Source organism: Lolium perenne, chromosome 4, assembly GCF_019359855.2.
Source record: "Lolium perenne isolate Kyuss_39 chromosome 4, Kyuss_2.0, whole genome shotgun sequence".
Classification (NCBI taxonomy): Eukaryota; Viridiplantae; Streptophyta; class Magnoliopsida; order Poales; family Poaceae; genus Lolium; species Lolium perenne.
The window spans coordinates 76276849-76348937 of NC_067247.2; the positions used below are offsets into that span (position 1 = coordinate 76276849).

The 72089-nt window shown below is 45.2% G+C and overlaps 3 protein-coding genes and 1 long non-coding RNA gene across 4 annotated transcripts; 2 read left to right on the forward strand and 2 right to left on the reverse strand.

Moving 5' to 3' along the window:
- Positions 1-13371: 13371 nt before the first annotated feature.
- LOC139838998 (uncharacterized) lies at positions 13372-18071 on the reverse strand. The gene is made up of 5 exons (XM_071829026.1): positions 16688-18071; positions 15229-15503; positions 14435-14872; positions 14305-14355; positions 13372-14139 (listed from the first exon to the last, which is right to left on the reverse strand). Exons 1-5 carry the CDS (start codon positions 18069-18071, stop codon positions 13372-13374), a joined length of 2916 nt encoding a protein of 971 aa, XP_071685127.1.
- Positions 18072-21743: 3672 nt separating this feature from the next.
- On the forward strand, positions 21744-25276 carry LOC127293008 (4-hydroxy-3-methylbut-2-enyl diphosphate reductase, chloroplastic). The gene is made up of 10 exons (XM_051322563.1): positions 21744-22124; positions 22218-22414; positions 22860-23039; positions 23123-23254; positions 23338-23412; positions 23502-23607; positions 23712-23806; positions 24302-24487; positions 24666-24752; positions 24874-25276. Exons 1-10 carry the CDS (start codon positions 21860-21862, stop codon positions 24937-24939), a joined length of 1389 nt encoding a protein of 462 aa, XP_051178523.1. The 5' UTR covers positions 21744-21859; the 3' UTR covers positions 24940-25276.
- Positions 25277-25579: 303 nt separating this feature from the next.
- On the reverse strand, positions 25580-27153 carry LOC127293009 (uncharacterized protein At1g28695). Its single transcript, XM_051322564.2, has 3 exons — positions 26846-27153; positions 26338-26724; positions 25580-26237 (listed from the first exon to the last, which is right to left on the reverse strand). Exons 1-3 carry the CDS (start codon positions 27065-27067, stop codon positions 25752-25754), a joined length of 1095 nt encoding a protein of 364 aa, XP_051178524.1. The 5' UTR covers positions 27068-27153; the 3' UTR covers positions 25580-25751.
- A 37805-nt stretch (positions 27154-64958) lies between these two features.
- On the forward strand, positions 64959-67226 carry LOC139830860 (uncharacterized). Its single transcript, XR_011744360.1, has 2 exons — positions 64959-65167; positions 66988-67226. It is a non-coding gene; the product is annotated as an uncharacterized lncRNA (long non-coding RNA).
- The last annotated feature ends 4863 nt before the right edge of the window (positions 67227-72089 follow it).

Below are 72089 nucleotides of genomic sequence, written 5' to 3' on the forward strand. Positions count from 1 at the left end.
AGATGTTCAAAGTCTAATTTCTCGTGCAGGGCTGAGTGACTTTGTTGAAGGAGAGCCAAGACAATATGCAAAATTAACTATGTCTTTTGTGCAGGACTTTAAGTTCAATTGGTCGCGATCTAACCCTACGGTCCAAAGATAAAATTTACAATAAAGCTGTCAACTTGCCATTCAGTGATTTTTGTGCAGCAATTAGAGTACCGCAATGGGGGTCATGCGAGAAGATAAGGGGATCGCCGCAAGAACTCTTGGACCTCTTCAAGATGATTTGCTATGGAAGGAGTTTCTCAGAGGATAGTGGTAAAATCACTAGCATTCAGCTCCCGGCTATCCGCTACTTTGCCTATTTTATTACCAAATGCGTTCTTGCTAAAAAGATTGGTGGTAAACTTTCTATCCCGGATTTGGCTTTTCTAGGCTGCGGCCTTTGCAAAGTAGTAGGACTTATAATTTGGGGGCATTGATAGCTTATAGACTTGCTACTAACCGTGAGAAAGGTGGAATTTGTGGAGGTCTCATCGCCTCTCGTTTACTAGCTTTTCATAATGGAGAACCTCATCATTTTGATATTCCATTCCCCATAGAAAAACTTGACATAGCCTCTATGATTAAACATGAATTCGTTTTTGATTCCTCCAACTTGGGTAACCTGTTTTACAAGATGACATTTTATAAGAAAGTCTGGAGAATAACTAAGAAAACTGAGAAATTAGTAAGATTGCCTGCGCCTGTTCTGTCTAACCTTGATTCCAGGGGAGATTGGTCGGTCACAGAAGGTGCACTGGATGCACACATAGAGAAAGGAGGTCAACATGCAAGAGACGACACGGAGGTCGAGGAGCACCTCGACTCATCATCCGATGCAGCAAGTTCCTCGCATCAACATGTTGGACATGTGGAGCCTCCACGCTTTTCTTCTGCACAGGAACTTTACTATGACTACTCCATGAATTACCCACCGGCGAGGAACAACGATCCTCGTTGGGGTTGAACTCCACTTAGGCCAAAAGCCTAAGCTTGGGGGGAGGTATACCGGCATCACTCATTCTTTGCATATTATGGTTGCTGGATACTTGTACATATTTGTTTTGTTCGTTTGAGTGGTTTTCTAATGAGAGGAAGATGATATTTGGGGAAGTGCTGCCTGAAAACAGATTCTGGACTGTTACTAGAAAAATTCGTGCGCACAGCCAGAGCGTTATTTTGAGCTGCCAATTTTTGTGCAGGTTCCCCAGGTTGTTATCTAACTTTCATTAGTTGAACACTTTTCGAGCTGAGCAACGTAAGATTTTTGTAAAAATTGATTTCTGTACTGCTGTCAGGTTTTGGCAGATTTCTGCCATCTCGCTTTTCTGTGTTTCTTTTAGTTTGCTATTTCTTGTTTTTTGCTTTGTTTCCTTCCCAAAACACAAAAAGACCAAAAATATTTCTGTTGTTTCTCTTCACCATTTGTTTGCTTTGGTTTCTTGCATTTGTTTCGCTTTATTTGCTATTGCTAGTTTGCTACAAGAAAACCCAAAAAGATTTTGCTTTGTTTGCTTGTTTCCTTTTGTTCTTGTTTCTAATTCGAAAACACCAAAAATATTTACTGTTCTTCTTTGGTTTGTAAAGTTCTTTATGAGTTCAATGGTCTTCGGTGGCTGGAGCGTGGTTTTCATTTCATATTATCCAAGCTACACAAGTGAAAATGCAATAATGACGATCTACGACAATCTGATTATGGTGAGAGGCTGGTATGAACTCTATTTGTTTTCATTTTTGTACATATACTCATCCATGTGAGCATGCTTAGTTGGTTCATGTGAGGTATATGTTATTTGAGAAAGTCTAGTAGTTTATGATCTCTCATGTTTAGCTCCAATTTATTAATATGAGTAGCATGTCATGGATGTTTGCTTGCATTGTTTTATTCATAAGTAAGTATGGCATTGTGGTATCCTCCTCTGAATAATTCATTTATATCGACTTGGCACATGCTCACGCATGCATATGACTGAACCAAAGTTAATTAAGCCTCGATGATTTATATCGCTTCAGAGTTCTTGTATCACTTTTATGCCCCCGTTAATTTATTTTGCCGCAAGCATGATTATGACAGTTACTGCTCTCTTGATTTGTCGCTCCCTAGTCTATTGCTAGCCTTCACTTGTACTGAGCGGGAACGCTGCTCGTGCTTCCAAACACATGAAAACCAAGTTGTTCCGAAAGTGTCCACCATAAATACCTATGCATGGCATTTCAAACCATTCCAAGTAAATTCTCATGCGCTACCTTTAAAACCTTCAAAATGCTTCTCAATTTGTGTTTAAGTTTCATAGCTCATGAGGAAGTATGTGGTGTTTAGCTTTCAACCTTGTCATTTACTTTTGACGGACTCTCATATGGACTAGTGGCACATCCGCTTATCCAATAATTTTGCAAAAAGAGCTGGCAATGGGATTCCCAGTCCCGAATTAATTAACTTAAATAGACACTCCTCCATGGTTTGTGATTGTTGGACGGCACCCGAAGGATTCGGTTAGCCATAGCTTGTGTAAGCAAAGGTTGGGGGGAGTGTCATCATCATAATAAAAATAAAATAAAAAGGCACTCCTTCATGGTATGAGATTGTTGGCAGGCACCCGAGGATTCGGTTAGCCATGGTTTGTGTAAGAAAGGTTGGAAGGAGTGCCAAATAAATATGCAAATAATTCATGGGAGCCGCTCTTGGAAGTCCGGTTGGCGAGGTAGTTAGTGTACCCATTACCATTCGTTGACAACAACAAACACCTCTCAAAATAATTTTACTCCTGATTTCAAAAATGAAAAGCTCTAGCGCATGTTAATCCCTGCTTCCCTCTGCGAAGGGTCAATCTTTTACTTTTATGTTGTATCTCCATTATTTCTTTGAGCACTATCTTGAGAGCACAACTGTCATTCTTAGTATAATATGCTTGTCTCAAAATATGATTGATTGTGGTATAACTTTGATGCTTTTATCTTTGACAATCACTACTTCTAGTCTTTCTATGAACTCCAGAGGTGCCCGGGCATTTATGTTTTGCCAATCAAATACAGGCAAGCGAGATACCACTTTATCATGCTCTCTTATGAACATTGCAATCCTGCCTATATACATGATTCATGATGCTTATTATTAATTGTTGGTACCTCTTCATGATTGACATAGCTGTTAGATGATCTTATTTGCATGTATCTCATTATGAACTGCTTAAGTATTAGCCATAGCATGAGAATATATACATCATATGAGAAAATGTGTTCGTGAAAGTTCTTTTATCGCTCAGTTGTTAACTGAATTGCTTGAGGACAAGCAATAAGCTAAGCTTGGGGGGAGTTGATACGTCCAAAACGTATCTACTTTCCCGAACACTTTTGCTATTGTTTTGCCTCTAATTTGTGTATTTTGGATGCAACTAACACGGACTAACGCTGTTTTCAGCAGAACTGCTCTGGTGTCTCGTTTTTGTGCAGAAATCCAACTTTCGGGAAAATCCTCGGAATTTATGCAGAAGGCCCTATTTTCCCAGAGAACTGACGGAGCCAGAAGGACAAACCAGGTGGAGGCCCGAGGGCCCCACACCATAGGGCGGCGCGGCCCAGGGGGGCCCGCAAGGCCATGTGGTGTGGCCCCCTCGGCTGGCCTCCGACGCCCTCCTTCGGACTATTTATCGGCCTCGACCTAAAAACGCACGGAGGGAAGTCGAAGTCGCTAGAAACCCTCCAGAACGCCGCCACATCGCGAAACTCCATCGCGGGAGCCAGAAGTCTCCGTTCTGGCACTCCGCCGGGACGGGGAATTGGAGGAGATCATCGCCGCCATCACCGCCAACGCCTCTACATCAACCAGCCATGTTTCCCCCATCCATGTGTGAGTAATTCCCCCGCTGTAGGCCGAAGGGGATGGTAGGGATTGGATGAGATTGGTCATGTAATAGCATAAGATTGTTAGGGCATAGTGCCTAGTGTCCGTAATTGGTACTTTGATGATATTGTTGCAACTTGTTATGCTTAATGCTTGTCACTAGGGCCCGAGTGCCATGATCTCAGATCTGAACATGTTATTGTTTCATCAAGATAATCATTGTTTATGGTCTTACCTATAAGTTGTATACACATGTCGCTGTCCGGAACCGATGGCCCCGAAGTGACAGAAATCGGGACAACCGGAGGGAATGGTAGCGATGTGAGGATCACATGTGTTCACGGAGTGTTAATGCTTTGCTCCGGTACTCTATTAAAAGGAGTACCTTAATATCCAGTAGTTTCCCTTGAGGCCCGGCTGCCACCGGCTGGTAGGACAAAAGATGTTGTGCAGGTTTCTCATTGCGAGCACGCACGACTATATATGGAACACATGCCTATTGATTGCTTTGTACTTGGACACCGTTTTATTATTATCTGCAAATGCCCTGCTATGATTGTTACATGAGTTTCTCTCATCCATGCAACGCCCGTCATCCGTCCCCGTGCCTACAGTATTTTAATCCTGCTGTTTACTATAATCACTACTGCTGTCTTTGTTACTCTGCTGCTGTTATTTCACTATCTCTTGCTATAAAACTGTTACTACTGATAAACTCTTGCGAGCAAGTCTGTTTCCAGGTGCAGCTGAATTGACAACTCCGCTGTTAAGGCTTCCAAGTGTTCTTTGTCTCCCCTTGTGTCGAATCAATAAATTGGGTTTTACTTCCCTCGAAGACTGTTGCGATCCCCTATACTTGTGGGTCATCACTAGTTGGTACTCTCTATCCCATGTACTTCAATACAATGATCTCATGAGCTGCCTTACATGATTGAGATTCATCTGATGTAATCGGTGTTGTGTTTGTTGGGATCCGATGGATTGTTACATTATGATTAGTCTATCTATAAAGTTTGTGAAGTTATTGTTGCTGCAATCTTGTTGTGTTTAATTCTTGTCACTAGTGCACGAGTAGCATGATCTTAGATTTAAGCTCTATAATTATTGCTTAGATTGTATCTACAAGTTGTTTGCACATATTGCTGTCCGGAACCCGGGGCCCCAAAGTGACATAAATTGGGACAACCGGAGGGGAAGACTGTGATATGAGGATCACATGTTTTCACCAAGTGTTAATGCTTTGCTCCGGTGCTCTATTAAAAGGAGTACCTTAATCGCCAGTAGATTCCCTTGAGGCCCGGCTGCCACCGGCTGGTAGGATAAAAGATGTTGTGCAAGTTTCTCATTGCGAGCACGTACGACTATATATGGAAAACATGCCTACATGATTAATAATCTTGATGTTCTGTCTTAATGCTATTTCAATCCTATCAATTGCCCAACTGTAATTTGTTCACCCAACACTTGTCACTTGTTATTGGAGAGTTACCACTAGTGTAGATAGCTGGGAACCCCGGTCCATCTCTCATCATTATATACTCGTTCCTCTATATGACATTGGAAGTAGTATCAACTATTTTATGGTGCCATTGCCTCTGTGTCACTGCTACTGCTGCTTTGTTACTGTCACTATTGCTCTCATATTACTACTGCTTTCACATCACCCTGTCACTAGTGCTTTTCCAGGTGCAGCTGAATTGACAACTCAGTTGTTAAGGCTTATAAGTATTCTTTACCTCCCCTTGTGTCGAATCAATAAATTTGGGTTTTACTTCCCTCGAAGACTATTGCGATCCCCTATACTTGTGGGTTATCACGAGCCGACGTGAGCAGGCGGCGCGTGGACCGGCGGCATTGCCGACGGCAGCAGGGAGGTCCCGTGGACGCGCTTGAGGAAGGCAATGAGCGCGGCGTCGCGGGTGGCCGAGGCAGCCCGCTCCCGTGCGTGCTGCTCCCGTTTGCTGCTGATGCACGGCCATGACTGGTGCGATTCAGGCGCTGCGCATGGCCGCCACCTCCCGTCCGATTTAGGTCACCGGCCGTTCGATTCAGGCCGCCGCCATCGCGGCCGTCCGCCGCTGCCCCGGCCGTCCGATTCTGGCTGCCTGTTATCTCCGGGCCGCCTCCATCTCGACTGTTTGTCGCCGTCCCGGCCGTCCGTTTACGGCCGCCGCCCCAACCGTCCGATGCCGCTGGTCCTCTCCTGGCCGTGCGCCACCCGCGTCCCGGTTCCAAACCTGCATACACCGGCAAACCAGCCCGCACCAACCCGCTGTATGACCTCCTAACTAAACAGTGTAAACCAAACCAATCCAATTAAACCTGCCACTGACGGGCTGGTTTGAGGAACCAGTCTAAACCATTCTAAACCGGGAATGCTCAGGTTGATTGCTGTTGCTCTTTCTCCACTTGCTGCTGCTGTTGCGCGATGCAGGTTGAGCGTCTCGCCTCCAGTGATGCAGCGGCAATGGCGGCGCTTAGCAGGCGAGGCTAAGTTGCGGGCGAACAGTGCAGGGGCAAGAGTAGGATGGACGACGCGTAGCTAGGGAGGATAAAGGAAGACAACAATGGAGGAGGAGGGGGCGTGGTGGTGGGGCACTGTGGAGGAGGACCTAGTGCTAACGGATTAATTGACGGCGTTAGACACGTGTCGAGCAGCTAGGGGATGCTCACGTACCCCCCTGATCACCGAGCTTCATCCGTAAAATTATTACTCTCCACATAAGCATAGTCATTACTATTAATTGGAGTGGGAGCAAATTCAATGAAATAGCTATCATTATTATTCTCATCACCATAATCATCATATATAGGAGGTAAAGTATCATCAAAGTAAATTTTCTCCTCCATGCATGGGGGACTAAAAATATCATGCTCATCAAAACCAGCTTCCCCAAGCTTAGAATTTTCCATAGCATTAGCAACAATGGTGTTCAAAGCATTCATACTAATAACATTGCCATTAGCATTCATATAAAGTTCCATAGGTTTTTTAATTTTCTCTTCAAACACCTCATGTCCTAACTCAAGATAAATACTATAAAGATCTCTAATATTTTTTTGTTTTCCATTAAGCCTAACTAGTGAAATAAAAACAAGAAACAAAAGTAATAATTGCAGAATCTAAAGGAGATACCTTCGAGCACTCACACACCGGCAACAGTGCTAGGAAATAGCTTAGTAGTCGGAGGATGTGAATACCTTTTACCTTACCTCCCCGGCAACAGCGCCAGAAAATATTTGCTGGTGTGCAGTTGACATGGGAGTTAGAAATCGCTGTGGTGTAATTTCCTTCACGTCCCCGGCAACGGCGCCAGAAAATAGCTTGATGTCTACGCACGCTTCTATTCCTGTAGACAGTGTTGGGCCTCCAAGAGCAGAGGTTTGTAGAACAGCAGCAAGTTTCCCTTAAGTGAATCACCCAAGGTTTATCGAACTCAGGGAGGTAGAGGTCAAAGATATCCCTCTCAAGCAACCCTGCAATTAAGATACAAGAAGTCTCTTGTGTCCCCAACACACCTAATACACTTGTCACATCTATAGGTGCACTAGTTCGGCGAAGAGATAGTGTAATACGAGTAATATGGATGATTATAAGTAGTAATTGCAATCTGAAATAAAAATGGCAGCAAACGAACATGTAGCAGAACTTGTTGAAAACGGTGTTTCAATGCTTAGAAATAAGGCCTAGGGATCATACTTTCACTAGTGGACTCTCTCAACAATGATCACATAACTAAATAAATAAATACTACTCTCAAACACTCTCTTGTTGGATAACAAACACCATTCATTGTGTAGGGTTGCAAAAGCACACCTCAAGCCGGAGTAAACAAGCTCCACAACTTCATAAAGGAATCACAAACGATGCGCACACTGTCACCATCACACCGTGGAGAGTGACTCCGGAGTTCATATTAAAGTAACCTCTAGAGTGCATAATAGACAAGAGCAACATCTACATATTCAACTAGATTACAAAGCTCATGATCACATAAAGATCACACCATGGGAGAGAGAGATGAACCACATAGCTACCGGTAGAGCCCTCAGCCTCGAGGGAGAACTACTCCCTCCTCATCATGGGAGACAACAACGGCGATGAACATGGCGATGGAGTCGATGGAGATGTATTCCGGGGGGCACTTCCCCGTCCCGGCGGCGTGCCGGAACAGAGACTTCTGTCCCCCGAACTTGGCTTCGCGATGGCGGCGGCTACATAACTTTTCGTGGCGGAAGACCGATCGTGCTAGGGTTTTCGGAGACGAAGGATTATATAGGCGAAGGGGCAGCGTCGGGGGAGTCCCGAGGGGCCCACCCCATATGGCGGCGCGGCCAGGGGTGGGGCCGCGGCCCCCTATGGTGTGGGAGCCCCTTGGCCCCCCTCTGGCCCTTCTCTGGATCTCTGGGTCCGTCTCGGAAAAGTATTGACTTCTATCTTCGTGGGGTCCAATTCCAAGAATATTTCCTGTGTAGGATTTCTGAAACCAAAAACAGCAGAAAACATGAACTGGCGCTTCGGCATCTTGTTAATAGGTTAGTGCCGGAAAATGCATAAAAATGATATAAAGTATGAATAAAACATGTAGGTATTGTCATAAAACTAGCATGGAACATAAGAAATTATAGATACGTTTGAGACGTATCAGGCGTCGCCGGGCAGGAGGAGGTGGGGCGCCGCCGGGGGAAGGTGGTGGGGCACCGCCGGGGGAAGGTAGTGGGGCGCCGCCAGGGAGGAGGTGGAGGGCCCCCGCCGGGGGAAGGTGGTGGGGCGCCTCCGGGGGAAGGTAGTGGGGCGCCGCCGGGGAGGAGGTGGAGGGCCCCCGCCGGGGGAAGGTGGTGGGGCGCCACCGGGGGAAGGTGGTGGGGCGCCTCCGGGGGAAGGTAGTGGGGCGCCTCCGAGAGGAGGTGGAGGGCCCCCGCCGGGGGAAGGTGGTGGGGCGCCGCAAGGAAGGAGGTGGTGTGGCGCCGCTGGGGCGGAGGGGTGGTGGGGCGCCGCTGGGGAGGTAGGAGGTGGGGATTTTTGGGGTGAGTCGGTGCAGTTTTTTGGGTGGGGATTTTTGGGGTGGGTCGATGGGACGACGAAGTTCACAAACGTGCGGGATAGATGAGTTCACGGGCGGTTCGGTTCGGGACGTGGTTCGGTTCGGGACCATGATGCCCATGCACCATACATCATGACCGTACAATTACATCGTGGGTGCTAGATTGCATCATAGGTGTACAAAGGAGAGAAAAACACTTTCCAAATATTAACAGCAGAGAGAATGCACTTTCCAATTATCAGAAACAAAGATAAATCACTTCCCAGTTTGTTGTGCATGTTTCCTTTTATAATTCATGGTGCCCAGGCACCATGGTGCACCAGTTAGTTTACCTATATATATATTTATATATCGGTTGTGTACAGTCAAACAGAACCTGAACCATGGTGGACAATTTGTACCGAATCCACAGTTTCACAGTTGTTCCAACCAAACGACTTCTGACTTTCTCACAGTTGTCTGCTCACATTTTTTTCACAGCTCACAATTCACAACAGATTTTCCAGAATCTACAGCTGAACCAAACAAATGAGTTCACACATGCGCGTCAGAGCTTTGCACTTGTACCCGTCTGCATATGCATGAAGTTAAACATGGCTAGTTTAGCCAACTGGCTGGCCGATGATTGCACCTATTATATCTGCCAGGAAGTATTGAGAGAAAAATCGAAATCGTTACCGAGAAGAGCGGCGAGTCTTCCGATCGATAGGTTTTAAATTCATCCAGGTGGAGTCGGGAGCTCGTGATCAGCGGAGGCCGGGTTACCTAGCCTAGGTAGTAATGAAGCATGGGCTGTAAATCCGGCAGCTCAAGTAGCTGGATAGCCAACGGCCCACCATCTATGCTCCCAGCCCGCCTAAGAATTCCAGATTCGTGTGGTGATGGAAGGAGTATAAAAAGTCGATCTGCTTTGTTAGCGGTAAATCTGGCATAGATTGATCGACGACGCCCACAGGGAAGCCCAAGCGCCGTCTGTCCATCTCTCCCTCCGCCGCCGCCGGCAGCTCTGACCACACGCCCTTATGGGAATCTCTGCACGCGGATTTGGTCCGCCTCGTTGTCTCGCTAGAGACCTGCTAGAATATGTCTGCTTCCGCACCGTGTGCATGCATTGGCGGTCTAGCACCGTTTGCCCGTGTGGGCGTGGCATCATTGATCCGCGCTTCCACCCCAGGAGGTGGATGCTCTTGCCCGAGGGCCATGGTCTCCACCCTGACGGCGACAAGAAACGCTTCTTCAATCGCTCAACGGGAGCCACCGCCTGCCCTCTGCTACCTCTACTCGGTGGTTATGGCGTCCTTGACTATGTCGCCGACCTGTTCCTTATGTACCAACAACAAAAAGACCATGACAAAATTTGTCTCCTGCACCCCTTCACCGGTGACATTGCCGAGCTCCCTCCGCTCACTTCAATCGTGGTAAGCTAAGGAGAAGAGTTCAGTTTGCGTGTGACACATTTTCATGTGCTACCTGGCTACTTGACCCATTCCTTGAGCGTAAGCGAGGATGGAGTCGTCACGGTCATGATCGTGCCTTTATGGATGCCGCATGTCTTCTTTGCTACCACCAAAGACAAGGAATGGAGTGTGTCGTCGTGGACGTTCCTTCGCTACGACAGGTGCACATTATCATCTCAAGGAGAGATGTACATGTTGAAGTACCTCCCACCTAGCCGCCAACTACAGGTTTTCCAGATCGACCCTCCCCACCATAGGCATGGTTCATCTTTGTCGTTGCTGATGCCACCAAAGTTGATTGCCACATTTCCACCCAGCGATGGCAATGACTACATCATTTATGACCTAGCAGAATGCGACTCGGATGTCCTTGTGATATTTATCATAGGTATCACACACTTCGAAGTCTATAGGGTTGCTGATCTCATCCAAGGCAGGATTGTCGCGGTGAAAAGCATCGGCGGCGGTGCTATCTTCGTCTTTAATAAAATGTGTCTGGGTCTGAGTCATGGGGCGGTTCCTGCTATCGCGGGTGACACCGTTGTTCGCTATACAATGGATCGTCCTTTGCAGTACCACCTTGGTAGTGGCACTTGGTTGCCATTAGAGGATGGCTGGGGTCCTTGCAGCTTCATTCACCACATCTACAACTCCTGCCGTTGTGATAAAACCCTATCGTCACCATCTACCTAAGTTTGATAATGAGCTAGCTTAGGATATGATCTTGTCAAAGGATTGGAGCTGCTGCAACTTTGAGGGGAGGTTCATTCAAGAATGGAGGGCAAGAATTGATAACGAGCTAGGTTGGGTTAGGTTGGGTATATATGTACCTAGTTTCCTTATGGATCCTCTTATGCATTATATTGAAATCAAACAAAAGGAAAATTTTGCGCAAAATTAACACTTTTTGGAAAAAAAAAATGGCAATGGTACATTATCAATTTGTGGAAATAGACATTTGGTAATGGGATGAGGGCGTAACTAATTGCGAATATTCGCTCTCGTGGAAATATTCATTTTTAAAAAACATAAGGCATCAAGCCCGGATTTATATATAAGGCCCCACACAACAAATGGTTCAGTGCAACTCCACACCCATAAAGTTCGAAATAAACATTGTACACATCCAACCCATGGATACAGAAAAGGTACACACAAAGTCGACAACGAGAACTAAATGATGTGTAGAAGGCGCTCAGAGCTCCGTTGGTAAAGTCCTGGATCTCTCATGTAGCCACCTAACCTTGTCCAATGGCTCTTCCAGCAGCGGCCGATCCCTCCGTCTAGCCAGAATCCTCCAAGACTGCATAAGTAATGACATTTGGAAAAAAAACGTATCAGCAGGTTGCCTGAGATTTTTCCTTCAATAGTTAGTTTGCTACGTATAAGACACAATGTCTAGCATTGCCCTGCAAAATTAAACCAAACTATTCTAAGGCAAGAAAATCGCCTCCCCCCATAGGATTCCAATCATAGTGGAGGAGTTCCCTAATTCCGGCCCACGTAAACTTGTCCATCAGGCAAGTGAAGAAGAGATAATTACAATACTTGATATCACCACATAGCGAGAATAACCCATTGGAGGGCCCTTGTAGTTCCGCCACTTGCTCGCTCGATGGCAACCATCCCCTGATCACTTGCTAAAGGAATACTTTAATCTTCGGCTGGACCTGCGTACACACCTCAGCGAAACTGCTGATTGCGGCACCATGAGATAAAGAACGGTAAACAAAGTTGGTCCAGAAGGCTGTCGATGCCTCAATCGACCAGGTAATGATGTCATCCTCTCCGGAGATATGTAAGGCCTGGATTTTCTCTATACAAATTATCCCATTCCACTGCCCATCCCGCCCGAACTTTCTTCTAAACCCGATCCTCCATTCCCCTTGGAGAATCTCCCCTTCATGAACCCCCTTCTCGTTTTGGACTCAACCAAGAAGGATCCATCGACACCAATTAGCACACTCCCGCTTCCCTATTTGCATTTCAGTGGGTTGGTCTCCAAGAAGATGTTTCTCTTCTGAGCATTACCATGCAAACTCCTCATATCACCGGTTAGGTTTTTGTACGATTCGAGTGGTAGGATAAGTTCACCCGCCACATGATATGCCCACGCATTCGGGGGGGGGGGGGGGGGTGTTGTCCTGAACCTGGATCGTCCCCCAAGAATTCCGTCGGGCAAAGGCCCCGCGGAGCCTGTGGCGCTAGGACTTCAATCACCCATGCGCTAGGGGGCTACATGGGACTGATGCATTTGGCGATGGTGCAAACATGGTGGTGTGGTGGAGGATTGATCGGTGATGGCGCGACCTTCCCTGGACGTTGTGTCGGTAGTGCTCATGTGCGGAAGAGTTTGGTTACAGCCGCGGTGGTTGCTTTGGTTCGGTGATGCAGTGGCGACACCTTCCATGGCGGAAGATGGCAAGACATGGCGGGGGTTGAGACAGTGGTGGCGGGGATAGAAAGAGGCTGCACCGACGAAGGAGGCAACCTTGACGCAACAGTGGGGCTAATCGGGTCTGATCTAGGCCTGATCGACCTTGTTGTTGTGTTTGTATAGTTTCCTCCTCGGGAGGTGGAGGGTAAATCCCCTCCCTTTGGTTACAACATGTCCCGCTAGTTGCAGGTTTTGGTGTTGCCCGATCCTCGTCTGAGCTGTTATCCCCACGATGAGTTGTCGGTTGCTTATGGGCTCGAGCTCGTGGATGTCAGGGTGGCGGGTGGCCTTGGAATGTGGACCACGGGGTGTCTCTTCACGGGGAAACGTGGCAGTGGTGATGGTCTTGTTCTTTGGTCATGTGGGTGGCGAGGAGCAGACGACAAGGAATCCTAGTTGTACAACAATATGATTTGGGGAACCGGCACTACTCCAAAGGGAGAGGGCTATCTCATATATATATGGGTATACAAGATACATATACAAGTGTCTATACCACATACGGTATGACATATACATATACGGACTACTATACATGTCTAACACCCTCCCTCAATCTTAGCCACTTCATAGAGAATCAAGAAGGGTAAGATTGCGCCTGCAAGCCTCAAACTGTGGTAGAGGTAATGGCTTTGTGAAGATGTCAGCAAGTTGATCCTTAGAGGAGATGAACTTGATTTGTAGTAGCCGTTTTGCAACACGTTCCCTCACAAAATGAAAGTCAACTTCGATGTGCTTTGTACGGGCATGGAATACCGGATTCGCAGAGAGGTATGTAGCACCGATGTTATCACACCAAAGAATAGGAGGTCTAGGTTGGGGAATGCCCAACTCCTTAATCAGCGACTGTACCCAAATGAGCTCAGCAGTAGCATTACCAACAGCCTTGTATTCTGCTTCAGTACTACTCCGAGAAACTGTCGCCTGTTTGCGAGCACTCCAGGCAATCAAGGTAGAGCCAAAGAATACTGCATAACCCCCCGTGGATCGCCTGTCATCAGGATTGTCTGCCCAATCAGCATCAGAATAAGCCGAGAGCACAACAGAGGAACTCGGCCGGATATGTAGACCATGGGACACTGTAAGACGCACGTAGCGCAAAATGCGCTTAACAACGGACCAATGAGTGTCACGAGGCTCATGAAGATATTGACAAACTCGATTGACAGCAAAAGAAATATCTGGGCGAGTAAGCGTCAGGTACTGAAGACCACCAACAATGCTTCTGTATTCAGTGGCATCAGCAGAAGAAAGGAGCTCACCATCTACAACAGTTATCTTGTCAGTGGAAGACATGGGAGTCGCAACTGTCTTACACTTCAACATCCCAGCACGCTGCAAAAGGTCCAAAGAATACTTCTTCTGTGTCAGAACCAGACCACGGTCACGAGGAGTGACTTACAAACCAAGGAAGAAATGAAGCGGACCAAGATCTTTGACAGCAAAGTCAGCACCCAAGGATGTAATAAGAGCAGCTGCAGCGGAAGAAGATGAACTGACAAGAATAATGTCATCCACATAAACCAAGAAGTACATAGTAACCTCAGGCTTCTGAAGAATAAATAAGGACGTATCAGCTGTAGAAGGCACAAAACCATGAGCACGGAGCGCAGTAGCAAGACGCGCATACCTTCAGACCATAGAGAGCTTTGGTGAGTCGACAGAGATAATCTGGACGAGCGGAATCAACAAAGCCTGGGGGCTGACGCATATAAACCTCCTCCTCCAAGACACCATGAAGGAATGCATTCTGCACATCTAACTGACGCATCGACCAACCTCGAGTAACTGCAACAAAGAGAAGTAACCTGATGGTAGTAGGCTTGATCACAGGACTGAAGGTATCTTCATAATCAAGGCCATAGCGCTGCCGAAAACCACGGGCAGCAAGACGCGCTTTGTAGCGCTCAATAGATCCATCAGCATGTTTCTTCACTTTGAAAACCCATTTGGAGTCAATGACATTTACCCGAGGCGGTGGAGGAACAAGAGTCCAAGTCTCATTACGAAGCAATGCTTGATATTCCAGTTCCATAGCTGCTCGCCAATGAGGGACAGCCATGGCAGCCTGATAATTGCGAGGTTCAACAGACGGATCAGAAAGGGCAACAGCCAAGCAAGCAACATACCAGGCGACTGTACCATCCGTGCGGTGAAGCGGTCGAACAATGCCACTGCGACTGCGTGTGTGTGGTCGTAGAGCCACAGCAGCAACCGCCACAGGAGGAACAACCGGTGAGTCTCGCGGAGCAGGCGACGGGCTGTCCGCTGGAGAGGGATCAGCCACGGGCGAGGCGGTCGGAGAAGAAGCCACGGGCGAGGCGGGCGGAGTGAGCACCGGGGCCGGGGACCCGCGCACGGGCGACGCACGCGCAGGTGACGCGAGCGGATCGACGTCAGGGACGCCAGACCGTGCATGAGTACGGGCGTCGAGGCCATGCAGGGGGCGATCGACGAGAGGAGGCGCTGCTGCATGGGCACGCTCTTCAAGGCCATGCACGGGCTGTGGCGACGACGTTGTTGGCGATGAAGATGGCTGATGAACATGCGCAGCCGTATCTGAATGGACACGGCCATCAAGACCATGCGGAGGAGCACCACGATCAGCTGTATCCATAGCTGAGGAAGAGGAAGACAGGAATGGGGGCGCGACGTCCTCGAGCAATTCCAGCCGTGCACCACGAGTCCACGACCGATCCCTGCACCATGATTAGGCAACAACATAGGGGAGTATGCAACATCATCAAATTGATCAGCAGGAACATGAGTGGCAGGAGGTGGAGATGACTCGACGGTGGAGGACGGTAGGTTGGCAAAAGGAAATAGGTTTTCATCAAACACGACATCCCTATAGATATAAACACGATTTGTAGGAACATGAAGACATTTGTAGCCCTTATGAAGAGAGTTATACCCAAGAAAAACACACTTTTTAGAGCGAAATTCCAATTTACGTTTATTATAGGGGCGCAAGTGAGGCCAACATGCACACCCAAACACCTTGAGAAAGGTATAGTCAGGAACTTCATGCAAGAGTAATTCAATGGGTGTCTTCATGTCAAGAACTCTAGTGGGAGTACGATTTATGAGAAAACAAGCGGTGGAGAAGGCATCACTCTAGAACCGAAAAGGAACAGATGCATGAGCTAGCAAAGTGAGGCTAGTTTCAACAATATGATGATGCTTACGTTCAACAGTGCCATTCTGCTGATGTGTATGAGGACATGCTAAACGGTGAGAGATCCCAAGCTTTTGAAAGAAGGTGTTGAGATTGCGATACTCGCCACCCCAATCCGATTGAACATGAATAATTTTGTGCTTGAGAAGCCGTTCAACATGGGTTTGAAACTGACATAATATTTATGACCGCTGACAGAAGTATCAGCTGGACCCCACACATCTGAAAACACAATTTCTAGAGGATTCTTAACTTCTCGACTAGATGAGAAAAAAGAAAGTTGATGACTCTTGCCCTGCTGACATGCATCACACACTGCAGGATCTTTATTACTAGACAAACTAGGAAGCTCATGGCGATGGAGAATATGGCGAACAATAGGTGTGGCTGGATGACCAAAGCGTGCATGCCACTGTGACGACAAAGTGCGAACTCCACTGAAGACCTGAGATACACGTGGCGACTCCAACCGATAGAGACCTTGACATAGGCGCCCACTAAGAAGAATGTCCCTCGTGGCTCGGTCCTTGACAAAAAGATCAAAAGGGTGAAATTCACAAAACACATTATTATCATAGGTGAGTTTCGGAACAGAAAGGAGACTACGTGTCACAGAGGGAACTCTAAGAACATTACGAAGGTGGAGATTCCTATTGGCACGTCTAGTAAGAAGAGATGCTTGACCAATATGAGAGAAGTGCATACCTGCCCCATTGGCGGTGTGAACCTTGTCGGAACCATGGTAGACATCACGGGAATTGAGCTTGCCCAACTCGCTCGTCAGATGATCCGTAGCACCGGTGTCCATGTACCAGTGAGGATCAACATAGGTCTGAGTGTGCCCCTGCTGACCCTGAGGAGCGGGGCGATCGGCCATGGCAGCTTGACGGGCATTGTTGCGGGTGTCCTTGCCATCATTGCCGATGCCGAGGAAGCTGCGCTGAAACCGGCGATGACACTTGGAGGCGAGATGACCGTCACGCCCACAGAGCTGGCACACACGTGTGGGACGGCCTCCGCCTGAGTGATCCGGTGCAGAAGGCGCAGGTGGCTTGGGGGCGCCGGATTTCCCGGAGCCATTGGTCGGCGTGGGACGAAAACCCCCCTTGTTGGCGGCGAGGGCCGAGGAGTCGCCGTGACCCCGATGTCCTGGATGAGCCTCCACACGCTGCTCAGTATTGAGCAAGTGCTGGTACAGCTCATGAGCGGGCATAGGCGAAGTAGCTGCGCACTCATTGACCACCTCCACTAGACCGTCATACTCCTCATCGAGGCCGTTGACGACGTAAGAGGTGAATTCGGAGTCACGAAGAGGCTGGCCAATGGAGGCCAGCGTGTCGGCGAGTTCCCGGACCTTGTTGTAGTAGTCCGTGACGCTCAGGTCAAGCTTCTCACACTCGCCAAGTTGACGGCGGAGAGCGTTGGCGCGCGCCTGAGATTGTGCCGAGAAAGTCCGCTCGAGGATGCTCCATGCCTCGTGCGAGGTCTTGGCGAAGACGACGAGACCAACAACCCCCGATGTGAGGGAGCCCTGGATCGAGGAGAGATTGGCTTGATCTTGCCCCGTCCAAACGCGATGAGCTGGGTTGATCACCGGTCCGTGCACGCCATCCACCAGCGCAGGAGGACACGGGAGAGAACCATCGACGTATCCCATCAGATAATGACTCCGAAGGAGGTGGAGGACCTGCGCACGCCAGAAAATATAATTATCCGGCGAGAGCTTGATGGTGATGTGGTTGCCAAAGTGGTATGGCGGCGGGATGAGGCCAGATGCATCCGTTGTGGGTGCAGATGAGGGCGCCGCCAATGGCGTAACCGTCACAGGGGCAACCATGGCAGGCGCCGAGCCAGCACTCTGCGGCTCCATCATGGCGGAGGACGAGGGAGACAGGAGAGTCGCGATCTGCAGCGCTGTCGTGGCTGCGGACGAAAGATCCGTCGAGGCGGTCGACGGCGGATGAGAGAACAGGGAGCCGACGCTCACAGTCCCGATCGCAGGCGCCGCCATGGCAGCGTGATCAAGGGGCTTGTTGAGGAGCGCAGCAAGGGAAGCCGGAAGGAGGCCGGCGGAGGTGAGGCCGGTCATCGAGGACGTGCTCGACATGGCGGCGGCGGAAGCGGAGGATCGGGCGGCGGCGCACCTGGTTAGGGTTTAGGCACCGACTCGCTCTGATACCATGTACGACAATATGATTTGGGGAACCGGCACTACTCCAAAGGGAGAGGCCTATCTCATATATATATGGGTATACAAGATACATATACAAATGTCTATACCACATACGGTATGACATATACATATACAGACTACTATACATGTCTAACACTAGTGGTGGCAGCGCTTCGACAATGGCATCTCCCACATCACGATTTGAAGGCCAGGCTCGGGGTCAGCGAGCGGTCCGAGGGTAGGTGTGTGCGACGGTTTTTCCGAGCGAAAAATCCATGTTTTGACGCCAATGACGGCTATGCCTACGGGTGATATAACCCTCTTGGGGCACCGTTGCGGGTACCTTCTCCGCTTTATGGCTTCGAGTGAAAACTCTTGGCCTATGGTCCCATCGATGGCAGCACGGTGTGTCATTAACCTTTTGGAGGCGGCGTCGTGGACCCCTTTTCTCCTTGGTCTCGCTCAGATGCTGCTGGTGGCAAGTTTTGATTATTTATGTTCTTTATTGTTTTTATTTGATACATAGAGTGTAAGTAGGTTTACTCATCACATTGTATCGGTTCAATTGTATGTGGTTTTTATTTATAAAGGCATTTGAAACCCTGTTTCGGGGAGGAGGGTGTAGGAAGCAACTTGGCTGGTACTGTCCTACACACCCAAAACAAGTCTCGGGTGCCATTGTGCATCCGTTTTTCTATGCACATGTCTCTCAGTCCGTTTCACGTGTTTTTCCTTTTGTGAAGTACGTACGGTCAATTTCACGTGTTGCGCGACTTCAACGCCCGTAAGGTTGGCTTTGCAGTTTGCACCCAGATGCACACCACTTTGGCAGCCGGCGTGGATTCATGGCTGGAAGAGAGTCGTACACATGGTTTGACCATAATAAGAGCCGGTACATACGCATGCGCCAGTTACCGGAAGTCAGCATCCTAGCAAACCACATTATCGTATGGCCCGCGCTCCAGTGATGTTGCTCCAACCACGAAACACGTATCAGTATTGGAGTGGCATTGGCATGACAGTACACAGCAACCAGCCACGACCAGCAAAAGAAGAAAAGAAAAAGAAACACCAACATTTTGTTGTCAGTGGTAGCTTGACTGCCGAGCAATCTCTCTTTCACCGCCCACAAAAATTCGGACACGTTTCCGTGGTGTCAAAACGACAGCTCCAACTCTAAGATACAAAATTGAGCTGTGAAATTGTTCAGGGCCGAGCGCTCGATCTAGTCCTCAGAAATTTGGCGGTCAGGGAAGCGTGGAGCTCGTGTATTTTCGACGATCGTTCTGGAGAATTTTCACCTGCTGGTGGCTGCTGAGTGCTGAGTGCTGACCGTTGCTTACCGGCCGGGACAGTTCTGACGCAGACCGCGCAAGAGGACAGGACGAGAGCCTCCCGGAGTCACAACTCGTGTGTGACGGAATATGCCTTGCTTTCATGGCTACTTCGGTGTTTTCGTTTCTTGCAGCCAGGTCCTCCTATTTCTGAGTTTGATGTTTAACTTCAGGATGTCTGTACAATATTATCTCTGTTCAGAAATGCTAAAAAGTTTACGGCTCCGTTTGGTGGCAAAGTATTTTTGAAGTATTTAAGCAATACCACATTTTTTTTTAAATACCACGGTTTCAAATACTTTGATGTGTTCGTCTGTGACTAAAAACTGCAGTATTGATACTTTAGCATCCCTTAACCTTTAAATGTGGTATTTTCAAAGTATTCGAAAAACAACCCCTCTGATCAGGCCTTCTTTTGAGAATCGGAGAAGCGATAGAAAAGTTCCCAGCTTGTTTAGCTGCCGTCGCTGCGTCTGTATTCTCAAGATGGGATAGTGGTCAGCCACGAACAAACAACAAAGATGTTTATCTTTCATCTGTTATTTATTTCCTGTTAATTTGATTCAGCGCGTTCGAACGGCGAGGGAGTCTATGAGGACTAGCATGCTTTTTCTAGGTTGGCTTTCACTTCCTAAAGTCCGTATGTTAATTAGGGAGTGAGCACGATCATATTTTACCAATCAAAAAGTCGGTCAAAGGGGCTGTAAAACAACACTTCCTAAACGTTGTGTAGTTTTTGTCAAAATTGAGAAATACTAAAGTATCCAGAAACTGATGTATTGTCTACCATGCACATAAATACTTCATCAGTTTCATAATACTTCAGTTTTAAAAAAAAACTTTGTTGCCAAACTGGGCCTACATTTCCAGGTATAAAATCATTCAGAAAGTGAGTAATATAATGAACAACATCAAATGGGAGAAGAGCCACCACACTAACCAGATTACATTTTTTAAAACCCAACACTGTCAATGTCAGCAAACCATTTCCATTGGTTCACATAGCTTCATTCATATCTCACTTGATTCTTATGAATGAAAGAAGGTCCAAAAGAACGATTGTCACAAATAAACATGAAGGGCTCACTGCAGAGCGTTGAACGGTAAAAACTAGGTTGGATAATCCGGTTATCGCCGTATCATGTTTAGGGAGGGCTGATATTCAATGTGTTACATTTTTGCTGCAAATCACGCGCTTCAACTTGAGGACCACAATCCGTGAAATTCACAATTACTGTCATGCCTACTCCTTCCAATCCTTTGATTGAGTCTATTTCAACCGTTTTCCACACATCGGCGGATGATTGGCAAAGATCGCATCGCCTTATAGCGTTGTATGTATGACACGTGTGGGTTTAATAACTAAGAAACAATGTTAAATAATTCTTTAAGGCCTCGTTCGGCAGACTTGGATTGTCGTGTTTTATCTCAAGTGTTTTGGGCGATTGTGGCGTGGATTAACGTGTTTTCACCTGAATCGGTTTGGTCCAGGGAGCTTTCCCTGTCGTGGGCTGTTGGTTTCCAGCATGCAAGGCCTTCAACGATTGCTGTTGGGAAGAGTAACAAACACCCGAAGGCCCCGCCGTTCCTGATCGCCGGCAGCCAGGAGAGCCCGCTGTTTCCGATATACGACGGCAATTTCGCGAGAGAAAAACGCGAGGGGTACTTAGCGTTTCGATTCACACGTGTCTTGGCTGGTTTTTCGGTAATACTTGGGGCTAGACCCTTTCAAACCGCTGCAAACCACGCCTACCGAACAGTTCAGCGGTTGTTTGCGGTGATTTTGTGCTGGTCTGAAAAAATTATACACTCCAATCCCCTAAAAAACCTCCGTGCCGAACGAGGCCTAACATGAAAAGGACAAAAACATGTAGCAGAACCTCTGATCCGATTTAATTGTTCAAACTTGAGGCAAATACTTGCCTAAACTACGACAATTAAACTGGATCAAAGGGAGTATTTTAGTTGTTTCGCTTGATTTAAAATTTAGTTTGCCAAATCGTTTTATTGAAGTCATTTTTTTCCAAAGGATCTTGTTATCTATAACCTTTGGCCCAAATGTTTTTCTTTTTGACTATATGCACTCCTCAAAGTTTATGTGGTCAAAGCATTAAACTTTTGACCAAAATCGTCCAACATGTGTTTCTTCGTACTTGACTTGCAAAGCGTTTCTATTTGTGAATACTCACGAACCAGAGGGTTACTTTCTCCAAATTTCAACAGGACAAAACGCGAGGTCGAGGGATAAGGTGATCACAAGGGAAGTGGATCCCCCATTCCAAACCCAGCCCAGCTATCCCCATTGCGTTCCTAGTCGCGGGCACTTGGCGTCGTCCGCCTACTCTGCTCAGCTCCACACGCCCCGCGACGATGGCGACCATCACCACGCAGCTCCGGTCCGCGCTCCTCTCCGCGGCCGCCTCCTCCTCCTCCTCCCCGCGCCGCGGCGGCCGGCGCGCGCCCTCCTCCGTCCGCTGCGACGCCTCTCCGCCGGCGGCGTCCGCGTCGGCCTCGCTCGATCCCGACTTCGACAAGAAGGCCTTCCGCCACAACCTCACCCGCAGCGACAACTACAACCGCAAGGGCTTCGGCCACAAGAAGGAGACCCTGGAGCTCATGAGCCAGGAGTACACCAGTAAGCGCCAGCAAACCAGTACTAGCTTAACTTTCTTGCGATTTCATCGTCCTGAAACGTTCTCTAATCGACGGGGGAGGAATTTGCGCGCAGGCGATGTGATAAAGACGCTCAAGGACAACGGGAACGAGTACACCTGGGGCCCGGTCACGGTGAAGCTGGCCGAGGCCTACGGCTTCTGCTGGGGCGTCGAGCGCGCCGTGCAGATCGCATACGAGGCGCGCAAGCAGTTCCCCGAGGAGCGCATCTGGATCACAAACGAGATCATCCACAACCCAACAGTCAACAAGGTACTGTACTACTATATTCAACCCAACTAAGTTCGCGTCACTGTTTGGCATCAGCTCGTGGGGATAAGTGCCCTGTTCATGCATGACTTTTTGGAAAAATCTGATTTTTCTGCACGCCAAAGGATAAATTATGGAGCGGTTTCATGATGCCCGCACAATTTTAGTGTACATTTAATGTGTTTTAAGCAAAGTCAGTGATAGGAAGTAGAATTCTAGCAAGTGTTCGTACTGAACAATCGATAAAGGTTCCCTTTGTGCTTCAGCTACTCAAGTAGTCAGTACTCAAACAGTTATCTTGTGTTTGTGTATACATCTTGTGAGCAAAGCAAAAGGAAAGGAGAAAAAAAGCTTCATCATTCATGCCTAACTGTGTTCATTTCGGGTCATGTCTGTCCATTGGCTCTGGATTTTACATGTACTGAATTTCCTGTGGTTTTTCATGCAGAGATTGGAGGACATGGGCGTCAAAGATATTCCTGTTAACGCTGGCATTAAGGATTTTGATGTTATTGAACAAGGCGATGTCGTCGTCTTGCCTGCCTTTGGAGCTGCGGTGGATGAGATGTACACACTGAACGAGAAGAATGTGCAGATCGTTGATACAACATGCCCTTGGGTTTCAAAGGTACCTTTTCCCTGTCGAAACCACCTTGCTCTTTCAAGAGTCAAAGCATATGTCAGGCTAATGATACGTGCAACTTCTTATAGGTGTGGAACATGGTTGAAAAGCATAAGAAGGGTGACTATACTTCTATTATTCACGGAAAATATTCCCATGAAGAGACTGTTGCCACTGCTTCTTTTGCAGGGAAGTATGTCATCGTGAAGAATATGGGCGAGGTACATCTAACGGTTTTATATTTTGCTATCGTTTTGAATCCAATCTCTGGCTTAGGACAAAATAATAATATCAATTGAAACAGGCAATGTACGTATGTGATTATATACTTGGTGGCCAACTTGATGGGTCTAGCTCAACAAGAGAGGAATTTCTTGAGGTACACTTTTCTTTCTCAAATTATCTTTTCACTGCCATGTTGGGAATAAATGCTGATGTTTAATGGAACTGTTTGGCCAACATTTGCAGAAATTCAAGAACGCTATTTCTCCGGAATTCGATCCTGATCTTGACTTGGAAAAAGTTGGTATTGCAAATCAAACAACAATGCTTAAAGGAGAAACTGAAGAAATTGGTGTGTTTTACTAACAGATTTTAATACCTTTATGGTCATGTGATTTTGTACAGTACAAATTTGGTACTAATTCAATTTTGACTATAATGCTTTATGATTGACAGGAAAACTTGTTGAGAAGACTATGTTGCGTAAGTTCGGAGTTGAGAATGCCAATGACCACTTCGTTGCTTTCAACACTATTTGTGATGCCACACAGGTAATTTTCTTTTGACCATATCCATTATTTGACAGAGATTTTGCACAACATGACTGCATGCTGTCACTAATCACTTTACCACCACGTATGATAAGTCCGACGAGATTAAAGGAGCATTCTTGTCATATGACATTCTTTAATTTGTGTTGTCACCCTAAAAACATAGATCTTTAAGGATGGTGGGACAGTTGCACATTATTCACATTGTAGTCGCATAGTAAAGGGAAATATAGGGTTAATGATTGCTGTGACAGTCATTTATGTCCCCAATGCAATCCAGGTGGGTGGTTATGAAGCCCCATGAAATTAAATCACTACAACTTTCTTGAATGGAGCATAATCATTTTTATCGTGAAAACCTCTTACACTTGGATGCTGGGTGTATTTTACTGTGTTTTGGTGTCTACAAAAAATGTTTCCTTAGGAGTTGGGACAGATTCATTTACTCACTTGAACATATGCAATATTGATGACACTGTCAACTTCATATCTCAGGAAAGACAAGATGCAATGTATCAACTGGTGAAGGACAAAGTTGACCTAATTCTAGTTGTTGGGGGATGGAACTCCAGTAACACCTCTCATTTGCAAGAGATTGGGGAACTCAGTGGAATCCCATCCTACTGGATTGACAGTGAAGTAAGGATTGGACCAGGAAACAGGATCAGCTACAAGCTAAACGTACTTTCTGATACCTCTAGATATTTGTCTCATTCTGAATTAATTAGTCTATTATATTTAGAAAATGGTACTGAATCTTATTGATAGAAGAGGTTTAGCAACAATTCACAGAGATTTTTTTAATTTTTTATTTACAACGGATCGAGACAATTTAACTGAAATGTGAACTGTTTCACAGCATGGTGAGCTTATCGAGGCAGAGAACTGGCTACCACAAGGGCCTATCACAATTGGAGTTACTTCTGGTGCATCAACTCCGGACAAGGTAATGTAGTTCACCCACTTTTGGTCCTTCTTTTGCACGTAGACTGCACTGGCCCACATACACATCAGATAAGCTGAAAACTGCATAACCATAATGCTTACTTTGATTTCTTCTTGTTCAGGTTGTTGAGGATGCGCTACACAGGGTATTTGAGATCAAGCGCCAAGAACTTTTGCAGGTTGCATAAATTTTCAGCAAAAATGGTCAGGGGATAATAGATAATGCAGATTATGGCCCAGCAAAGGTTGGTGGAACCATCGCACATCCTATTCTTGTACAGTAGCGAAGAATGTAATGCTATAGGCACATACTGTCGGGAGCATATCTGTGCTGGGTTACATGTATGTTGTGATCACCTGTACCAGAAACAGTTGTATACTTGTATCAGCTGTTATAACTCTTCGCCCCGCAAAAAAGGCTTTTATAGGCTGCGTAGATATCACCATGGCAGTTAGTTTGTTGCTGGATAGAGTTGAAATGCAGGATTCCTGCATATAAAGTGCAATAAATGCAGTGTTTGTGTATCTTAAATGTCAGTTCAATCCTCCGTCATATGAAATTTGTTGTACTAATACAATTTCACTTTTCTTTCTCTTTATATCAATTTCGTATGATCGGTATGTTACATTCTTACGCTACTCCATCATCTGTTGTGACTTTGTTACTTTTGTAACTATGGGAGCACTATGATATAAGATATTTATTGTTGAAGTTCAACATCGGATAATATGGGCTCTTTCTATAGATTGAGAGCTTACATAGTACTGGAGAAACTGCCGACCTTCTATCATTACTTTTACCTTAATGGATCAACAAAACAGGTAGTTAAAAATATCAATTTCCTATTAAGAGAGTCATGCTTTTTTGTACAGTTGTCGTGAACATCTGTGTGGTCTGCTGATTACTACCTACTAGCAGTCAGGTAAACTAGTAAGTACAACACTACGGCAGAAACGAGAGAAGCGAGAGGGAAAACCTCCATGACGGCATCCTCGCGTCTCACCTCCACGACTTGGCGCACTCCGAGTGCGCCGGCCACCTGAGCTCCGTCGTCCTGTTGAGCCGCCTGGCGGCGTCTAGCACGGCCTTCAGGTCGGCGACCTTGGCCCGCATCGTCCGGCAGCAGTTGGCGTGCACGGTGGTCACCTGCCGGGCGTCCCGGCTGTCCTGGCAGAAGCCGCTGAAGCGCGCCGTGTCCAGGACGCGCGTCCTCACGCCGAGCCGGGCGAACGCGCCTCGCCGCTTCATCTGGTTCAGCACGTCCTGCTCCTTCATGCCCGCCGACTGGTTCCTCGCCGCGTGCCACTCGTCGAAGAGCGCCACCGTCCGGTTGCTCGTGGCCACGAAGAAGAAGCCGGTGTTGAGCTCGTTGCCCAGGTAGTCGTCCGGCCGGCCGTTGAACCGGTCGGAGCTGATCAGGAGGTCTTCATCCCGGGTGCGGTTCAGGCTCGGGAAGGGGTTCTTCAGCCATATCACATCCAAATCCTGGCAAATCATCACATTGTGTGAGATTCTACTCCAGCCATGTAGTATATATACAAAGCACAAAGTTCATCTGACCAATTTCTGAGTTCGACGAAAGTACCGTGAACGCGAAGCTGTAACCGTGCCTGAGCACGTCACCGAGGAGGCGAATGCGGCGCCACATCATGCGTATGAAGCCGCCCGACATGTACATCTGCTCCGACGAGAGGTCGTCGGTGCCGTTCGTGGCGGCGGCCGGGAGCCGGTAGCACCGGACGCCGCCGAGGCTCCTGCACCGGCGGAAGGCCGGCCTGTCCATGGCCACGAGGAGGACGTGGCGGAGGAGCCTCTGCGTGCCCTCCCCTTGCTTCAGGCCCTCCACGAAGAGGTCGAGCAGGCCGTCCTCCTCGGCGTACGCCTTGTTCAGCACGCTCAGGATCACCGTCCTGTTCGCGTCGGCCGCGCCGCGCAGCGCCGCCTCCAGATCATCATCGTCCGCACCAGCCTGCTTCGGCGGTTAAATCTCCCGAGAAGTTAGGATAAATTCAGACGTGCTTCGTCAACAATCAATTTTCTGCTATAAAATCATGGAATTATAATCACTTCAAAGATCACGAGATTCTACTTGCCGATGATCGACGCCGCCATATGTTGAAGAACCGCCGCTCCGTCTCGCCGTGGGCGTCGGCCGGAGACCATACCGTGCAGTACGTGCCGGCCACGAGGAGGAGGCAGACGGCGGCGACGGCCACGAAGCGGGCCAATGCGCAGTGCTCCCGCGCGAAGGGCGGCCAGTGTGGGCATGGTGGCCATTGGATCGAACTCCGTGCCTGTTTTGCTCCGATCACCATGGGATCGGGTGATGGTGGTGGTGCGTCGGGCTTGGACAAGAAGGCGCGCGCAGTATCTCATGGACACGGAGTTTGTTACTAGTTCAGTTGTGATTTTTAGTAAAGATAAAGAGAGATATACATGCACAGGTAAACGAGGTAAGTTAGTCATGAGAAATTTGCAGCAAACCTACCGACCTGCCGCACGGCTGAGTTCTTGCAAACACAAACAATTGATGGCGAATGGTGTACATCGAATTTCTTTTTGCGAATAATGTATATCGATTAATTTCTGGGTTTTCCCCCGGTTCAAAATAATTTCCCAAAAATAAATGCACCTACTAAAAATAGTAGAAAAAGCGCGCGCTGACAAGTGGAGCAATCTACTGCGTCTTGCCCCCGCCCCCACCCGACCCCACAACCCAAACTTTCCTTCTTCATATCCATAGGAGTAGGACTAATTTGATCTGAATTAACATGCACAATATAAATAGGTGGTATCCATTTTAAATAATGACTTACAATCAAAAGTATGACCTACTATTTTTTAACTCTAGAAGATTTATATGAACAGTAAATACCTAAATAGTTGCTACAGTACTAGACTTAGAGTCTTTGCTACAATGTGCTGACTTTGCTTCTTCATTGTACACTAGCTCAACAGTGTAGCTCCCCTTGCTTTGCTCTTTCACGCTAGAGGATCAACCAGCGCGAAGTATGTTGTTGTGTGGTCTTTTTCATAGATTTGAATAAAAAAAAGGGGCGTGCTGAGCGTGAGCGTCCCCCGGGGATCAAATCCCCGGATCCCCCGGGTCGCCAGCCGTCCGTTGCCATGCATCCAAACCGTACATCCTGATTTACTGCTCCCGCACCTTTAAAAAAAAAGAAAAAAACATCGCACGAAGCCACGACTGAAGAACTCCAACCGCGCCTCCTGGAACTGCGGCCGCTGCCGACGAAGTGTTGCACCCGCGCTTCCCGGAACTGCCGCCGCCGTCGACGAAGCACCGCGCCCGCCCGAAAGCACCTCCGCTCGCATCGGCAGCCTCACCGGCGACGTCGACTCCTTGGGTAGCACAACCTTCGTTCCTTGGTAGCAAATCCATCGTTCGTTGGTAGCACCTTCGCTCCGAACTCCGGCGAGACCTCCGCCTTGCAGCATCCCACCTCCGGCAAGCAGAAAACACCGCAACCTATGGTAGCAGCGATGCCTTTCTTCTGTAGCATCTCTGCTCGCCTATGGTAGCACCACCACCTCCCATGGTAGCACCGGTGACCTTCTTTGGTAGCAGCTCGGACCACCGGACGTAGCAGACACCGCCGCCACTTGGAGCAGAGCCGCCGACCTTTAGTAGCAACGCCCCTGCCCGAACGTAGCAGCCGTCGCTGTTTGCAACAGAGCCGCCGGCCAGACGTAGAAGGCTTCGCCGCCGCTTGCAGCAGCGTCGCCGGCCTTTGGTAGCAGCCCCGTCGGCCGGACATAGCAGGCGTTGCCCCCGCTTGCAGCAGCGCCGCCGGCCTTTGGTAGCAGCGCCACTGGGGGGATGTAGCAGACGCCTCCGCCTTCGGTAGCATCGCCGTCGAGGCTGGCCATAGCTAGTTATGGCGGCCAGAGGAGCTCGGCCCCGTGGTGGCTGTGCGGTAGCGGACAATGGTGGCAGTGAAAGGTAGCCCATGGCCAGGAGGCGGTTATGGTGGAGGATCAGGCGAAGAGGGAGAAGAGGCGATGCGATCATTACGATGGGTGTGGAAGAAGGCAACCTTTGGGCAGAGAAAGGATAAAGACTATGCACGTGGTGGGCCCTCAACCATCCCAATCTCTCCAGATTCTCTAGTCCTAGCGACAGCCGGTGCCAGCAAGGCGGACGATCGCTTCGCGCGATCCCCGGGGGAAGGAGAGCGTTTTCCTAAAAAAAATGTAGTATTTTACAAACCGAGTATCCAAATAAATATCTGTTTTCTGTGTTAGTCGTGCTAAGATCTTCAAAATTAGGTCTGATAGGTTTTGATGAAAGTTTTTATGCATTGCCTTCGTCCCAAGGTTGCACGACCTCATGTTCTGCAGTGCAAGGAATGGTGCGGTGCGCTGCATTGTCTTGCAATGCCTCTCTATCCTGCATTGCACTGCCTTTGGTAACACTACACGGGGTTGCACACTGCCATGGCACTGCCCAGGCTATGCACTGCTCATGCGCTGCCTTTTCCCCCATTGAACTATCTTCGATCGAAATGCACGGGACGGATGCAGTGCACACTGCTCGGGCTGTGCACCGCTTATGCACTTCCTTCCCTTTTTCATCGCATTGTCTTTAGTCGCAATGCAGGGATAAATGTAGTGCACTGCACCGTCGTGCACTACACCGTCATACACTGCACCGTCATGTACTGCACTGCTTTCTCACCGCTCGTGCAATTCCTTTTCATCCTTGTTGCACAGGACGGTTCAATGGACGCGCATTTCCAGATCACTGCCTTCTCTATTCGTGTTGCACTTCCTTCGGTCGTAGATCACTGCCTTCTCTTTATATTTTCTCTTTTTTGTGGCATACTGCCTTCGGTGTATTTGCTGGTCCCAATTTTTTCCTTTGTCTTAAGCACTAGGACACTACAACTACCTCAGCTAGTTATGTGGGAATGCACAAGACACGTTCCTGGGTGTGTACCTCAATGCCCTCCTGCATGCATGCCACGTGTCAACCCGTAGGGGACCGAGGCGCCGCTCACTCGATCCCTCGTGTGCTTTTACACATTCATTTTTTAAATAATTAATTGAACCGGAGGGAGTACTGATTGTCTTAGGACAAATGTCTCTCTCCTCTTTTGTCAAAACTATTTTTTTAGGATAATCAAAAGGAAAATGTTTGAGAAAATATGGAAGTATATGGGGCCTGCCCCCAAGCTTTTTCTCTTTGGCTTGAAGATGCCAATATTATACTACCTCCGTTCAAATAAATACGACTTAAATTATTTTCCAAAAGTCAAACCATTTAAATTTTGATTCATTTTTTAGAAAAAATATTAATATGTATACAATCCAAAATCGACACTCTTTCATGCATCATGAAATATATTATCAAATAATATCTATACAATATCATAATTCTTCATAACCTTATCTAATAAAACCAGTCAAACTTTACTTAGCTCGACTTTAAAAAAAAATTTGGTCTTACTCATTAGAAGAGGTATTTGAAAATAGAATGCAACAAAATCTTGGAAGAGCTCGATGCTCCCTAAAATTAAGGAGTTGTGTAGCAAGAGCCGACATTTTTCTTTTGACATGAGAAGTAACCTACATTTGATGCGGAACAAAACCTGCACGACACTGGTTTAATGATGAAAACAGTCGCCTCCACCCCCGTCCTGAATGTTTCATCTCTAGGTTGTCGAGTAGTGACGCTGCCGACCTCCTCCACCTTTCACTACTAGGAAAAGCCTTATTGCCGGCGCACCAAAAACGGCTATTGCCGGCGCACCAGAGCCCGCGGGTGGGAACATGCCGGTGGTAATGAGTTACCGCCGGCGCACCAGCAGGTGCGCCAATAGTAACATGAATTATCCCCGGCGAACCAGGCCAGGTGCACCGGCGGTATGATTTTCAATTTTTTTAAAAAGGCCGATCTAGATCTAGCTCGGGTTCGTCCTCTAAAACCATGAAAGTGGGCCTGTCGTTGTTGCGCCGAGGTAGGAGTAGGAGGAGGTGTAGGAGGCCGGAGGTGGAGGTGGAGGAGGAGGTGACCGGAGGTGGTGGAGGAGGAGGATGTCACCGGAGGGTGGATGTCACCGGAGTAGGAGGAGGAGGTGGAGGAGGAGGAGGTGGAGGAGGAGGCCCGAGGTGTAGTATGAGGAGGAGGAGGAGGAGGAGGAGGAGGAGGAGGAGGAGTATGTCACCGGAGGGAGGATGTTACCAGAGTAGGAGGAGGAGGATGTCACCGGAGGAGGAGGCCCGAGATTGAGGAGGAGGAGGCCCGAGGTTGAGGTAGCCGGAGGAGGCTGATGTCTACGGGTGCTTCTATTCTTGTAGACAGTGTTGGGCCTCCAAGAGCAGAGGTTTGTAGAACAACAGCAAGTTTCCCTTAAGTGGATCACCCAAGGTTTATCGATCTCAGGGAGGAAGAGGTCAAAGATATCCCTCTCATGCAACCCTGCAACCACAAAGCAAGAAGTCTCTTGTGTCCCCAACACACCTAATAGGTGCACTAGTTCGGCGAAGAGATAGTGAAATACAGGTGGTATGAATAAGTATGAGCAGTAGTAACGGCACCAGAAAAGTGCTTGCTGGCGTGTAGTTGATGGTGGTAATATTGCAGGCAGTAGAAACGCAGTAAAACAGTAAACAAGCAGCGATAGCAGTATTTAGGAACAAGGCCTAGGGATTATACTTTCACTAGTGGACACTCTCAACATTGATCACATAACAGAATAGATAAATGCTATACTCTACACTCTCTTGTTGGATGATGAACACCACTAATTGTGTAGGATTACACGAACCCTCAATGCCGGAGTTAACAAGCTCCACAATATTCGATGTTCATATTTAAATAACCTTAGAGTGCACGACAGATCAACACAACTAAACCAAGTACTAACATAGCATGCACACTGTGACCATCACACTATGAAAGGAGGAATAGATCACATCAATACCATCATAGTAATAATTAACTTCATAATCTACAAGAGATCACAATCATAGCATATACCAAGTACTTCATGATGCACACACTGTCAATATTACATCATGGAGGAGGAATAGACTACTTTAATAACATCACTAGAGTAGCACATAGATGAATTGTGATACAAAACTCATATGAATCTCAATCATGTAAGGCAGCTCATGAGATCATTGTATTGAAGTACATAGGAGAGAGATTAACCACATAGCTACCGGTACAGCCCTTAGCCTCGATGGAGAACTACTCCCTCCTCATGGGAGACATCAGCGTTGATGAAGATGGCGGTGGAGATGGCAGCGGTGTCGATGGAGAAGCCTTCCGGGGGCACTTCCCCGTCCCGGCGGCGTGCCGGAACAGAGACTTCTGTCCCCCAGATCTTGGCTTCGCGATGGCGGCGGCTCTGGAAGGTTTCTCGTACCATGGCTTTTTCGTATTGATGTTTTAGGTCAGGGACCTTTATATAGGCGAAGAGGCGGCGTCAGAAGGTCAACGAGGCGACGACACAACAGGGGGGCGCGGCCCCCCCTTGGCCGCGCCAGGGTGTCATCTGGTGGCCCTGTGGCCCCTCTCTGGCGACTCTCGGGTGTTCTGGAAGCTTCGTGCAATCCTAAGATGCTGGGCGTTGATTTCGTTCGATTCCGAGAATATTTCCTTACTAGGATTTCTGAAACCAAAAACAGCAGAAAACAGCAACTGGCCCTTCGGCATCTCGTCAATAGGTTAGTTCCAGAAAATGCATAAATATGACATAAAGTATGCATAAAACATGTAGATATCATCAATAATGTGGCATGGAACATAAGAAATTATCGATACGTCGGAGACGTATCAGCATCCCCAAGCTTAGTTTCTGCTCGTCCTGAGCAGGTAAACGATAACAAAGATAATTTCTGGAGTGACATGCCATCATAACCTTGATCATACTATTGTAAGCATATGTAATGAATGCAGCGATCAAAACAATGGTAATGCAATGAGTAAACAAATGAATCATAAAGCAAAGACTTTTCATGAATAGTACTTCAAGACAAGCATCAATAAGTCTTGCATAAGAGTTAACTCATAAAGCAATAATTCAAAGTAAAGATGTTGAAGCAACACAAAGGAAGATTAAGTTTCAGCGGTTGCTTTCAACTTGTAACATGTATATCTCATGGATAGTTGTCAACATAGAGTAATATAATAAGTGCAATATGCAAGTATGTAGGAATCAATGCACAGTTCACACAAGTGTTTGCTTCTTGAGATGGAGAGAAATAGGTGAACTGACTCAACATAAAAGTAAAAGAAAGGCCCTTCGCAGAGGGAAGCATCGATTGCTATATTTGTGCTAGAGCTTTGGTTTTGAAAACGAGAAACAATTTTGTCAACGGTAGTAATAAAGCATATGTGTTATGTAAATTATATCCTACAAGTTGCAAGCCTCATGCATAGTATACTAATAGTGCCCGCACCTTGTCCTAATTAGCTCGGATTACCTGGATTATCATCGCAATGCATATGTTTTAACCAAGTGTCACAAAGGGGTACCTCTATGCCGCCTGTACAAAGGTCTAAGGAGAAAGCTCGCATCGGATTTCTCGCTATTGATTATTCTCAACTTAGACATCCATACCGGGACAACATAGACAACAGATAATGGACTCCTCTTTTATGCATAAGCATTTAGCAACAATTAATTTTCTCATATGAGATTGAGGATATTTGTCCAAAACTGAAACTTCCACCATGGATCATGGCTTTAGTTAGCGGCCCAATGTTCTTCTCTAACATTATGCATGCTCTAACCATTCTATCGGTAAATCTCCCTTACTTCAGACAAGACGAACATGCATAGCAACTCACATGATATTCAACAAAGAGTAGTTGATGGCGTCCCCAGGAACATGGTTATCGCTCAACAAGCAACTTAATAAGAGATAAAGTGCATAAGTACATATTCAATACCACAATAGTTTTTAGGCTATTTGTCCCATGAGCTATATATTGCAAAGATAAAGGATAGAAATTTTAAAGGTAGCACTCAAGCAATTTACTTTGGAATAGCGGAGAAATACCATGTAGTAGGTAGGTATGGTGGACACAAGTGGCATAGTGGTTGGCTCAAGGATTTTGGATGCATGAGAAGTATTCCCTCTCGATACAAGGCTTAGGCTAGCAAGGATATTTGAAACAAACACAAGGATGAACCGGTGCAGCAAAACTCACATAAAAGACATATTGTAAACATTATAAGACTCTACACCGTCTTCCTTGTTGTTCAAACTCTTTACTAGAAATTATCTAGACCTTAGAGAGACCAATTATGCAAACCAAATTTAGCAAGCTCTATGTATCTCTTCATTAATAGGTGCAAAGTATATGACGCAAGAGCTTAAACATGAGCACAACAATTGCCAAGTATCACATTGTTCAAGACATCATACCAATTACTACATATAGCATTTCCCGTTTCCAGCCATATAACAATTAACGAAGCAGTTTCAACCTTCGCCATGAAAATTAAAAGCTAAGAACACATGTGTTCATACGAACCAGCGGAGCGTGTCTCTCTCCCACACAAGCATTTATTCAAACAAAAAAAAAATGAAAACAAAAGCACACAGACGCTCCAAGTAAAGTACATAAGATGTGACCGAATAAAAATATAGTTTCAAGAGAAGGAACCTGATAATTTGTCGATGAAGAAGGGGATGCCTTGGGCGTCCCCAAGCTTAGATGCTTGAGTCCTCTTGAAATATGCAGGGATGAACCACCGGGGCATCCCCAAGCTTAGAGCTTTCACTCTCCTTGATCATAGTATATCATCCTCCTCTCTTGACCCTTGAAAACTTCCTTCACACCAAGCTCGAAACAAACTCATTAGAGGGTTAGTGCATAATCAAAAATTCACATGTTCAGAGGTGACACAATAATTCTTAACACTTCTGGACATTGCTCAAAGCTACTGGAAGTTAATGGAACAAAGAAATCCATCCCACATAACAAAAGAGGCAATGCGAAATAAAAGGCAGAATCTGTCAAAACAGAACAGTTCGTAAAGACGAATTTTATTGAGGCACCAGACTTGCTCAAATGAAAATGCTCAAATTTAATGAAAGTTGCGTACATATCTGAGGATCACTCACGTAAATTGGCATAATTTTCTGATTTATCTACAGAGAATTAGGCCCAGATTCGTGACAGCAAAGAAATCTGTTTCTGCGCAGTAATTCAAATCTAGTATGAATCTTACTATCAACGACTTTACTTGGCACAACAATGCAACAAAACTAAGATAAGGAGAGGTTGCTACAGTAGTATCAACATCCAAGACACAAATATAAATTAAAATTACTGTAGCAAAATAAACACATGGGTTATCTCCCAAGAAGTTCTTTCTTTATAGCCATTAAGATGGGCTCAGCAGTTTTAATGATGCACTCGCAAGAAATAGTATTTGAAGCAAAAGGGAGCATCAAGAGGCAAATTCAAAACACATTTAAGTCTAACATGCTTCCTATAAAAAGGAATCTTGTAAATAAATAAATTTAAGAAGCATAATGCAACAAGGATAGAAAGATAAAACAAGTGCAGCTTCAAGATTTTCAGCAAAAAGAGAGGTGTTTTAGTAACATGAAAATTTTTACAACCATATTTTCCTCTCTCATAATAATATCCAGTAGCATCATGAGCAAACTCAACAATATAACTATCACATAAAGCATTCTTATCATGAGTCTCATGCATAAAATTATTACTCTCCACATAAACATAATCAATTTTATTAGTTGTAGTGGGAGCAAATTCAACAAAGTAGCTATCATTATTATTCTTATCATCAAATATAGGAGGCATATTGTATTCATAATCAAATTTATCCTCCATAACAGGCGGCACCAAAAGACTACTATCATTATAATCATCATAAATAGGAGGCAAAGTATCATCAAAGAAAATTTTCTCCTCAATGCTTGGGGGACTAAAAATATCATGCTCATCAAAGCCAGCTTCCCCAAGCTTAGAATTTTCCATATCTTTAGCAACAATAGTGTTCAAAGCATTCATATTAATAACATTCCCATTAGCATGCATATAAAGTTCCATGGTTTTTTTAATTTTCGGATCAAACCATCCATGTCTTAAATCAGGAAATAGAATAAGAAGCTCATTGTTGTCCATTATGCCTTACTAGTGTAAACAAGAAACAAAAATATGCAATTGCAGGATCTAAAGGAAATAGCTTCGAGCACACACACAATGGCGCCAGAAAAGTACTTAGTTACCTGGAACCGGAGTATGAGTGCCTTTTACCTTTCCTCCCCGGCAACGGCGCCAGAAAAGTGCTTGATGTCTACGGGTGCTTCTATTCTTGTAGACAGTGTTGGGCCTCCAAGAGCAGAGGTTTGTAGAACAGTAGCAAGTTTCCCTTAAGTGGATCACCCAAGGTTTATCGATCTCAGGGAGGAAGAGGTCAAAGATATCCCTCTCATGCAACCCTGCAACCACAAAGCAAGAAGTCTCTTGTGTCCCCAACACACCTAATAGGTGCACTAGTTCGGCAAAGAGATAGTGAAATACAGGTGATATGAATAAGTATGAGCAGTAGTAACGGCACTAGAAAAGTGCTTGCTGGCGTGTAGTTGATGGTGGTAATATTGCAGGCAGTAGAAACGCAGTAAAACAGTAAACAAGCAGAGATAGCAGTATTTAGGAACAAGGCCTAGGGATTATACTTTCACTAGTGGACACTCTCAACATTGATCACATAACAGAATAGATAAATGCTATACTCTACACTCTCTTGTTGGATGATGAACATCACTAATTGTGTAGGATTACACGAACCCTCAATGCCGGAGTTAACAAGCTCCACAATATTCGATGTTCATATTTAAATAACCTTAGAGTGCACGACAGATCAACACAACTAAACCAAGTACTAACATAGCATGCACACTGTGACCATCACACTATGAAAGGAGGAATAGATCACATCAATACCATCATAGTAATAATTAACTTCATAATCTACAAGAGATCACAATCATAGCATATACCAAGTACTTCATGATGCACACACTGTCAATATTACATCATGGAGGAGGAATAGACTACTTTAATAACATCACTAGAGTAGCACATAGATGAATTGTGATACAAAACTCATATGAATCTCAATCATGTAAGGCAGCTCATGAGATCATTGTATTGAAGTACATAGGAGAGAGATTAACCACATAGCTACCGGTACATCCCTTAGCCTCGATGGAGAACTACTCCCTCCTCATGGGAGACAGCAGCGTTGATGAAGATGGCGGTGGAGATGGCAGCGGTGTCGATGGAGAAGCCTTCCGGGGGCACTTCCCCGTCCCGGCGGCGTGCCGGAACAGAGACTCCTGTCCCCCAGATCTTGGCTTCGCGATGGCGGCGGCTCTGGAAGGTTTCTCGTACCGTGGCTTTTTCGTATTGATGTTTTAGGTCAGGGACCTTTATATAGGCGAAGAGGCGGCGTCAGAAAGTCAACGAGGCGACGACACAACAGGGGGGCGCGGCCCCCCCTTGGCCGCGCCAGGGTGTCATCTGGTGGCCCTGTGTCCCCTCTCTGGCGACTCTCGGGTGTTCTGGAAGCTTCGTGCAATCCTAAGATGCTGGGCGTTGATTTCGTCCGATTCCGAGAATATTTCCTTACTAGGATTTCTGAAACCAAAAACAGCAGAAAACAACAACTGGCCCTTCGGCATCTCGTCAATAGGTTAGTTCCGGAAAATGCATAAATATGACATAAAGTATGCATAAAACATGTAGATATCATCAATAATGTGGCATGGAACATAAGAAATTATCGATACGTCGGAGACGTATCAGAGGCCCGAGTTTGAGGTCGCCGGAGGAGGTTGTCGTTGTCGGAGGAGGAGGGGGAGCAGGAGGAGCCCGTCAGGTAGGAGAAAAGGAGGAAGGGGAAGAGGAGGAGGAGGAGAGGAGGAGGAGAAGTGGAAGAGGAGGAGGAGGAGACTAGTCTACGCCTATATAGTAGAGGTTACTGCCGGCGCACCTAGTATGGTGGTGCGCCGGGGGTACTTTTTAATTTTTTTCATCCAAATCTAAAACCTCAAAAAACTCCGTTTTCCTGTAATGTCCCAGGTTTAGAGACGATCGAGGGGTAGATTTTAGAAAGGGATGTGCATTGCATTGTAAATTACGGGGAAATTTCGCGCTTTTAAAACAAAACTGCATCGAAGGGGAACAGGTTTCTCTCTCGACATCCTACAGGGTTAGGGTTTCGAGAGTGCGATGAACTTGTTCCTACTTATCTAAATTAGGGTTTTGAGAAGAGAGAAGAGATATTGCATTGAAATCTTAAGTTGCATGATTGAATTCTAATTAAGTTGTATGATTGAATTCAAACCAAATTTGAATTTGAATTTCAAATTCAAACATCAAATGGATATCATATAATTCAAACTTGAGATAATTTAATAAACAATTATCATTAATCAAGATTATAAATAATACAACAATTATGTAAAGCTCATTAAGGAAAATGGGAGCTTTATTGATAATCACACATAATACATTGTCAATTACAATATCCAGAATTGAATTATGATACATTACAACACATTACACAAATTGGAAAATATAGAAAATGAAAATAAAAGAAAGATACAGGTTATGATTCTATCTTAAATACTACAAGATCATCTTCACTTGATCTTGGACTTGGTGATCTTCTGGATCATCTTGATCATTTGTTTGAAACCTGCACATAACAAAGCAAAGCAAATAGTTATGCCAAGTGGCATTGCCACTTGGCAGGTTAGCAAAGAAATGGAATAGGGAGGATATGCACAGAGATCAGCCGAGCTGATCCTCTCCAAGTCCAAATACACAGCACCAGGCTACACACACACACAGCCTGCTCACATGGCTGTGTGCATGCAGCACACACACACAGTGAGTCACCAAAGGGGAAAGGTGGAGCTGTCGACCAGAGAAACAAAGGCCAACCATATAAAACCTTTCCACAGTAAACCCTAGTTCAGTCATCGACCAACCAGCAGGGTAAGCCACCAGGAACCAAGAACAGTCAAGAACACCAAGAACAGGTGAACAGCTAGAGCTGTTTCATCTATTCACAATTACCAGAAATAAACCAAGATCACAAGTTCACCAGGAGGAGCAGGACAAGCACCAGATCATCACTGAAGCAATGCTCTACACCAACCCTATTTCTAGGAGCTGGAGTGAGGTATACACAAGAATCATGAGCAAGCATCTCTCTTGCTCATAAATAAGCATATGCATCAATCACACACAAGCAAAAGGGTGAGAGTACCCTATTTGTGTCATCATCTGGCTACCAAGCCATATGGTGCAAGCAAATGTAGTAAAGGCCATTAGGAAATCATCTTATGGGAACAGCAGCTATGAAAATTAATGCATAACTGAAGAAATCCAGCAAGAGATGAAGACACAGCTAGCCTAGCCACATACTTAGCACCCATAGCTACTGATGCCATCAGACTGATAGACACTCTGTGTCTATCTATATTTGTCAACACCAAAGTCCACTGGGAATCCATCAAGGGATTAGCCAGTGAGCATCTATTCACCACAGAAAGCCAATATAGGTGGGAGCTACCCTAACAGCCAAGAATTACTGTCAGGGCCACCTCAACCACTTTACCAAATCCCACAGATAAGCTAAGCACATATATCATTACCCAGAAGGGGTTCAAATGAAGCTAGGGTTCCCAATATCTTATTGGCATCCCTCTAGCTCTACTAAATCAACTCATATGATCATCACTGCAAGGCAGTTCACATCATTTATCTATTTAATGAATCAAAACTACACAGATAAATGAAACAGAGAGGTAAACTATGCACCAGGCCTTGTAGATGATCCAATGGATCATTGCAGATAGGCACAGGCAATGAGCAAGCATGCAAGTAACAAGCAAGTGGTGATCAATTGATCACCAGAGCCTGCTAGAGCATGCCAAGGCATGCTAGAATCAATCACTAGCATCACACAGGAATTGTATGAATTAAACAGCCACAGTTAATCAAGAGATGCTTCACCGATAATCAAATAATAACTCATGATTGTATCCAGAGCACATCAAAGGCATGATGAGCCACTGGATCAAGGTGCACAAGCAAGGCACACATCAAAGCATAATTGAATAACACTGTAAGCTCACAGTAATGCTCAATTGAGCACAATCCTAATTCTGAGCACTAGAATAAGCCACCATGGCTCTGGCACTTGCAAATTTGCAAGAATTGCACACTACAATTAAGCCAGAGAATCATACATGAACACACTTGAACTCTGGCAAGTATAGCAACTAGAACAGAGGCACAAAACAGGAATTCAGCAAGAATAACAAGCATTAAGCATGGCCAGGGCAACATATATGAATATACTGGAGTAACTAGCAAGAATAGCATCAAGAACAGGAGCACGACCCGGCCAAGCATGGCAGGGCAAAGACAGTGGAAGCAGATGCACAAGCACAGCATCAATGGAGTAAGTCCACAGGAGCATAGCCACAGTAGTACGTCTACACGGCAAGTTTCTACACAGGGAGAGCAAGCCAGCGGCGGAGCTAGACGAGAAGGAGAAGGAGGTGGCACAGATAGCAGAGAAGGGGAGTAGAGGAGCACTTACCGGTGACTCAGGCGAAGCAGAGACGCGCGACCATGGCGGCATGGCGGCACACGCCGGGCGAACGGCGGCGCCAGGCCATGGCCAAGCCAAGCCAGCTCGTCGCCAGGCGCATGGGCCCCAGCATCATCACGGCGTGGCACACGGCCACGCCACGCCACCAGAACAACGGCGGCGACGAGGTCACCGTGGATCACCCGACCAGGTCACAGAGATGTTGGGGAAGAACGATAGCGGCGAGGAAAAGTAGATCGAAGCGGATCAATCGGAGCGCCGTTGAGCGGCGGTTCGATTGATACCAATCTCGCCGGCGGGGATGGCCAGTGGCGGCCGGAACATTTCGGCGAAGGCGGCGGCGACCATGGCGTCGCGAGAGAGAAAGGGGGATTAGGGTTCTGCGCGAGGAAGAAAGGGGCGAGTGCGCCGACCGAGCCCATGTGTGGCTCGGGTTAGGGTTAACCCACTGGGCCACCCTGACAGGTGGGCCCAGGGGTAAATATGACATTTCACATTTTCAAATAAACCAGAAACTTTGAAAATTAATAGAAAATGATTCAAAGCTCTAAAAAAATAAATAAATATATGAAAATTGACCAGCATAAAATTCTCTATCTAAATAAAATATCAAAGAGAATTTTTGAAGACAATTAAGAATAAGTCTTAATTTGATGATTTAAATAATTATTTAAATCACACATATTATTTTCAATAATGAAAAATAAGTCCATTAATGCAATTGGACTTTAAAAACACCTTGACAATATTTCAAGGTTGTATTTACCCTAAATAGAGTATCTCCAAATCTATCTTAGTATTAACCTCTTACATGAAATAATAATGTCATCGGAAGGGGGAACTAACCCTAAAACTGGAATCATGCATAATTGCTTCTTTAACCATTGCCCTTATCGGACAATGATGCTATTTTTTAGAAACAGAGGACAAGGGTCAGTCCACACCATCCAACTGCAAAAATTTGCAGTGTTCAGGCAAGTTCATCACTTGCTCATGTCATTTGAGTATTTCTATCAAATTACTTGCAAAGTACTATGGTTATCACTATTACATAAAAACCAAAACCACTATTTTCATAACTATGAATATGACTATGTGGTTGGCAATGGAACCATGGATTGTGTTGATATGGTGGAGGTTCCATTGCAAGGGTTTATATCCATCTAGGATTAAACAACAAATGTCGCCAGTGATTCTTGTGCCGTAATACCCGTGTTAACCATAAGATCTGGAGTGGGACGGAATAGTCAACCGTATTTCCACCTCTTGTACATCAACGGATGCGCTTACCATAGACGGTTGTATCTTGCGGAGCAATTGGTGCGTGGGGAGCCCCTTCTAATTCCCCACGGTATAGCTGTTGCTTACCGTAGTGGTTGCTGCTTGCGGAACAATTGGTGGGTGGGGATCCCCTTCTAATTCCCCACGGTAATGTGGTCTATGATGGGTTGCAGCTGCCGGCGAAGGAGTTTGGTTCGATCCCAGACTGTCGTCGTGGTCGGGGTCCACCCTGAAATTACGGGAATAATGGGACCGGCGAGGACCCAGGGTCGGGGTTTGCAACAAAGGGTGGGTATGCGAGGTAGCGGAGGAATATAGTTGGCTATGACCTTATACCGGGCCTCACACCGAAGGAAGTGTGGACGGGAAAGCTGCCCGGTTGGCACCAAGGTTAAGATCTCTTATGGGTAAAGCAACACACCTCTGCAGAGTGTAAAGAACCGTGACCTGTCACTCCCTGTTCCGGGATATGGAACTGCGAACGCGGCCGGAAAGGAGCTCCATGAAGTTCTAGTAAACCGGTGAAGGCTGACGGACATAGCTCTTTGAAATAAAAGCAACCTCTTGAAGAAATGTTTATCAAAACCTGCATTGGTATTAGACTTTCTGGTCTAATATCGTAGCTAGTGCATTAAACACCTCTTATCTATAATGAACTTGTTGAGTACGCTCGTACTCATCCCACTCTTAAATCCCTTGCTTAGATTGTCTGAATCGTCTGGAGGAGGACTACGACAACCCTGAAGGAGTCGAGATCATCGGCTATGAAGAACCAGACCTCTCTGGAGGTATTGAAGGCGTAGACTACCTCATAGTCTACGGGACCGGGGAGGCTTCCGGAGGAGATCAAGCCTAGAAGCATCGAGTAGTAGTAGTAGCCGAGCAGCCCGAGCTCTTAATACTTAGCTGCTCGAGAGAATAAATGTATAACTTAATGAGACTTCTATATTGTAAGCTAAGTTGGGTTCGCCTCGAACCCAGGAGTATTCCTCTTAGGACCCAAGAGGAGCTCCGAGACGATATGTGTATTATGTTTGTAATAATAAATGAATGAGTTATGGACCTGCTATGTTCTGTTGTACTACTCTGAGGGATGTAATATTTGCGGAATGGTACTTCGTGAATGTTATATCAACGACTGGCATACTACAACATGAAGTGGTATGCAGGGTCACCACAGTTGGTATCAGAGCAAAAGCTTTGACCTTAGGTTGGAACCTAGTAAATGGGACCGAACGTTAGGAGTCAAATAGGACTAGTAAAGAATTCTCTAAAAATATGGTGTATATTCAATTGAGAATACAACAATCATATCTTTTAGTGCGATAATTCTTTATTATCTCTATTATGATGCATTATTACTAATCTTATATTCTTTCTATTTCTACAGCCAACAATGGCAAGCTCACGTCCGGGATGAAACGTGAAAGTGATGGATTCCACACTAAGTGAATATGAAGGAGGACTCGCAGATATTCTTCGTGCCATGTTACTTGAATTTGGGTAAGATCCCCAGATCCAAGTAAAGAAATACATGTACTACGATGGTACTGTATTGGCAAAGTGTAGGGTAGGACTGCGACTTCCCGAATCTTTGGGAATGAGCGTAGTAATGCCAGCAGGTGAAGCCAGAACTATCAACACAGCCTACCATATAGCCGTTATGAGAGCCATCACCGATATTCGGGAACATAAGACAAAAGAGCTTATGGGTTCCAAATTCACCCACATTCCTCATATGGAGGAGGAAGATGATCCCATGCTCAACCACTTCAAATATGCAAAACGCAAACCAGCAGAAGCTGCAAAATACATGGACAATAGTCGCAACTTACTATCATTGTTCTTTCAGTTGAACCGTCATTTGACGGGAGCAATTGATACAATGCTAGAGGAGTTTACTGAAACCAAGGAGGAGACTAGGGGGAAAGAACCCATGGTGAATGAGGTGCACACACCAGTCTACTCAGCTGGTGACTACATTAGTATTGACCACCCTGACCGAGAAACTACACCTGTTACACCTGGGAACTATTTTAATAGTTCCTATAGAGGATATGAGGGTGGAGAGGAATCCGGAAACAATCAGCGTTCCGAGACTCCTATAGAAAACTCCACGGGTTGGCGTTGGGGGTCTGATACTGGAACTCATAGTACTTCAGTGTATTATGACGGGGAGATGAATGAGGACGCCACGACCCAGCACCAGAGTTATCCGTGGAATGGGGAAGAAGATGGAGGGTATCCGACACAGGTTGAGTCAAATACGAATGTTGGAAACACCTATGGTGGAGCTACAGGGGAGTACACCCGATGGGTGGACTATGATGCACTGAATGACCAGTTTGTGAACACTGATTTCTCCCTAGGATCATCATCTGATTCCGACTACCAGCCGACGGGGAGACCTTATGTTCCAGGTTCTATCAGGAGGACGACACGTTCGACCGGATGGAAGCCTGGGATGTACCGGGAGTGAAGATCGACTAGAGTCCACCAAGGAAGGCGGGACTACAATACACAAGTACCACGTGTATTGTAGTGTGTAATAATTGTAGAAATTTGTACATATACTTTAATAAGTGAGTTTGCATACTCACATCGACTTGAGTATTGTAATAAGACCACTCAAGTATGTATATACATGGTATATGTTTTGTATGATTTGGATTTGCTTCTTGATTTCCATTGCGTGACTAGTTCTGTGCACAAAGTTGAGCTCAGAAAACTTGCGCATGGAGTAATTATGAGTATCATCTTGTGTTGCAGAACTAGGGGGTTATGTCGGGACCGGTAGGAGAGGAGACAGAAGCGCAGCGCATGGAGCGCGAGGCGAAGCAAAAGGAAGAGGCTGACGAAGCAGCTAGGAATCAGTTTCCACCACCACCACCACCCATGACGCAACAGAATTTCGTCCAGTATATGCAAATGATGGAAGAGAGACAACGGGTAACGTTGGAGCAGTAGAATAAATTCTTCCAGGAGCTGCTGCAACAGAACCGGGTGGAGAGACCCGAGAATCAGGGAGTCACCTTATCAGACTTCCAGAACACCAAGCCTATATCTTTCGCATACGCGCCTGAGCCAATGGACGTGGAAGACTGGCTTATGGACACTGAGCGAAAGCTCAATACTGTTGGTTGCAACGACCGGGAGAAGGTTCGTTATGCTACACACTTGTTGTGTGGACCTGCCGCATCATGGTGGGACAACATTGTAGCCGTTTATCCGGCTGGAAAAGTATTCACCTGGGAGGAGTTTGCAAGGAAGTTCAGGGAATCCAATGTCCCTGAAAGCATTGTGGAACTGAAGCGTCGAGAATTTGAAAGTCTCGAGCAGAAGGATAAGGCCATCCTGACTTATGTCAGGGAATTCTCAAAGCTGTCCCGGTACGCTGTTGAAGAAGTCAACACCGAGGACAAGAAAAAGAAGAGGTTCTTGAGGGGGTTAAGTCCCCAGTACAAGGTACAGCTCCGAATGATGAGAGCAACTGAGTTCCAAGAGTTGGTGGATGCAGCCATCACTCTTGACGATGATTTCAAGCAACTGCAAGAAGAGAAGAGGAAGAAGGCCAAGTTTGAGCCTAAGAGGTTTGTTAGTAACAAGCCCAATACCAGCTTGAGTTTCAAGCCAAGGTACAACAACAACAACAACAATAATAGGAGGAACCAAGGAAACCAAGCCGCAAACCAGATTGTTTGCCGCATTTGTGGGTTTAGAGGGCATCTTTCACAAGATTGCCGGAAACCCAAGATAATATGCTTTGGGTGCCGTCAGGAGGGGCACATGCTGAAGGACTGCCCCAAGAGAAATACTGGAGGAGGTCAGTCAGGAGGAGGAGGAAGCCGTGGAGGAAACACCGGAGGGAACTGGAAGAACAAGAAACCCTTCGGCAAACTGAACTGCACCAGCCTGGAGGAGGTGGTTAACTCCGATCAAGCGGTGATAGGTACGCTCCAGATACTCACTCATCCTGGCAAAGTACTTTTTGATACCGGTGCAACTACATCATTCATTTCTCAGCAATTCATCATCAAACATGGGATTAGTTGCACTAAGTTAGATACACCCATAACTATACTTTCCGCGGGGGGAACGATAGTAGTAACCCATACCAAACAAAAACAAGTCATCATGATCAATAAGTGCGCGTTTGACGCAGACCTGTTCATTTTACCAATGAAGGACATTGATGTCATTCTTGGTATGAACTGGTTAGAAGCTAACGGAGCATTGATCGACTGTGTAAACAAGACTGTGTCTTTGAAAAGCCCCGATGGTAGTAGAATGATCTACCAAGGAGACAAGCATACACAGATTGAAGTCGAGCTACAGCTGAACAGCATGAAGGAGGTAAAGTTGGAGGATATACCGGTAGTAAATGAATTCCAGGATGTATTTCCTAAGGAATTACCAGGAATGCCACCAGATAGGGAGATAGAATTCACTATCGACCTAATTCCAGGAACAGCTCCGATTGCTAAAGCACTATATAAGATGGGGCCTAAGGAGTTGAAAGAACTTAAGGAGCAATTGGATGACTTGGAACAGAAAGGATTCATACAAGAGAGTGTTTCACCAAGGGGATCACCTGTGATCTTCGTAGATAAAAGAGATGGAGGAAGAAGGATGTGCGGAGACTACAGGAATTTGAACAATGTGACAATCAAGAACAAGTATCCACTTCCAAGAATACAAGATCTATTCAATCAAGTTAGAGGCGCGGGAGTCTTTTCCAAAATTGATCTAAGATCCGGTTATCACCAGATAAAGATCAAGAAGGAAGACGTTCCGAAAACAGCCTTTGTCTCAAGGTATGGACATCATGAATACCTTGTAGTGCCTTTTGGATTAACCAATGCCCCAGCAATTTTTATGAATCTCATGAATAAGATTTTCATGCCATATCTAGACAAGTTTGTCATCGTATTCATTGATGATATCTTGATCTATTCCAAAGACAAAGCCGAACATGCTGAACATCTGAGGTTAGTGTTGCAAACACTGAGAGAACATCAACTCTATGCCAAATTCAGCAAGTGTGAATTTTGGCTAGATCAAGTGGAATTTCTTGGTCATGTCATTAGCAAAGATGGAATAGCTGTTAACCCGAGCAAGGTAGCAGCAGTTCTAGAATGGGAAGCACCCAAGACTGTCAAGGAAATCTGAGGATTCCTAGGAATGGCAGGATATTATCGGAGATTCATTGAAGGATTCTCCAAGATAGCAGGACCAATGACGAAGCTGTTAAGAAAGAACACACCATTCGTGTGGTCAGAGGAGTGTGATAAGAGTTTTCAAACTCTGAAAGAGAAACTCACCACGACACCGGTGTTAGCAGTTCTTGAAGTTGGCAAGGATTACACCGTGTACTGTGACGCATCCAAGCATGGATTGGGTTGCATACTCATGCAGGATCGGAAGGTAATATCTTATGGATCAAGGCAACTCAGACCTCATGAAGTGAACTATCCAACACATGACTTAGAATTAGCAGCAGTTGTATTTGCACTCAAAACTTGGAGACATTTTCTCTATGGAGCCAAGTGTGAGCTCTATACGGATCATAAGAGTCTCAAATACTTCTTCACTCAAAAGGAACTCAATATGAGGCAGAAAAGATGGCTTGAACTGATCAAGGATTATGATTTGACCATCAACTATACTCCAGGAAAGGCCAATGTTGTAGCAGATGCCTTGAGTAGGAAGAGCACCGGAGGAGTGGAACAAGAGATATCACCAGAATTGAGGAAGGAAATAAGCCAAGCCCAAATACAACTTTGGGAGAAGGAAGCTCATGAAGGACTATCGGCTTTGCAAGTAGCCGATGAGCTAAATGTTAACCTGAAGAATGAGATAATGATGGGTCAGTTGGATGATCCATTCATCGTGGAGGAGATGAGAAGGATAGATGAAGGTAGACCATCCGAATTTCATCGAGGAGAATCAGGATCACTATGGTTTCAGAAGAGGATTTGTGTTCCGGATATTGCTGAAATCAAAGAAGTAATACTCCGGGAAGCTCATCAAACACCATATTCCATACATCCGGGAAGTACAAAGATGTACATGGATCTAAAGGAGCTATTCTGGTGGAACAACATGAAGAGAGAGATAGCACAATATGTGGCGGAATGCCATACCTGCCAAAGAGTGAAGGCTGAACACCAGAGTCCGGCAGGAAAGTTACAACCTTTACCCATTCCAGAATGGAAATGGGAGGAGATAGGAATGGATTTCATCACCGGACTACCCATGACCAATAAAAAGAAGGACATGATATGGGTAATCGTGGACCGGTTGACGAAAAGTGCACACTTCTTAGCAGTAAACCAGCAAGATAAAGGAGAGAAACTCATCGATCTTTACATCAAAGAGATCGTGAGTAAACATGGAGTTCCCAAGAAGATCGTGTCGGATCGAGGATCCGTGTTCACGTCAGCATTTTGGAAGCAATTACACGAAGCTTTAGGATCCAAGTTGGACTATAGTACCACCTATCATCCCCAGACAGGTGGACAAACCGAGAGAACTAACCAGATCTTAGAGGATATGCTTAGGGCTTGTGCCCTAGACTTCGGAGGATCATGGGAGGAGCACCTGCCATTAGCAGAGTTTTCATACAATAATAGCTATCAAAGCAGCATCAAGATGGCACCGTTCGAAGCTCTGTATGGAAGGAAGTGTAGATCACCCATATGTTGGTATGAAGCTGGAGCAAGCAAAGAGTTCAATCCTGATTATGTCAAGGAAAAGCAACAAATCATCGACATCATAAGAGATAGGTTGAAGATAGCTCAAAGTCGGCAAAAGAGTTATGCCGATCAGAAGAGAAGAACATGGGAGCCACAAGTTGGAGACATGGTATATCTCAAGGTGAGCCCGATAAAAGGACTTCAGAGATTTGGAGTAAAGGGAAAGTTAAGCCCTAGATACATCAGACCCTTTAAGATTCTGAGTCAAAATCGAGGGTTAGCCTTTGAATTGGAACTACCAGGAAGGTTATCTCAGGTTCACAACGTATTCCATGTATCGCAACTCAGAAAGTGTTTGAAGACCCCAGATGAACCAATATCACATGAAGAGCTCGAGTTACAATCAGATTTGACCTACATCGAGAAGCCAGCGAAGATTCTCGAGGAGAACTGGAAACAACTCAGGAATCGAGCCATAAAATACTGCAAGATACAATGGAAGCATCATCCCGAGAGGGAAGCCACCTGGGAAAAGGAGGAAGATCTGAGGAAAACATACCCCGAACTCTTCAGGTATTACAACCACAACTTCGGGACGAAGTTTTCTTTAAGAGGGAAAGGCTGTAATGTCCCAGGTTTAGAGACGATCGAGGGGTAGATTTTAGAAAGGGATGTGCATTGCATTGTAAATTACGGGGAAATTTCGCGCTTTTAAAACAAAACTGCATCGAAGGGGAACAGGTTTCTCTCTCGACATCCTACAGGGTTAGGGTTTCGAGAGTGCGATGAACTTGTTCCTACTTATCTAAATTAGGGTTTTGAGAAGAGAGAAGAGATATTGCATTGAAATCTTAAGTTGCATGATTGAATTCTAATTAAGTTGTATGATTGAATTCAAATCAAATTTGAATTTGAATTTCAAATTCAAACATCAAATGGATATCATATAATTCAAACTTGAGATAATTTAATAAACAATTATCATTAATCAAGATTATAAATAATACAACAATTATGTAAAGCTCATTAAGGAAAATGGGAGCTTTATTGATAATCACACATAATACATTGTCAATTACAATATCCAGAATTGAATTATGATACATTACAACACATTACACAAATTGGAAAATATAGAAAATGAAAATAAAAGAAAGATACAGGTTATGATTCTATCTTAAATACTACAAGATCATCTTCACTTGATCTTGGACTTGGTGATCTTCTGGATCATCTTGATCATTTGTTTGAAACCTGCACATAACAAAGCAAAGCAAATAGTTATGCCAAGTGGCATTGCCACTTGGCAGGTTAGCAAAGAAATGGAATAGGGAGGATATGCACAGAGATCAGCCGAGCTGATCCTCTCCAAGTCCAAATACACAGCACCAGGCTACACACACACACAGCCTGCTCACATGGCTGTGTGCATGCAGCACACACACACAGTGAGTCACCAAAGGGGAAAGGTGGAGCTGTCGACTAGAGAAACAAAGGCCAACCATATAAAACCTTTCCACAGTAAACCCTAGTTTAGTCATCGACCAACCAGCAGGGTAAGCCACCAGGAACCAAGAACAGTCAAGAACACCAAGAATAGGTGAACAGCTAGAGCTGTTTCATCTATTCACAATTACCAGAAATAAACCAAGATCACAAGTTCACCAGGAGGAGCAGGACAAGCACCAGATCATCACTGAAGCAATGCTCTACACCAACCCTATTTCTAGGAGCTGGAGTGAGGTATACACAAGAATCATGAGCAAGCATCTGTCTTGCTCATAAATAAGCATATGCATCAATCACACACAAGCAAAAGGGTGAGAGTACCCTATTTGTGTCATCATCTGGCTACTAAGCCATATGGTGCAAGCAAAGGTAGTAAAGGCCATTAGGAAATCATCTTATGGGAACAGCAGCTATGAAAATTAATGCATAACTGAAGAAATCCAGCAAGAGATGAAGACACAGCTAGCCTAGCCACATACTTAGCACCCATAGCTACTGATGCCATCAGACTGATAGACACTCTGTGTCTATCCATATTTGTCAACACCAAAGTCCACTGGGAATCCATCAAGGGATTAGCCAGTGAGCATCTATTCACCACAGAAAGCCAATATAGGTGGGAGCTACCCTAACAGCCAAGAATTACTGTCAGGGCCACCTCAACCACTTTACCAAATCCCACAGATAAGCTAAGCACATATATCATTACCCAGAAGGGGTTCAAATGAAGCTAGGGTTCCCAATATCTTATTGGCATCCCTCTAGCTCTACTAAATCAACTCATATGATCATCACTGCAAGGCAGTTCACATCATTTATCTATTTAATGAATCAAAACTACACAGATAAATGAAACAGAGAGGTAAACTATGCACCAGGCCTTGCATATGATCCAATGGATCATTGCAGATAGGCACAGGCAATGAGCAAGCATGCAAGTAACAAGCAAGTGGTGATCAATTGATCACCAGAGCCTGCTAGAGCATGCCAAGGCATGCTAGAATCAATCACTAGCATCACACAGGAATTGTATGAATTAAACAGCCACAGTTAATCAAGAGATGCTTCACAGATAATCAAATAATAACTCATGATTGTATCCAGAGCACATCAAAGGCATGATGAGCCACTGGATCAAGGTGCACAAGCAAGGCACACATCAAAGCATAATTGAATAACACTGTAAGCTCACAGTAATGCTCAATTGAGCACAATCCTAATTCTGAGCACTAGAATAAGCCACCATGGCTCTGGCACTTGCAAATTTGCAAGAATTGCACACTGCAATTAAGCCAGCGAATCATACATGAACACACTTGAACTCTGGCAAGTATAGCAACTAGAACAGAGGCACAAAACAGGAATTCGGCAAGAATAACAAGCATTAAGCATGGCCAGGGCAACATATATGAATATACTGGAGTAACTAGCAAGAATAGCATCAAGAACAGGAGCACAGCCAGCAAGCATGGCAGTAGCAGCACAGGGAAGCAGATGCACAAGCACAGCAGCAATGGAGTAAGTCCACAGGAGCATAGCCACAGTAGTACGTCTACACGGCAAGTTTCTCCACAGGGAGAGCAAGCCAGCGGCGGAGCTAGACGAGAAGGAGAAGGAGGTGGCATAGATAGCAGAGAAGGGGAGTAGAGGAGCACTTACCGGTGACTCAGGCGAAGCAGAGACGCGCGGCCATGGCGGCATGGCGGCACACGCCGGGCGAACGGCGGTGCCAGGCCATGGCCAAGCCAAGCCAGCTCGTCGCCAGGCGCATGGTCCCCAGCATCATCACGGCGTGGCACACGGCCACGCCACGCCACCAGAACAACGGCGGCGACGAGGTCGCCGTGGATCACCCGACCAGGTCACAGAGATGTTGGGGAAGAACGATAGCGGCGAGGAAAAGTAGATCGACGCGGATCAATCGGAGCGCCGTTGAGCGGCAGTTCGATTGATACCAATCTCGCCGGCGGGGATGGCCGGTGGCGGCCGGAACATTTCGGCGAAGGCGGCGGCGACCACGGCGTCGCGAGAGAGAAAGGGGGATTAGGGTTCTGCGCGAGGAAGAAAGGGGCGAGTGGGCCGACCGAGCCCAAGTGTGGCTCGGGTTAGGGTTAACCCACTGGGCCACCCTAACAGGTGGGCCCAGGGGTAAATATGACATTTCTCATTTTCAAATAAACCAGAAATTTGAAAATTAATAGAAAATGATTCAAAGCTCTAAAAAAATAAATAAAAATATGAAAATTGATCAGCATAAAATTCTCTATCTAAATAAAATATCAAAGAGAATTTTTGAAGACAATTAAGAATAAGTCTTAATTTGATGATTTAAATAATAATTTAAATCACACATATTATTTTCAATAATGAAAATAAGTCCATTAATGCAATTGGACTTTAAAAACACCTTGACAATATTTCAAGGTTGTATTTAACCTAAATAGAGTATCTCCAAATCTATCTTAGTATTAACCTCTTACATGAAATAATAATGTCATCGGAAGGGGGGAACTAACCCTAAAACTGGAATCATGCATAATTGCTTCTTTAACCATTGCCCTTATCGGACAATGATGCTATTTTTCAGAAACAGAGGACAAGGGTCAATCCACACCATCCAACTGCAAAACTTTGCAGTTTTCAGGCAAGTTCATCACTTGCTCATGTCATTTGAGTATTTCTATCAAATTACTTGCAAAGTACTATGGTTATCACTATTGCATAAAAACCAAAACCACTATTTTCATAACTATGAATATGACTATGTGGTTGGCAATGGAACCATGGATTGTGTTGATATGGTGGAGGTTCCATTGCAAGGGTTTATATCCATCTAGGATTAAACAACAAATGTCGCCGGTGATTCTTGTGCCGTAATACCCGTGTTAACCATAAGATCTGGAGTGGGACGGAATAGTCAACCGTATTTCCACCTCTTGTACATCAACGGATGCGCTTACCGTAGACGGTTGTATCTTGCGGAGCAATTGGTGGGTGGGGAGCCCCTTCTAATTCCCCACGGTATAGCTGTTGCTTACCGTAGCGGTTGCTGCTTGCGGAACAATTGGTGGGTGGGGATCCCCTTCTAATTCCCCACGGTAATGTGGTCTATGATGGGTTGCAGCTGCCGGCGAAGGAGTTTGGTTCGATCCCAGACTGTCGTCGTGGTCGGGGTCCACCCTGAAATTACGGGAATAATGGGACCGGCGAGGACCCAGGGTCGGGGTTTGCAACAAAGGGTGGGTGTGCGAGGTAGCGGAGGAATATAGTTGGCTATGACCTTATATCGGGCCTCACACCGAAGGAAGTGTGGACGGGAAAGCTGCCCGGTTGGCACCAAGGTTAAGATCTCTTATGGGTAAAGCAACACACCTCTGCAGAGTGTAAAGAACCGTGACCTGTCACTCCCTGTTCCGGGATATGGAACTGCGAACGCGGCCGGAAAGGAGCTCCATAAAGTTCTAGTAAACCGGTGAAGGCTAACGGACATAGCTCTTTGAAATAAAAGCAACCTCTTGAAGAAATGTTTATCAAAACCTGCATTGGTATTAGACTTTCTGGTCTAATATCGCAGCTAGTGCATTAAACACCTCTTATCTATAATGAACTTGTTGAGTACGCTCGTACTCATCCCACTCTTAAATCCCTTGCTTAGATTGTCTGAATCGTCTGGAGGAGGACTACGACAACCCTGAAGGAGCCGAGATCATCGGCTATGAAGAACCAGACCTCTCTGGAGGTATTGAAGGCGTAGACTACCTCATAGTCTACGGGACCGGGGAGGCTTCCGGAGGAGATCAAGCCTAGAAGCATCGAGTAGTAGTAGTAGTAGCCGAGCAGCCCGAGCTCTTAATACTTAGCTGCTCGAGAGAATAAATGTATAACTTAATGAGACTTCTATATTGTAAGCTAAGTTGGGTTCGCCTCGAACCCAGGAGTATTCCTCTTAGGACCCAAGAGGAGCTCCGAGACGATATGTGTATTATGTTTGTAATAATAAATGAATGAGTTATGGACCTGCTATGTTCTGTTGTACTACTTTGAGGGATGTAATATTTGCGGAATGGTACTTCGTGAATGTTATATCAACGACTGTCATACTACAACATGCAGTGGTATGCAGGGTCACCACATTTCCTTTTCAAATTTTGGGAATCAAAAAAATCGCTAAACCGCCGTAGGCCGTTGAATTTGGATAGGAAATTTTGCGTAGATAGATTTTGATATAAAAAAGTTTTTCATCGGAGGTCGTATGCAACCAGAAATCCCGTTTTACCGAAAAATGACGCCATTTTGCATAATATATCGAAATTCGTTTTTTCAAATTTTCATTAAAGCTAGATTACATAATACATGGGCAGTTCAAAGGATTATATTTTTTGAATTTTCTATCATTTTCTTTATTTTTTTCAAAACAGAAAAGGCGGTTCGGGGGGGGGGGGGGTGGGGAGGGAAAATCATGGCAGCCCTTACCGCCGGCGCACCATCATGCTGCAGTGCCGGTGGTAAGAAACTTACCACCGGCGCACCAAGGGCTCAATTTTTTTTGATCTGGTCTGGTCCCCTTCGAACTTCATCGCTGGCGCATCTTTTTTGCGTGTGCGCCGGTGGTAAGACACCATCGCCGGCGCGGCGACATGTTGGTGCGCCGGCACTATTTTCCACCGGCGCATGGATTTGCTGGTGTGCCGGCGTAGTGCTATTTCCATCTATAGGCCTTTTCCTAGTAGTGTTTCCCGTCCTTCAGGTGAGTCGTCGTATACTTCTAAGTAAGTTCCCTGCATACTTCGGAAATAGGCGTATACGACTCCTTCAGACTGAGTCGTCATATACTTCTGAGTAAGTTCCATGTATTGCTTGGACACGTCAAATTATTACTCTGTTGGAAGTGTACACCGAGTTCCACACCGACTCTGATGGAAAAAAAGAAAATATAAGTCAAGCCCTCTCCCAGTCTCCTCTCCATTATGAGTTTCTCCCAACTTTATTTTTCTTTGAACGGGACACTAGTGAGGACCCTAAAAAAAGAAGAAATTCTAACATGACCATCACAATTTAGTAAAAGGACCTCAGAAAAACATGTGGAAAAGTAATCTACAACCCCCATCCCCCCGCAACAAGGCATCGAAGCTTGGAGTCAACCTCATCACCAAGGATGAGACCACTTGGGGCATGGTTGCCGGCGCTGCGAAGCTGAAGCCGGAGAAGATCCTCAGTGTGGCCACCAAGGCCTGGAGGAAGAGACTCAGGTGCTCCTTAGTCCTTAGTGTGGCTGCCAAGGCCTGTAGGAAGAGACTCGGAAATGGCTAGAGGGAGGTATGCAAGTCTCAAATGTCATACTCCACATGGATATTACAAAGGAGGATGCCCGACCGCCTCTCCACAACCATCTCCAAGAGGTAGAGTGCAAACAAGGAGGGTAGAATTGCCACATGGAGGTATGCTCTCTTTCCTTGTACCTTGGTGGAAACCTAGGTGGATTGGGATTGCTCTCTTTCCTTGTACCTTGGCCGGCCAAGGTGGTGGATTCCACCATGGACTCCACCTTCCCTCTTGGTTGGCCGGCTAGGGTTGGTGGAGTCCATCCGGGACTCCACCTTCCATAGTGATTTATTCTGGAAGCTTCTAGAACTTCTAGTCCCTTCCATAAATGCACTGGATCATTTTCAAACTTGTAAAGTGACTTCCTATATATGAATCTTATTCTCAGGACCATTCAGGAACTCCTCGTGATGTCCTAGATCCCATCCAAGACTCCGAACAATATTCGAACTCCATTCCATATTCCATATCTATTAAAACGACATCAAACCTTAAGTTTGTCACCCTACGGTTCGAGAACTATGCGGACATGATCGAGAGTCTTCTCCGATCAATAACTAATAGCGGGACCTGGATATACCTAATAGCTCCCACATATTCAACGATGACTTCGTGATTGAAAGAACCATTTACATAAAATACCAATTCCCTTTGTCTCGCGATATTTTACTTATCCAAAGTTTGATCGTCGGTATCTCCATACCTAGTTCAACCTCGTTACCGATAAGTACTCTTTACTCGTACTGTGATATGACATCCCTCGTGAGCCAGTCACATGCTTACAAGCTAATTGGATGACATTCCACCGAGAGGGCCCAGAGTATATCTATCCGTCATTTGGATGGACGAATCCCACTCTTGATCCACGTGCGTCAACCCTATACTTTCCGAGCACTTAATGCCACCTTTATAACAACCCATTTACGAAGTAGTGTTTGGTGTCATCAAATCATCCATCTGGTGTAGGTGATTAACATGATCTCATGGTCGAAGGATTAGGCTACTATGTATCTTAAAGCTTAAAGCACAACGAACTTAATGACTTGATCATATGCTACGCTTACTATGGGTGTATGTCCATCACATCATTCACCTAATGATATGATCTTATTATTAATAACATCCAATGTTCATGATCAGGAAACCATGATCATCTCTTAATCAACAAGCTAGTTTAACAAGAGGCTTACTAGAGAATCATTTATGTTTACAAAGCACACAAGTATTAATGTTTCCGTTTAATACAATTATAGCATGGGATGTAAACATTTATCATGAACACTAAGATATAACAATAAACACTTTTATTATTGCCTCATGGGCATATCTCCAACAGTCTCCCACTTGCACTAGAGTCAATAATCTAGTTTACATTTGTAATGATCTAACACCTTGGCCTTCTGGTACTTATCATGTTTGCTTATGGGAGAGATTTCAGTCAACGAATCTGACATGCTCAGAAACGTATGTATTTTGCAATTTATTTGCGTCTCTACACATCACTCAGTTTTTCAAATGAGTCGGCATTAATCGTATATGTTTGGTCTTCTGGTGGAACCTTCATTCCGCGGTCTGAAATACCAATATTGTCACATACAATATAGCTTCATAGTTCTGATACTACCGGAACTACGCCAACTTCTCAAAGAACTCCTCGACTCAAACACCCTCTGTCATTGTCAAAACCATGAGATACTCTACCTTCGTTTGTAGAATCCGTCACCATATTTAGAACTCATCTAAATCAAGCATATACTCTTTCTAGCCCATTGTGATACCTTTTAATGAACACATTAGCCTAATTGAAATTCATTTTTATATGTGACCAAACTAATATCGGTGTAACACCTTACAACGATTTTTTATCATTACCCATATAAAACTATATATATTTATATCCTCGGCTCTAACAAAGCACTCAAGGATATTTTTACTGTTGTCCAATGATCATCTTATGAATTATTCTGATATATGCTCGTAACACCTTAGAGCATAGAACATCTGATTGTGTACATATTATTCGTGATCTAAAATCACTTCACGTGTTTTTACTCATTGAGTGTCAAATACACTCAAGTCTTGTTTAAACCTCCACATGGAAAATAACACCTTCTTGACATTTTCGTATTGAACTACTTCAATATTTATTATATGTACTTTGACTTAAACTTATTATGCGCTTCAATCTATCTTCATAGATCTTGACGCTAAATATGTTTTTAGTCCATATCCTTTCATTGAAGTTAATTTTCAATGAAACATTTTAATCATATGAAGTTCATAATTAACGATATGTAATCTATATTAAGTATTAAAATATGTCTCAGCGCTCCCACTTAATTTCTTGTAAATGCAAGCATCTTCATCGTTTCTTATGAAATCAAAAAATCTTTGATTATTTCATCCGGTGACAAGGTATGGACTTGTCAATGCCTACAGATTGTAGACTAGGGTTTTCGTAAAGAGTAGAGGGCAAGTAGATCTCGAAGGTTCAGCCGGAAAAGTACTCAACTGCTAGAAAACTAGGGTTGTGTTGACAATGAAATCGATGCCTTCTTCGTCCCTCGACTTCCCCTTATATAGGAGGCAGAGCCGAGGGTTTCGTATTACACACGGTTATATATTCCGGGAGACTCTTTGAGTTCAACCCGTAGATTTACAAGTCATTATTCCTAATACAACTCTATATTTCCAAACTATCTCTTAGCTGGGCTTCCGGGCTTCATAAAACTTCGGGTTGTGGGCCTTCGGCAAACCCCGGGTACTATCTTCGGCAGGCCCATTGGGGATGCCTATGTCAGTAGACCCCGAGATTTTGCTTGAATCGAAGAATCAGGGAAAATCTCCACCTTTACAGTGAACACTTGATTTCTTCGGAATATCAGATATTTTTTATGAATTTGTCTTATATTGTACATGGATAATGATAATTGGGGCTGGTTCATCTGACGGATCAGGTACCAGTTAACTGCTCTCGTGGCAATCCCACAAATATCTACTTCAAGATCAAGTCCCTGGACCTGATCTCGGTATACTAGCGTAGTTTCAACATGTGCCGCTTAAGGTATTACCATATGCCAAACTCCAGTCGCGTTTTATCGAGTACCTAACGCGTCCGTTAGGATTTTTCTTCGCATATGTTGATACGGAAAAAAGTAGCAGAGCGCATTCTGGTGCGATGCCACGCCGCGCAGGACGGATCCTGGGGTCTTACCTTCGCAAAGTATTTGCGGCATTCAGAGATTAAATTGCGACTGCGGCGCTCTGAGAATATTTTGTCGAGTGTCTTTTTCGGCTGCTGGAATAGCACATTTGCTCGAGTCATCTGATGACTTATGTTTTTTTATTGTCTTCCCGATGGGAGTATATGAAGATTTATATCATAACTCGAAATATGCTCCTCATGAATTCATAAATTTCATCGGGTACGCGACCAGCGTTCCGGATGGGAGTAGCCCCCGAGGCTACAACCAAGTGCTTGTACTTGGTTGTAGGGTCACCTTTTTAGTAACCCTGTCGCTATATTGTCAATCTTTTTAGTAGCTTTATCGGGTGCGCGACCAGCGCTCCCGATGGGAGTAGCCCCCGAGCATTTGAGCAAAAACTTGTATTTGATCAAAGGCTCCCGAAATTTTCAATAACACTTGTCTGTCGCCAAAACTCCAAGCACTCGAGCCGAAATTTTTCTGCTATTGTGACATCAGCACTGACGATAGCCACGATCGCTGTATTGGGAAGGCATGGAGGATGTCGTGTCGCTGACCTGTGGACCTAGAACTCTGCGGTTTCTGACACGTTCCGCAAGTGGGGAACACACGTCCTCCACTTTTTCTGGTATGCGCACTGTAGCGCCTGTCCAGTTCCCTCACAGTAAAAAGACGTTTTTACCCCTAGAAACACGTGTAGGGCATGAAATCCATTCTCCCACCATCCAACGCCACGGCCTTTTGTTGGCTTGGTATAAATAGTCATATTCTTCCTCCTGTTATCCCCTTCGCTGCGCCGCGCTCATATCCTCTCTCTGTCCAAAAACTTGCCATTGCCACCAAACAAGCTCCCGCGCTCGTCCTCATCCTCAATATCTCCAGCACCAAGGTTGATGCCACCGCGGGCGAGGCTCACAAAGCACACCGCCCCAAAAGCAAGCATGGCGACACAAGATCTGGAGGTTTCCGAGTGGGAGAGATCCAAGATCTCAAACCAAGATGCGAACCTGATGAAGAAGCTTGGCTTGATGAAGGAGGGAGTGCTGGTCTTCCCCAGTGAAGAAAGCTTCCTGACGCCCCCCATCCAACATCGGGTAACCTTCGTTGACCACCTTATCCGCGGTCTCTCCGCTCCTATCCATGAATTCCTTCGTGGATTGCTCTTTGTGTATGGGCTGCAGCTTCACCAGCTCACTCCCAATTTTATCCTCCATATTTCTATTTTCATCACGCTCTGCGAGTGCTTTCTCGGGACCCAACCAAATTGGGCCCTGTGGAAACGCATTTTCTGCATTCGCCGCAACAGCTCCTACAACATCGCCTACAATATAGGTGGTGTTGTTATCTGCGTTCATCCTGACGTTGATTATTTCGACGTTAAATTCTCCGACTCCGTCCAAGGGTGGCGCAGGAGATGGCTATGCGTCCGCGAGGAATGCTCTAACTCGCAAGAATACAACACCGCACCCTTTGATGGTAGCGCAAAAATTCTTCGGCACCGATCCTGGGATGCAGAAGCCACCGAAGAAGAAAAAACGGCGATAGATGCGCTGATGAAGCGCATCCATGAGCTGCAGAATACCAGAGGCAAAGAATTGTCGGGTATTGAGATTACTGCGCATTTCCTTAGGATTAGGGTGCAGCCTCTACAATCTCGCAAAAACCCTCTATGGATGTATGCTGGCGAGAAAGACGTCGACTGCATATCCAAAGATCTCTCTGTGAAGGATTTGGAAAAGCTTGTCCGTCGTGTTTCGTCGCTAAGCAAGAAAGATTCAGTTCCATCTTCTTGCCGAGTAGAGCCTTACACCAGCGCCAATCCCCTTCCCAAGGTAAATGATTTGGCCTCTCGCGATTATGATTTTTTCGACTGCCATCTTGCACAAATTGTCTTCCGAGTTTTTATTGTTTCGACTACTATCTTGATAAACTTTCTGTTGGTGATTTTCTTTTTTAGAAACATCAAGTTTCATCTTCCCTGCCTCCCCTTCCTGAAGGTGGGGAGGTCGACGAACGTACCGTCGTTAATGACGATACGCAGGGTACTTCTCGTCCTGAGAGTGAACTCGTAGGATCTCACAAATCCACGACTTCCTCTGAAAGAGAAACTGAATCGGAGGCTTCCGGGTCAGTGCCTTCTCTCCCTTTCACTGCTTCCCCCAGAAACAAGAAGAAAAGGGGTGATGTCGAAGACTCCGGCACCTCCAAACTCGGCAGATCACCTGCCGAGGAAACCACTCCTGAGGAGGAGACCTTCAATCCTGACGAGGATGCCCTCGTTAGCTCGTAAGCTACCCTACCTTCTTTTTATTTTTGCATATTGCTTGTGCATTTTCTCATACTATCTTTTGTGGACAGTGGTGAGGAAGAAGAAGAAACCGCTGCTGATGTGACGGCTCCCACGAGCACGTCATGAACTTTGGTTCTTTCGGAAACTCCCCGCGCAGCGGAGGAAACCTCGCCTCCTCCACAAGATCTAGAAATGCCGACTCCTGTCGCCAGCCCCTGAGACCCCTCGCCGAAGAGAGCAAGGGTTGAACTTGGCAAAGAGCAGGGCCTCCTAGCCGGGAGCTCGACGACTCCTTCTTTGGATGACGTAAGTACCCTTGCAACTATTTTGTCTTTTGTCGAGTTTTTTCTCCTCTTAACCTTTCTTGCAAATTTATTTTGGTTAGCCTCTGATGAAGGAATTCATCCGGCTTGGTACTCAATTCATTGGTTACCGCGACACTGTTGATAGTTTGAAAGGTATATTTGTCTTTAGACTCTCCTTTTTTTATCGAGTAGACTATATTGCTATCTTTATCTTGACCCTTGTTGTGTTTCCTTCTGCTAGAGGCTCTCTCCAAATCTAACAAGTGTGCCGATGACATTGCCTTCAAACTTGAGCAAAGTGAAAAGGCTCGGGAGAAGGCCAAACACAATGCTGCCTCTGTCGGAGATCTTCGGAAAAGACTCCACCAGGCTGAAACTGCCTTGAGCGAGAACATAACTCAACAAAATGCTCGTGAAGAAGATGTCATTGGCCGCCTGGAGTCGCAGAATCGGCACTTTGTCAGTAAGTTCACAAATCCCTTTGCTCGAGTCCCTGATGTCTACGGGTGCTTCTATTCTTGTAGACAGTGTTGGGCCTCCAAGAGCAGAGGTTTGTAGAACAGCAGCAAGTTTCCCTTAAGTGGATCACCCAAGGTTTATCGAACTCAGGGAGGAAGAGGTCAAAGATATCCCTCTCAAGCAACCCTGCAATCACGATACAAGAAGTCTCTTGTGTCCCCAACACACCAAATACACTTGTCAGATGTATAGGTGCACTAGTTCGGCGAAGAGATAGTGAAATACAAGTAATATGGATGTATATGAGTGGTAATAGCAATCTGAATAAAATATGGCAGCGAGTAAACATGCAACAAAACAGTAAACAAACGGAGATTCGATGCTTGGAAGCAAGGCCCAGGGATCCTGCTTTCACTAGTGGACACTCTCAACAATGATCACATAATAGGACTACTCTACACCCTCTTGTTGGATGATGAACACCACTAATTGTGTAGGATTACACGAACCCTCAATGCCGGAGTTAACAAGCTCCACAATATTCAATGTTCATATTTAAATAACCTTAGAGTGCAAGATAGATCAACACAATTACACCGAGAACTAACATAGCATGCACACTGTCACCATCACACTATGAAGGAGGCATAGATCACATCAATACTATCATAGCAATAGTTAACTTCATAATCTACAAGAGATTACAATCATAACCTACGCCAAGTACTACACGATGCATACACTGTCACCATTACACCGTGCAGGAGGAATATAGTACTTTAATAACATCACTAGAATAGCACATAGATGATATTCAACTAGATCACATAAAGAGAGAGATGAACCACATAGCTACAGCGGAGCCCTCAGCCCCGGGGGTGAATTACTCCCTCCTCATCATGGAGACAGCGATGGCGGTGAAGATGGCGGTGGAGACGGCGGTGGAGATGACTCCGGGGGCAATTCCCCGTCCCGGCGGCGTGCCGGAACAGAGATTTCTGTCCCCCGAATTGGAGTTTCGCGATGGCGGCGGCTCTGGATGGTTTTCTCTGATTTCGTCGAACGCGCTCGAGGATTTAGGTCAGGGACGACTAAATAGGCGAAGAGGCGGAGTCGGAGGGGCCACAGGGGGCCCACACACTAGGGGGGCGCCCCCCCTTGGCCGCGCCGCCCTGTGGGGTGGGGCCCCCCTGGCATGCAGCGACCCAGGAAAAACCCTAACATGAGATTTTATTCGTTGCTTGTTTTTCGCATCGTTTTGGCGTCATCATGCATGCATCATATCATCTACATGTTGTTGTCAAACTAAAATTATTTGAATAAACTTATTTTTTTCTCTTTCTCATATGGTTTTATAAAACCTCCTCTCCTTTTTCTTATTTGGAAATAAAACTAAAACCAAAATATTTTCAGAATTATATGAAAACTTGTTTGAATAAAAATATAGTTTTAAGAAATGTTTGTAAACCCCTCCATCTCCTATCTAAAAGTTTCCAGTGAGACAGATAAGAATAAGAAGAAGAAATGAAGCGAAGAGAAGAAGTCAGCAGGCTAATCTGGCCAATCGTGGCATGTTCTTTCTTTAAGCCCAATTGCACCTCGTTGCATGCATGCAGGGTGCAGCCCACCTCCTTTGTTCTCTCTCCATCGAACCAGCAGGCCACCTCCTTTCTTCTTTCCATCGAATCCAGGCCCAAGTACCGATCCATCTACCTAGTGTTGCTTTCTTCTTCGTACGGCCGAAGATCGGGAGCTCCACGTCGCCTCTGAGCGTGATGGGACGGCATTGGCGGCGTTGGGGGTATGCACCTGTATTCAGGTGAATACCAAAGAATCTGAGCAAAATAAAATTTTATACATCTATCCATATGGCAGCCTACTAGCCCATGCGGCCAACCCGCACACGATCGGCTCACACGAACTCAGGTCGCCCCACGCACGCACACACGGCAGCAGGCGGGCGGTAGCGCGGCAGGCCCAGGCGAGTAGCGGCACGGCGATCGGCAGGAAGCGGCGGAGCACCGGCCAGCGGAGCATGCTGCAGGCGCCGCTGACGTTAACTGCCAGGACGCCACTCCCCACGTAATCTTCAGTCTTCACCTCTTATTCCCCTGATTCCCTCCCTATCGCATCAGTCTGGTTGATTAGTACTTAGCAACCATATTAGTTGTTTTGGAGAGTAGTAGACTAGCACTAGAAGTAGCATATATAATTTCTTAGATGCAGCTTATAATTTATTAATATTCCTAAATTTCTTCCTTATTTCCTCGTGTAAATCCTGGAGCCGCCACTGTGGGACGGACGAGCTGTCTCGGTTCCCTCCTATAAAACCAACCTCGGCTCTACCCTGCAACCCTAGCGTCCCTCCTTCCTTTTCCCCTAGCGCCGCCACTCCTCTTTTCCTTCTTTCTCCGCACCCGCTCGTTCCCCCGCAAGCAGGCAGCTTGCTGCTCCCACGCGCCTCCGCCCTCGTCGCCCCGCACACGCGATCAAGCAGCGCCGCGCCGAGCTCATCCCGGCCTCCTCTGTCCCGGCGCTCGACCACGCCTCAAGCCCGCTCCGTGACCATCAGCTTCGTCCGCGCCATCAAGAACACCAGTCGTGTTTCGTCGCCCATCTCCGGCTATTTCGGCGCCCAGCTGCATGTCCCCGTGGCCGCGGGCGTCCACCTCCAACGTGTGCTGCGCGCGGGACTCCAACCCGGCCAGACCGTGCTCAGCCCCATGTCCATCTCCGCTTCCAAGCGCTGCCCCGACGTGTCCCTCCGAACTCCATCTTCCTTCGCTCATACAAGGCCTGCACCGCGCGTCCGCGACGCCTCCATGTCCGCCGGCGGGCGGCGCCACCTCCTGTACACGAGCGCAGCACCGCATGTCTTCTCCGTCCGCCTCCGGTGGCAGCACCTGTTCTCGTCAACGTCCATCAGGTCGAGGCGCGACCTGCTGCTACTTCAAGTTGCCGCGCGCCCGTTTCCAGTAAAGATCCTTTGATCAGCTAGACTGGTTCGTTTCTTGTACTGCCTGTGTGTGATCCTGTGTTCAATCTCCAAGCCATGCAAAGCCACCCTTTTTACTTATTTAGTCCTTTGCTGCCTCCGCCAGTGACCTCCGGTGACACATCTACAGCAGATCCTAGACAGTGCATGGTCAGCAGCACCCACTCCCGCGTGTCGGCCACTGCATCTTGGTGAGAACAGTCCCCGTTCGTCTCCTGTTTTATAAATCTAAATGACATAAATAATATATCTATTTTATTGTGTACAATCTAAATATGCCATCCATGTTTGCTGTTGCCTCATGCATCATATAATTTCGTGATAGTTTGCATCATCACCTAATAGATAACATATGGAATATGTGGGATATTATATATGTGTTGTCCCAGTTCCATTTAACTTTGATGTAGCTCACCCCTGCCATGTTTGCTACACTAATCCACCCTTAAGTTTGTCGGTAGAAAATGCAACTCCAACCTAATTTGTGTATCCGGGGTTCCGACTCCCATTAAATTGGATAAGTGCATCGCATCATATCTGCCATGTCATGCATGCATATCATTTTGATCATGCCGGTTCTTCTTCCGTAGTTATAAGCTTTGCATCCGATGTTTGTTGTAGCATTTGCTTCTTCCCGAATAGGATCGCGAAGTGGTGTTGTGAGATACGATAAGTTCTTCGGATGTCCCTCGGCAAGCTTTAACAGGCAAGCATTTTCCCCTATACTTCTGCCCCTGCAGAAGTCACTCACCTATTTTATTTTGCCTTCTCCCTCATGCTATCCTTGAGTCGCGTTCTTGTCACGTGTCCCTTCCACTTGTTACCTCAAGCAGCTAATATTGCCACCATCACCTCCTACAGCTATTGTTTGGTTATCGGGTCTGCCTTGCGAGTCGTAGTGCATGCTAGTGCTTTTATATCTCGTTACCATTATTGCTATCTTATCGGGATATCTGTTGGGGATCATGACACATGCTACATGGTTATATCTGTTGAGGGTATCATGGTTACTTGTTAATAATTGTTAAGCGGAGGCATCGGTGGGTCAGCTGATCGTTTTGTGATGGCTCACTTGTGTTTCTTTAAAGCTTAGGACCCGAGTTCCTGTTATCTGTTCCGAGACTGAGCGCTCTAACCACACGTGGGTATGCCTATGGGTCTCCCCTCGACCACTGCCGGAATCTACAGCTTTGTCCAGTGGCCACAACTAGTTCGTAATGTTATACCATTTGTTATTGCGTGCATGCCAGCTTGTTACTTATTTACTTTGGGAAGCCCCTGGGTGCCTTGTATCCCTTGTTTCTGGTATGCACGTATAGGATGCGGTACGTTCGTTCATCGATGCTGAAGCGGGTCATTCGCCCCAGTGTGTGTTTTGACCATGGTTTTAAATAGCCGGCTATAGCCTGGCTATAGCCCGGCTATAGCCTTTCAGGAGACCTGCCGCTGCGGCTATGCTCTTTGTAGGCTAAATGAGAAAAAACCCCTAATAGGCTGCTATAGCTTAATTTAGCCCTGGTTTAGCCTCTAATTTAGCCGCTAAACCTCCTGTATTTTGAATTTATCTTCTCTTTTATTTTTTATTTCTTGTTTTCCGAATTTGCGTTCAGTATAATTAGATAGAACTTGTGAGTTGAATATCTGAATACTTGTTTACCTTCAATAGTTAAATGAGTTGTATCACAAATCGTATTTGAGTCATAGTTTTTCTCTTCTTTTGGTAAGATATGATAAAAATATTTCAAAATTTTGAAAAAAGGCTAAATGGAATAGCCCGCTATAACCCGGCTATAGCCTTTTATAGCCTCTAAAAATATTGCGGCTAAATGAGATAGCCCGCTATTTTAAACTATGGTTTTGACCCTCGGAAGCCGTAGGCGCAAACAACTAGGTCTGTCTCGGAGATTCGGCCGGACTTCGATTCGGGTTCAACTTAGTTAGGTGGCTTCCTGGACATTGTTGTAGTGAAGGAGAGTGAGAGTCGTGATATCTTTCCCTCGCCAGGTTGGGTTGATCGTGCGTGTGGGCATATTTGGGCACCCCTGCATGGTTACATCTTATCGATAAGCCGCGTCCGCGGTTATGGACGACTTGGAGCTGTATGACTCGACCATAGACAACTTACACATGTTGTTTCATTACTAATAACTTGTGTAGTAAGATAGAACAATTTAAATAATAACTGGTTAAAACTTGTCAACCGTGTGAGTGCCCTTGTAAGTACTTCCTTGCGAGGGGGGAACGCATCGGCTGTGTTATGTTTGCAGAGTATAGAACTGTTAGTTTATGCGCTCTCTCACCTTCTTTGATTAGACGAATGTAGTAGAGTGTCTCTATAGGTTTTTAGTGCATGCGCGCTGCCGCTTAACCCCACCATATTGCCTATGATGTTCCTCTTGCGTCCTCTAAGTCCCCTGTGTGCCTCAAGTACAAAGGACGACTGGTTGACGAATGCTTATACGTCTTGAAGTCTTGTTAAGTACGAACCCGTACTTATTGCTGCTTCTACGGGATATAAACGGGCAGGTATGAAGATATGTTCGATGAAGACGACGCTAGCAAGGTTACCCTTCCGGCTTGGCCTGGGCAGGGTTATGGACGCCACTGGTTATCTTCAGGACTCTTAGTCCAAATTTGTATCTTGTCCGTACTCGGACGTATTTGATCTTCTGTATGATTTGGATCTTTGTATTGTATATTTGTATCTTGACTCGTTGGAGTCGTTGTTGTAATATATATATGTATCTTGTGGGCTCTATTGTAAACCTGTTGTAATGTAACCGCTCGTGATTGATTCCACCCGCATCGCGTGCATGCTTCGGCGTGTACGAGGCGCTTGGTGGTGCGTCTCCTAGAATCGATATCGTGCGGATTTCGGCGGGTTCGCTGGAATCCTCATGGTACCGGTTTTGGGGCGTCACATGGCACCCCTCTGGCCCTTCTTCGGTGCTCTGGAAGCTTCCGGGAATTTTAAGATCTTCGGTGTTGATTTCGTCCGATTCCGAGAATATTTCCTTACTAGGATTTCTGAAACCAAAAACAGCAGAAAACAACAACTGGCCCTTCGGCATCTCGTCAATAGGTTAGTTCCGGAAAACGCATAAATATGACTTAAAGTATGCATAAAACATGTAGATATCATCAATAATGTGGCATGGAACATAAGAAATTATCGATACGTCGGAGACGTATCAGCATCCCCAAGCTTAGTTCCTGCTCGTCCCGAGTAGGTAAACGATAACAAAGATAATTTCTGGAGTGACATGCCATCATAATCTTGATCATACTATTGTAGGCACATGTAATGAATGCAGCGATCCAAGACAATGGTAAATGACATGAGTAAGCAACTGAATCATAAAGCAAAGACTTTTCATGAATAGTACTTTCAAGACAAGCATCAATAAGTCTTGCATAAGAGTTAACTCATAAAGCAATAAATCAAAGTAAAGGTATTGAAGCAACACAAAGGAAGATTAAGTTTCAGCGGTTGCTTTCAACTTGTAACATGTATATCTCATGGATATTGTCAATGTAAAGTAATATAACAAGTGCAATATGCAAGTATGTAGGAATCAATGCATAGTTCACACAAGTGTTTGCTTCTTGAGATGGAGAGAAATAGGTGAACTGACTTAACATAAAAGGTAAAAGAAAGGCCCTTCGCAGAGGGAAGCATCGATTGCTATATTTGTGCTAGAGCTTTGGTTTTGAAAACATAAAGAGAGCATAAAAGTAAAATTTTGAGAGGTGTTTGTTGTTGTCAACGAATGGTAGTGGGCACTCTAACCCCCTTGCCAGACAAACCTTCAAAGAGCGGCTCCCATGAATTATTTTTATTTTTGGGTGGCACTCCTTCCAACCTTTCTTTCACAAACCATGGCTAACCGAATCCTCGGGTGCCTGCCAACAATCTCATACCATGAAGGAGTGTCTTTTTATTTTACTTTTATTATGATGACACTCCTCCCCACCTTTGCTTTCTCAAGCCATGGCTAACCGAATCCTTCGGGTGCCGTCCAACAATCACATACCATGGAGGAGTGTCTATTTTTGTTAATTAATTTGGGACTGGGAATCCCATTGCCAGCTCTTTTTGCAAAATTATTGAATAAGCGGATGAAGCCACTAGTCCATTGGTGAAAGTTGCCCAACAAGATTGAAAGATAAACACCACATACTTCCTCATGAGCTATAAAACATTGACACAAATCAGAGGTGATAAATTTTGAATTGTTTAAAGGTAGCACTCAAGCAATTTACTTTGGAATGGCGGAGAAATACCATGTAGTAGGTAGGTATGGTGGACACAAATGGCATAGTGGTTGGCTCAAGGATTTGGATGCATGAGAAGTATTCCCTCTCGATACAAGGTTTAGGCTAGCAAGGTTATTTGAAACAAACACAAGTATGAAGCGGTACAGCAAAACTTACATAAAAGACATATTGTAAACATTATAAGACTCTACACCGTCTTCCTTGTTGTTCAAACTCTTACTAGAAATTATCTAGACCTTAGAGAGACCAATTATGCAAACCAAATTTTAGCAAGCTCTATGTATTTCTTCATTAATAGGTGCAAAGTATATGATGCAAGAGCTTAAACATGAGCACAACAATTGCCAAGTATCAATTTATTCAAGACATCATACCAATTACCACATGTAGCATTTTCTGTTTCCAACCATATAACAATTAACGAAGCAGTTTCAACCTTCGCCATGAAAATTAAAAGCTAAGAACACATGTGTTCATACGAACTAGCGGAGCGTGTCTCTCTCCCACACAAGCATTTATTCAAACAAAAACAAAAACAAAAACAAACAGACGCTCCAAGTAAAGTACATATGATGTGACCGAATAAAAATATAGTTTCAAGAGAAGGAACCTGATAATTTGTCGATGAAGAAGGGGATGCCTTGGGCATCCCCAAGCTTAGACGCTTGAGTCTTCTTGGAATATGCAGGGATGAACCACCGGGGCATCCCCAAGCTTAGATCTTTCACTCTTCTTGATCATATTGCATCATCCTCCTCTCTTGACCCTTGAAAACATCCTCCACACCAAACTCGAAACAAACTCATTAGAGGGTTAGTGCATAATCAAAAACTCACATGTTCAGAGGTGACACAATCACTCTTAACACTTCTGGACATTACTCAAAGCTACTGGAAGTTAATGGAACAAAGAAATCCATCCCACATAGCAAAAGAAGCAATGCGAAATAAAAGGCAGAATCTGTCAAAACAGAACAGTCCGTAAAGACGAATTTTAAAGAGGCACCAGACTTGCTCAAATGAAAATTCTCAAATTGAATGAAAGTTGCGTACATATCTGAGGATCACTCACGTAAATTGGCATAATTTTCTGAGTTACCTACAGAGAATTAGGCCCAGATTCGTGACAGCAAGAAATCTGTTTCTGCGCAGTAATCCAAATCTAGTATGAACCTTACTATCAAAGACTTTACTTGGCACAACAATGCAACAAAACTAAGATAAGGAGAGGTTGCTACAGTAGTAACAACTTCCAAGACTCAAATATAAAACAAAATACTGTAGTAAAATAAACACATGGGTTATCTCCCAAGAAGTTCTTTCTTTATAGCCATTAAGATGGGCTCAGCAGTTTTAATGATGCACTCGCAAGAAATAGTATTTGAAGCAAAAAGAGAGCATCAAGAGGCAAATTCAAAACACATTTAAGTCTAACCCACTTCCTATGCAAAGGAATCTTGTACACAAATGAATTCATGAAGAACAAAGTGACAAGCATAAGAGGATAAGACACGAGTAACTTCAAGATTCTCAACATAAAGAGGGGAAACTTAATATTATTAAGATGCATATAACCATGTTTCCCTCTCTCATAATAACTTTCAGTAGCATCATTGATGAAATCCACAATATACCCATCACTTAAAACATTCTTATCATGGTTCATATGCATAGAAGTATCATTAATTTTGGCATAAGAAGAGTTCTTCTCATTAATAGTAATTGGAGCAAGATTATTATCAAGAATTTGAACATGGTAAACAAGTTACATATTAAGGGAATTGTTTTTGGTAATCCAATCATGACTATGACAAGTTTCATAAGGATAGTTATAACCTATATCATAGCATTCTTTATAATAATCATCAAAGGTCGGAGGCACACTGTCATCATAAGAAATAGAATAGTTATCTTTCACAGTCGGTTTATCTGTGACCATACCATCATTGTTATTAGACTGAGATGTATCAAACACATAATGATCAGTAAGAAAAGGATTTTCAAACACCTCTTCCCCAAGCTTAGAGCTTTCTATATCATTATGGGAGGAAGCATGGATAGCACTGATACTATGGCAATTATTATCATCATCATTTTCAGAATTAGTTTCCCAGAGATTTGCAATATCAAAAGTAGTGTGCTCATTCAAATAATGATCACTAATGTATGTAAAGGGCATAGGAAGATCATTGTATTCAGATTCATTATCATAATAATTATTAGGAGCAACATACTTACGGTTACCTAGCGTTATCTCATTCACGCGGGGATATGCCGTTACCTCTTTCTCTTTATTCTCCTTCTTCTTCTTCTTCTTCGTTCCCTTCTTCTTCTTCTTCTTCTTCTTCTTCTTCTCTTCCTTCTCTTCGTTCCCTTCTTTAGGAGGAAGAGGCTTGAAGGGTGGCTTGTCCGCATAACCTGATTTACTTTCAGAAACAATAGAAGAAACTTGGGAGGATTCCTCCTTTTCGTTAATTAGTTCAAAACACACAACGGTCCTATCATATTTTGGCAAGGTGTCATCTTCTAAAATATTTTGTATGTAAGTATTTGTATGGCTATTATCAATGCAATAAGAAAAACACCCATGCGGGACGTCATCAATATCAAGATCACTCATATGTAACAAAGAGATTTTTCTTGAGAGCTCTTCACACCACAAAAATAAAGTAAGTTCATCATGCTGATTAGGAGTAATTTCATCATCACAATACCAATTTGTAGCACTCATGGGTTTCAAATTATCATTGGAGGAGCATTGAAAATTAAAATGACCCACTCCATGGCAAAGTTCACAAATAAAAGGATAGAGGGCACACACTTTTTTACCAAGATCATCTAGAGCCCTAAACCACTTTCTAGTTTTTTCATTAATATGATGGATACAATATTCATCTTTGATTTGATTAATTCCACAAGGTCTATGCATTCCACAAAAATTAACATGCTTATAGGAAATAGCATTCTTAGGAGTTTGAGCATGCTTATTGCAATCATTAACAACAATTTCATTCTTCATGCAAGCCTCTTTAAAAGGTTCATGATACTTATCAAAATTCTTCTTAGGCAATTCAAAATGAGAAGCAAAGGCTTTATAAAGATTTGCAGCAACTTGAGAGTCAAGACCATAAGTAGCACTCATATCTCGAAATTTATCAGTATCCATAAAAGCTTCAATGCATTCATAATCATAATTTATACCTGACTCTTCACCTTTGTTATTCTCCCATCCTTCAGCGTTCTCCTCAATCCGATCAAGAAGATCCCACCTAGCTTCAACCTCCTTGCTTGTGAAAGATCCCTCCGAACAGGCATCCAGATAGTCCTTGTGTTGTCCTGAAAGCCTCGCAT

Coding starts and splice junctions, on each gene's coding strand:
- LOC127293008 (XM_051322563.1), top strand. CDS start 21,860: ATGGCGACCATCACCACGCAGCTCCGGTCCGCGCTCCTCTCCGCGGCC. Junction 23,255..23,337: donor TCGTGAAGAATATGGGCGAG/GTACATCTAACG, acceptor CAATTGAAACAG/GCAATGTACGTATGTGATTA. Junction 24,488..24,665: donor GGATCAGCTACAAGCTAAAC/GTACTTTCTGAT, acceptor ACTGTTTCACAG/CATGGTGAGCTTATCGAGGC.
- LOC139838998 (XM_071829026.1), bottom strand. CDS start 18,071: ATGACCGGCCTCACCTCCGCCGGCCTCCTTCCGGCTTCCCTTGCTGCG. Junction 15,504..16,687: donor TCACACCGCCAATGGGGCAG/GTATGCACTTCT, acceptor ATCATGGTGCAG/GGATCGGTCGTGGACTCGTG. Junction 14,140..14,304: donor ATGTGGATGACATTATTCTT/GTCAGTTCATCT, acceptor GACCTTTTGCAG/CGTGCTGGGATGTTGAAGTG.
- LOC127293009 (XM_051322564.2), bottom strand. CDS start 27,067: ATGGTGATCGGAGCAAAACAGGCACGGAGTTCGATCCAATGGCCACCA. Junction 26,725..26,845: donor TATGGCGGCGTCGATCATCG/GCAAGTAGAATC, acceptor TAACCGCCGAAG/CAGGCTGGTGCGGACGATGA. Junction 26,238..26,337: donor GTTACAGCTTCGCGTTCACG/GTACTTTCGTCG, acceptor ATGATTTGCCAG/GATTTGGATGTGATATGGCT.